Here is a 72089-nt window from a genome sequence, read left to right as displayed (position 1 = left end):
AGTTTGTACTATATATGGATGATGTTATAATATAGATACAGTGTAGGACAGTGGATGTTGGAGCAACCTTAATGGGATGTGGCAGCATTTGGAAACTTCATGTCCTGTTGTTTGCAGATGATACTGTATTGTTAAACGAGGATAAAGTGGAACTGCAAGGTTCGGTGAATGAGTCTGGAAATGTACGTAAGAAACGAAATCTAAAGGAGAATGTAGGGAAGAGTAAAGTTGCGGTCTTCGTGAGATTTAAAAGTTACTGAGTGCACTGTGAGGCTTGATAGTGAAGGAAGGGAAAATGTGAGTGCATTTAAGTACTTGGATGGTGTGATGAGTAAGGATGGAAGTTTGGAGGATGAAGTGCTTGAAAGAGTACAGCATGGAAGAAAGGTTGCTTGTTCATTGAAAGCAATGATAAGAAATATAGAAGTGAGCATAGATTTAAAAAAATAGTCGCTGCATGGCAGCATTGTGATCCCCACTCTAACGTGTGGCAGCAAAGCCTGGAATTCACATTGCTGGAAGGACACAAGTCAAGAGTGAGAGCAGCAGAAATTAGTTATTTGAAAAGAGCATGTGGAGTTACTTGGTGAGACAAACTGACAAATGAGGATGTGATGGACCGTTGTGGTGCGGACGTTGATGTGATAGAAAGCATTAGGAGAAATACACCGAGATGGTTTGGGTGTGTGGAGAGGATGGAGAGTGAGAGACAAACTAGGAGACTGTGAGTGAGTTAGGTGGAAGGGGGGAGAGGGAAGGGGAGACCGAGGATGAGATGGAGGGATATAAAAGAGGCATATCAGAGAAGGGGTGTAAGTTTGGGAGAGGGCAGCGACATGACAGGGGACAAGGCGACATGGAGACGATTTGTTTGTGGTCACCCCTCCCGGGATAAAGGCATCTGTCTATACTCTATAGACAGACAGACAGACAGACATTTTTTAACCTTACTTCACTATTATGAATAAGTGCGTTTATCACATGCTGAGCCAATCACTAATTTTCCTATAAATGTTATATTATTTCTTTATGAAATTAACATATGAACAGGCACTTACATTATACCCTCGTTAATTAATGAAGAAATCACTTATCCACTTTTATGTATGGTTTACTTTTCTAGAAGTAAACATTCACATTACCATATACATACTTCACTGTCGTAAAATATATGTATAGATCACTGTCGTAAATGTGTCGGCGTCAATGGTGTACGCATTATTTTACCACGTTATTCTCGTGAATTCCTTGTCATTGTTGTTCACATTCAACATATGCAACCTGCGTCTTCCACGTCCTTACGCACAATATTTTACAACGTCACTGTCATAAACTATTTACAAACGTCTCTGTCGTACACTGTTTACACTGCAGTAGTGAAAATCAAGAAAAAAAAAATAGCGCGCTCGCGCACGCACACACACACACACACACACACACACACACACACACACACTGACAGCAGACCCTTTTCTGTATCCTCCTACTTTCTCTATACTCATTTCAAAGCCAAAGGTGGCTGTTGTGTACATATACGCAACGACTCGTCTTGCTCTCATGTTCCTGAACTCGATTCTTCTGAATTCTCTACACTCTGGCTTCGGCTTTCCTGTCATTCTCTGACTAAATATATCTGTGCTGTTTACTTATCCTCTGATTCTACTGACTATCAAAAATTCTTCGACTATCTTACTTCTACGATGGAACACATTCTATCCATTTCTCCTTTCTCTGAAATCTCCATTCTAGGAGATTTCAATGTTCACCATCACCTTTGGCTCTTTTCTCCTTTCACGGATCCACCTGGTGAACAAGCCTACATCTTTTCTATCCTTAATGACCTAGAGCAGCTTGTACAGCACCCTACTGATATCCCGAACCGCCTTGGAGAGAGCTCCAACATACTTGACCTCTTCCTCACAACTAATCCTTCTGCTTACTCTGTTAATCTTTTCTCTCCGTTGGGCTCCACCGATCACAACCTTATTACCTTAACCTGTCCTATCACTCCGGTACGGCCTGTGTACCCTCCAGGGAAACGTCGTCTGTGGCATTTTGGAGCCGCAGACTGGGAGGCCCTCAGACAGTACTTCTTTGATTTTCCCTGGAATGATTATTGCTTCCATGGCCGGGAGCCATCTGAGTGTGCCTTGCGCATTACGGAGGTTATTCTCTTGGGCATGGAAGCATACATTCCTTTCTCATATCCTTTGACTAACGCAAGAAAGCCTTGGTTTAATCACACTTGTTCTAATGCTGTCCGCAACAAGGAGAGGGCCTACAAAAGGAACTGGAGCACACCCACCCCTGAATCACATCATCTTTACGTTTCTGCCCGGAATCGTGCTAAGTCTCTTCTGCACTCTACTAAAAATAATTTCATCCATACTAAATGCTCTCAACTCTCCAACTCGAATTCTTCCCGCTCCTTCTGGCACCTTGCCAAAAATCTTTCTAACAACTTTACCTCATCATCCTTCCCTCCTCTTTTCTGCTCTGATGGTTCTGTAGCTATTTCTTCTACTGATAAAGCAGATCTCTTCGCACAGACTTTCTCCTCCAATTCCGACCTTAGACAATTCCGGTGCTGTTCCTCCATCACTTCCCCCCTCTGACTTCCTCATGGCTGACATTAAAATTTTTTCAGTTGATGTATTTTCTGCCATCACTGGCCTCAGTACTAACAAGGCATATGGGCCTGATGGGGTCCCTCCTGTTGTTCTCAAGAACTGTGCTTCTGTGCTTTGCCTAGGCAAACTCTTTCGTCTTTGTCTGTCAACTTGTACCTTTCCTTCTTTCTGGAAGTTTGCTCTCATTCAGCCAGTCCCAAAGAAGGGTGACCACTTCCAACCCTCCAACTATCGTCCAATTGCGTTAACGTCCTGTATTTCAAAAGTTTTCGAGTCAATTCTTAATAGAAAAATTTTAAGGCATCTTTCCTATCACAACCTTCTTTCCGATCGTCAGTATGGGTTCCGTCAGGAATGCTCCACTGGCGATCTTCTCACCTACCTTTCAAACTCCTGGTCATCCTCCTTTCGGGACTTTGGCGAAAGCTTTGCCATTGCACTTGACATCTCAAAGGCTTTCGATTGAGTCTGGCATAAATCTTTAATTTCCAAACTGCCCTCCTACGGTTTCTATCCTTCTATCTGTGCCTTCATTGCTAGCTTCCTTTCTGGTCGTTCTATAGCCGCTGTTGTAGACGGCCATCGTTCTTCTCCTAGATCTATCAACAGTGGTGTTCCTCAGGGCTCTGTCCTATCACCAACTCTCTTCCTTTTATTCATCAATGATCTTCTAAGCTGTACATCTAACCCTATCCACTCATACGCTGATGACTCCACCCTTCACCTTTCCATTCGGTTCCCGCAACGCCCACCTCAACAGTTACTTCAACAAAGAAGGGATGAGGCTATGGCACACCTAATGTTTGACTTGGCTCGTATCTCTGACTGGGGTAAAAGTAATATGGTTGTTTTTAATGCATCTAAGACTCAGTTCTTACACCTATCAACCTGACAAAATCTTCCAAAGGTATACCCACTAATGTTTAATAATATTCAGCTTAATCCTGCATCATCCTTGAACATGCTTGGGGTTTCATTTACTCGGGACTTATCTTGGAAAGATCATATTACATCTCTTGTAAAATCTGCTTCCAAGAGATTGGGTGTGCTAAGCCGACTCTGCTCTTTCTTTACCCCTGCACAATTGTTGACTCTATACAGGGGTTTTATCCGCCCCTGTGTGGTGTACAACTCTCATGAGTGGGGAGGCTCCCCACATACAGCTCTTCTCAATAGGGTGGAGTCAAAGGCTTTTCGTCTCATTAACTCTCCTCCTCTTACTGACTCCCTTCAACCTCTGTCTCTTCGCTGCACTGTTGCATCTTTATCTCTTTTCTATCGCTACTTTAATGGTCACTGCTCCTCTGAACTGTCTGCTTGCATTCCTCCACCTCTACAACGGGCGCGTAGCACCCGTCTGGCAGCAAACTCTCATCCCTTTTCTGTCCAACTCTCTAATACAAGAGTTAACCGTTACTCCCAGTCTTTCATTTATGCAACAGGTCAGGTCTGGAACTGTCTCCCTCTGTCTGTATTTCCTGCTGCCTATGATCTCTAGTCTTTCAAACGCAGTGTGTCCAGGCATCTCAAAATGATCAGATCTTGAATTTGGCTCTCTATTGTATTTTGTTTTTCTCTTGGAGGGAACTGTACTGCGGGCTCATGGCCTTTGGTTCCTTCTTCCTCGCATAAAACACACACACAGACACACACACACACACACACACACACACACACACACACACACACACACACACACACACACACACACACACACACACACACACACACACACACACACACACACACACACAAATTTCACTTTCCCCCCGGCAAGGTTTCACAAGAGAGGAGGGTAGGAAGGAAGGCATAGCATCGCTGGGGAAAAGGGAAGTTAGGGTGACGTCATGTTCCCCATATGATACATCTCTGATGATGAAAAGTTATGGCTCGTAAGAAGAGGGACTATTATGGCCAATTCATACCCGATGGAGCTGTCACTAAGCCCATTTTGGGAGGCGATTTGGTGGGGGGGGGACCTTGGCAAAGGGGGAGGAGGGGACAATGAATTGGACGATGCGGAATTGTAATTTCTCGCTGCAGAGGAAAGCGCGCGATTGACAATGGCCAGTGTGCACTCAGCTGGCGGTAATGAGATACCAGAGGCCAGTTGATACCATATTTCTGGGCACGCTCTTCATCCTTCGGCGTAGCAGTGACTGTGTCAGAGCCCGTGACCCTATGGAGCTAGAAACCCTCAGTCATGACGTGGTATTTCGTGATCCAAAAAAGAATGGTTAATTGTTTGTTAATTGTTCGTTCTTGCCTTACCTTAACCACAGCCCTTCCACCATGTTTGGTATAAATCTGATTATGAGTGTTAAGCTGACCTTGCCCTGCGATCCTGATCTTTGATCTTGCCCTGCACCCTTAGCCTGTACCTGTCAATCAAAACCAAATCTCTTCATCTCTCCATTATCCTGTACCCTTCCACCAAGTTTGATTTAAACCAGATAAGGAATGCTTAATTTGACTCCACCAAATGTCCTTGTAGATATTTGACCTACTGACCGAGAAAGCATAGCGATAAGCCATTAACACCCTCAACCCTTCCATCAATTTTAGCTAAAACTGGGTCAGAGCTTTTCGGGTTATGATGTTAGAACAGTGTTAGACAGATAGAAGAACAGACATTCAGGCCTATATACATACAGACATATACACAAACAAACAAATAAACACAGAACAAAAACAGTACTCCCTCCACTCTATCGCGCAGGCAAGTGTAAAATTATGCAATCACAAATGGACGGGATATTATTTGGATATAATTTTTGTAGCCTTTGTAGCGATTCGTGTCTGTTATATTCTACCACTGCGCAGCAACAATAGCCATGTTCTTAACACAGGCCATATTTGCCAACCACCTGTGTTCACCATAATTTCCACCCACCAATGTCACTATGCTACATAATATTGAAAGGAAGTAATATTTTTGTCCACTAGTGTACACTTCCATCAGGCACAGGATTAGTTATCCATAACTGTACCTATGGAAGGAGTGGTCATATTTATGAAACGCCAGTATTTACCATATTTCTCATGCAAGAGTGTTGTTGCAATAACAAAAATATTCAAAGCTGACAATATTCTGCACACAACGGTACCTGACACTTAAGTTCTGTAAACACTGTCCTCCCATCACATGTCATATGTGTAAGGTTTAAATGTATACCAAACGTAATGTTTGCACGAACACTGCGGGAACATTACAGGGGTAGTAATGCCACTGCTCACAACTATATTTGGCACTATATAATATCACCAACCATTGTCCTCCAAACATGCATGCGAGGGCTAACATATATGTGAGCCACCTATGTCCGACATAATTTCTTGTACAAATAATGTGTCCTGTGAGTCCAGTGCTCTTCGTCCTCTCCATCGCAAAATGAAACAAAGCGAGGCTCGCTAATCTACACTCTGCTGCTCTTTACAACTTGTCTGTTGCGCTGGAGCCTTTGTCGGGTTGCACTATGTAGAAAATGAGTGGTCGACCATGAATATTATATATATATATATATATATATATATATATATATATATATATATATATATATATATATATATATATATATATATATATATATATATATATATATATATATATATATATATATATATATATATATATATATATATATATATATATATATATATATATATATATACTGTATATATATACTGTATATGTATATATATATATATACATATATATATATATATATATATATATATATATATATATATATATATATATATATATATGAGCCTCTGTGGTACAGTGATAGAGTGTGGGTTCACCTCTCGTTAGAGTTGTAAAAACTTTGGGAAGCGTTCACTTACTACTTTGGCGGACATAAGGGGTGCTGTGGTTGAACAAGTGTCTCATCCTAGTATGCTTGCTCAGAATCGGCTTAAGGCAGGCCGATTACACTTGGTTCACAAACTACACACACATCCAAAGCCACAACACTACAGTCACACTCACAAGCACTTCCCACCCTACATACAATCTCTACCAGACAGCCCAAGCTACTCGGAAGAGATGCATTGGCTGTATCGTCCCTGCTGCAGTGCAGATAGACCTGTCTTGCAATGGACCTCAACAGCTGCTGCTGCTGCTGATATATATATATATATATATATATATATATATATATATATATATATATATATGCATGTATCAGTTTCAATAGACAAAATTTGTGTGTGTGTGTGTGTGTGTGTGTGTGTGTGTGTGTAGATATACAAACAGACAGGAAGAAATAAGGAATCAGTTTATATCTAGGTGATATTTGCTAACCAAATTCAACCAACTTAATCCAACCCAGCCTAATCTAGCACATCCTAGCAGCACATAACCTTACCTACTTTAACCTATCTTAACCCAGCCTAACATTCCTTAACCCGCCCCATCCCGACGTTTTCTGGGCAGTGGTACGCCCCGTCCCGACATTTTTGGACCTTTTTTTTTTGGCTCAAACATCCGCTTTTGATGAGAAACATCGAAAATTCACAGAGAAATCGCTCACCTGAGGTTTAAAATACTCGATCTAGGTAGGAGTACCTCCTTACCTTACAGGGTTTTCTATCAGACTGGCTGCAAAGAAAACGAGTTCTATGGGAGGATAAATATTCTACACCACTCATAAACGGTATTTATTTATTTATTTGGTACGAATTTATATGTAGTACGAGAGTATATTGGTTTTCAAACGGTAATATAGGCATTATAAGCATTGTTTCACCCACTAACTCATCACCATACCTGACCTTTTTTTCCACATTACCTGATCATCATTTCTGACTGTTTCTTCCCCTAATGTTTGTCCTCCACATTGTCATCGATTGGGGAATCACTCTGGCCCTGAATTTCGTACCGTGGCATGACATGGCTTTACTGGCCAGGTCACTGATAACAGGTGAATTGCTGAGAAAAGGTCATGCAGGGGGAGGGGAGGAGGTCATGCTGGGTAAGGCATTGTCCCTGCCTGGCATCTTGTAGGGGAAGGTGTCCCGTGTATACGTGCCAAAAATCACTCGCGAAAATTGAAAATTGTGCTAATTAGGGTCCTTGCAATATTGTCGCGTTAATTTACGTTTCCGGGATATGAGTGCACATGATGTGAGGACGTGAATTCACGTCTCCGGGATGGGGAGGGTTAATCTAACCTGAACTTCACCATACCTAACTTCACCTCATCTAACCTCAGTGCACCTCACCTAACCTCATCTCACTTCACCCCACCTAAAGTACTTGTCTGTCTACTGCCAGCAAAATGTTTCGCCTGTAAGGCGAGGCTATGACTGAAACAAATTGTGGCTTTGCTGTGGCTGGCTATCTATTTACGTTATAACTAGCGAAGTGAATCTGCGAGTAACGATACCAAGGTCTTTCTGTGGAGCTCAGAGATAAGTGCATCAGAAGCCTTTGGGCCAGATTCACAAACACACTTACGGCCAATTTCGTGATGTACTTGTTTTTGCAGAATGAACAAGATGCATGGAGGATTCTGGACTTCTGTGTCACAGTCCTTCCTCCAAGAACAAAGTATAGCTATGATTTGATATTGATCGTAAGTTTGTCAACCGAAGCTCAAAAGCTGAACTGGTAGTGGGTGTCTGGATGCTTGTGTGAGAGGCTGCGAAAGCCAGATGGAGAGGTATTTGCGCAGATTAACTCCTTCCGCCCTGAAGGAGTCTTGCTTTTGTTTACTCTTCCTATTACCTTTTTTTTTTTTTTTTTTTCTTGAAAGAACCTTTTTAATTTTGTTCTAGAGTTTCGGTAGCTTTATGAGTGAAAATAAAAAAATAAACAACACAATCTTATGAACAACTTAACCCTTTCGTGCGTGGATTAGTTAATACGTTTTGTGGGACATGACGTGCCTGCTTTTCTCCCCTCCCCCCCCAGCCTGCCACGTGCTACAAATGTTTGTATTCTCGGCTTATTTTCACCACCCAAACTTATTTATTTTACCAGAAAACCCACATATTCCTATTCGTTGATGTTTGTTCTACACGATAAGCAAAAAATACACACACAAAAACACGCTATACATACGTTAGGGCCGTGTGAATAAACATTCAAGAGCATACATTTCACTTCCCAACATCATAAGTCGAATGTTTACTACTCAATCTCTACATGTTATACGATCATTGGAAAGAGAATTTTATTAGCTTTCGAATGAACAGAGGTCCCAGTTTGATACGACATATGGTGTTTAACTAATAAGCGAAAAAGTAAAACCCATTTCTGACAGACAACAGATTTTTTTATTCGGGGAGCTCTAGTGAAAAACTTTTCGTGCATGTTTTTATTTTATCATCCTATGCAGAATTTAATTAGCTTTCATTTGAGCCCAAAACGATGATCCTAGGCCTCATAGTTCAAGAAAAATGCAAAAAAACTATGGGGCACCCATGCCATGTTGTGACTGTAGGGCAGTTTCCTGCCCTCCTCTAAGCTACTGCATGTATTTCACCAATTCTTTGTACACTAGATATGCACACTATATTCACATGATTCACTGTCACTATTATTATAGCTGAATACTCTCATTTGGTGCAGCATAGAGGCAATGTAGTTGATTAGAAACAGTAGCATAATCTTCGTTGGGCCAACGGTTGATAATGACCAGGATTGCTTCACAAACACCAAATATCCTATTGCAAACACCAAATCTAATCACAACAGTGCCCAAACACTATACACAAGCACTACTGGTATAGTGAAATGTGTTGCATGGCCGGGACAGGAGTAAGAGTGGAAATTTAAAGGGACAGAGTCGTGCAGTACCTTCCCCACTTACAGCTCATTTGGTACTGAATAACCTGTCTGCTCTCTTGCTGGTATCGGGACCCACAGTTGCCAAATCATTACTTTTGACAAGGAGCAGGGAAGCTATGGCGCCTCCAAAAATGGAGCCGATCGGCCAAAATCTTTTCCTCTGACGAAAGTTTTTATGCTTTAATGACGCCAAAAGCATCAACGAGTATAGTTGCAGCCACACCCACATGAAGACAAACACATCATCGTGTATGAAAAGGTTAACCTCAAGAAATTTTGGTAGCTTAAGTATGGCACGTGTATGAGTGAAATTAAAGTAAGGTATAAACAATTAATATTAGGCACAACTTGTGGTTATTAATGTTCAACTGTGAAGTGTTTGATTGCTTAATGAGTAAAGACAAGGGCAAAGACAAACAATCGTGTGCAAAAATAAAACTAAGACAGTTTGGTTATGAAATTTTTTATAGCTGTATAACTTGAGAATAACAGTATAAACAGTTATTTCAAATACATCAATGAACCTAAGGAAGGCCCATGGATACGCTATTAGACTCCAGCCGTGGTCTCCTGTCCTTATACAAGACACAGCTGAGAATGTATGTTCAAAGTTAGCTGAAGCACAGGGTTTGGGCTAGATTGTTCGGTTATACTTTTGTCTTCAACTATGCAGCTTCCAAAAACATTTACAATCAAATCTGAGTGAATCAGAAAAGAAAGACAAAAAAACAAAACGATCTGTAATACAGTTGTAATGGAGAGTTATGGCAAAAAAAATGTTAGTATCATTTATAAATAGTACTTTTGGTGAAATTTTCCAGGTTAAACACGCCCACTGTTGTGCGGTTTATGTTAGCACAAAATGTCCTCTTGATTACACCAACATGATGGTTAAGGCTCTTCTTCTTTTTGAGCAAATCCATAATATAGTTTTGATTTTACACTGAGTATCACACAAACTTATTCTCTTGTATCCTACTTGGGTATGCTAGGCTATATTGATATTAAAATAAATAAATAATATATATATATATATATATATATATATATATATATATATATATATATATATATATATATATATATATATATATATATACACACACACACACACATTTACTGAAAGAGACTATACAACTGCCATACGAGTCATAAATCACCAAGATGAAGCTGCTCCAGTGCCACCTACTATGCAATATAGCCCATAGTCCAGGTCACATACTTCCTTTCTGCATTACGGTTGAGCACCACCGTGCTCAACCAGGCAGCCCTAGTGGGACAGGTTATAAAAGGTTGGTATAGGTGATTTTGCCTGGAAAACACACTGAGCATATTTACTAAAAAAAAAAAAAAAACCTATGGATAGTCAGTTTTGAAATGACGGGGTTAGCGTCGTTCCTGGCTGACGTTCCTGGAGGTGGTACTGAACTGTACAACAGATAGGAAATATGCGTCCTGGTCGTAATACCACAGTCCAGGTTAAATACACCACTATTCTGTATTTCATTATGCCCCCAAATACCCTGTAGATTATACCAACATCCAGGAAAATCCTTAATCTTGTAAATGACATCTACATACACAAATAAATGACCAAGATGCATGTATGTACAAAACATGAACAGGGGGAAGAGAAACAGATTAATTTAAAAAATTCGATACACCAGATTACGTGTTCTACATTAACCCCTTAACTGCAGAGCGGGTGCAAGGGATCATACTGCGAGGCGTCACTTTTGTGATTCTGTGCTAGTTTGAATTCGCCCGGGCTTTCAAGTGGTGGCTTGTATCATCTGTCAGTGCTGCCAGTGTCCAGCTATAGTCAGTGCTGCTAATGTCATCTGTACTCCCATCCATTGTTGACAATTTAGCAATTTTTCCCTTGTCCTTGACCCCCCTCCTTACCTCCCCTCCATTACCTCTTCTCCCACCTGCCCAGCCGCGCCGAGCTGCGCAAATCCTGCCCATATTTTTCCACTCATTTCATCTATTGAAATGTGCCCTATACCCCTCTTCTTGTACAATATAATATATATATATATATAAGGTAATTGATTCTGCCACACACCTGGAATGGGCTAATTATCACCTGGCAACACACCACGTGCACTCGTTCACTAATTTTCCCTGTTTTTTTACCCTTAAAATATGCCATAGGACCTGTTCTTGTAATAAAAATATATATAAGAAAGGAGGGGACAAGCCTAAGTGATATTTACATTCATCTGGAACTGCCTAATTTATTATGTATTGTCTAGATTTCCTGCCAATCATTTCACAGCATGTAAATTAGCAGCTGTCACCATGGTGACATTGTCAACCCTTCCCTGCCCATATACATCATCTGTACTCCCATCCATTGTTAGCAATTTAGCCATTTTCCCCTGTCCTTGACTGCCCTCCTTACCTTCCCTCCATTACCCTCTCCTCCCACCTGCCCAGCCGCGCCGCTCTACGCAAATCCTGCTCAGATTTTTCCACTCATTTCATCCATTGAAATTTGCCCTATGCCGTATTCTTATACAAAATAATCTATATATAAAAGAGAAAAGGTAATTGATACTGCCATACACCTGGAATGGGCTAATTATCACCAGGCAACACCCCATTTGCTAATTTTCCCTGTTTATTTACCCTTGAAATACGCCGTATGACCTGTTCTCGTAATAAAAATATATATAAGAAAAGAAGGGAGAAGCCTAAGTGATATTTACATTCACCAGGCACCACCTAATTTATTATGTATTGCCTAGATTTCCTGCCAATCATTTCACAGCATATAAACTAGCAGTTGTCACCACGCTGACACTGTCAACCCTTCCCTGCCCATAATATGCCACATCGTTCAGTTTACTGTCATCTTTCGAAGTGAAACCATGTCGGATTCGCGCCTGTCCAATTCTGACGCTTCTGCACTCACTGCAAAGGGCCCTGTGACCTCTCCTTCAACTAAACCTCGTGTGGGAAGGGGTAAAGGACTAAGTGACTTTGCTGTAGAACGTAAACTGGCTAATTTATCCATGACAATGATGGACAGTGACTACGATCTTTCTGGTGAATCGTATAACTTTGAGTAATGACAGTGAAAGTGAAAGCTTCGCTTTCTATGCTAGTTTACTGAACGAGAAAGTGAATGACTGGAGTGAAAATAAACTACTAGTAGTGAAGGAAACTTATGGATAAATATTGTACATATAAATAAGTGTAATAAAGTATTAGGAATATAAAGTGTGAGTGTGTTTATAAATAATAAATGACAGCTCTGCCTCAGAATACCAGTGGAGAACGAGCGCGGGTAGAAAGGACATGTGCGCTCGTAATTTATATTGCTTTCACAGTATTTTTTTTTTTTTTAGTATGGATTCCAAACTACTTGAAATTCATAGAATAGTGTTTCTATGCTAATATCAGGCAGTGGTAATCGTATTATGGGGTGTCAGGAAGTGTAAAGTGGAGACTTCGTTACCCAACTTCAGAAGTCTCCACAAGTCCTATGGTAGTCGACGAAGGCTCAACAAACATCCCAGGAGAAAGTTGAAGGTATGTGCCATATGCATATTTAATTATATTATTCTAGGACTAATAACTGATTTTTGGCAAATATTTTTTAAAAATTTAGTCGGAACACGATTATCCCTGTGGGACTTGCAGGGACTGCTTCCGACATCCCCACGGTTAAGGGGTTTATTAAAAAAAAAAAAAGGTAGTGGTTGGTCCTGAACTGCTGTGAGTTGAAGTCTGGGGGAAACTAATCTGGGGAAGCGAGATCCAAAGACACACATTTCTGGAAGTAAATGAATTCTGATAAGCAGAAGTCCTGCAAAATGACAGTGTGACAGTCAAAACGAGAGCGCTAACACTGTGTCTTGTTAACAGTGCCTTGAATGATTCAAATGGGTGATATATGCCCACTCACTGAATCTGTGTGTATTGTCCTATTGGTTCGGCTAAAATGATCATCACTTAAGAACAGAATGGGACAATATTGAGGTGTAGGTCAGGTCAGTACTGTTGCATCCACACAATGAAAACAGTTTCATTATTCTAGCATCATTCATACAATTACACATATTTTGTTTAGACCGAAGCCCTTTATCCATTATTCCTATGTCCCTTTTTATTTACAGTATATATATATATATATATATATATATATATATATATATATATATATATATATATATATATATATATATATATATATATATATATATATATATATATATATATATATATATATATATATTGTGTGTGTGTGTGTGTGTGTATGTGTGTGTGTGTGTGTGTGTTACTGACCTTCCTTGAACAAGGGAGGAAATTTTGGCACATCCCGACTAAACCAAGGCTCAATGAAACTATGAAATTTAGCAGTGCATTTCGGTAGGAAGTAGGTAAATCACCCACGAGAACCTGTGCCAAGATCCCTGTATCCCTATCTAGTCAAGCCTAAAACAGAAATAGGGACCTGTCTTGAAGCTCTGACGGTTCCTTGTCGCGGGCTGAAGGAGTTGACCAGACCCTAATATGGTTACTGTAGTCTATTTGTTTGACCTGTGCACCTGATATGTATGGTGCAAGTAGGGTGTGTTTGATTCGGGGCTGCTGATTGGCCGCCGATGCTGTCACTGAAGTAAATGCAGGCATGTAGTGCAACATGTGGACGTAGGTGTACACCGTGGGTGGATATTATAGTGCATCATGCGGACACAGATGTACACCATTGGTGGATGCAATGTAACATGCGGACGTAGGTGTATACCGTGGGTGGATAATTTACTTCAAACGTCACTCATCGTTTCATAAATCACTTTATAATTTCTTTATAATCACTTTAATTTCCATTGTTGACAGCAAACTTTTAAAGCTAATTTTGACCTCTTCAGTTTCGGAAATTATTCCATATTTAAACTGGCTGCTCATATTGCAAGCAATTTACAAATATAAATATATGTGTGCTAAAATAAGAAGAGCTCTAGATGTACAGTACATCACTGGCGTCCAACCCACAGCCGCGAATCAAACACATCCTACACACCCCATACTGTCATAAAGACTTTGTAGTTACTTGTAGAGAAGTATATTTTAGACTTGTGGTCGAGCGGCTTTTATATCTTGTAGTAGCTTCCCCACCAAATGTCATGTAGTGACAGGAGAGGTAAAGAATAGTATGGGACTATTTTTATTTGTCTTGGAAATATTAACAAGTCTCTCACACGGAACGAGTATAAGTCCCGGGTAGCTACCTCCCTGTCTCGCTATCTGTCTCTCTCTCTCAAATCGCTAAGCCCTTCTCCCGTCACCTGTCTCCTCTGAGGCCTGTCTCCCTCTCGACCTCTCTGTTCTAAGGCTAATCTCCGTCTGAGCTCTCTTTCCTAAATTCTGGTGTAGCAGGGGTGTGTCACGTGTGTTCCTCGTGGATGGAAAGCTTAAGGAGCCTGTGTGTGAGTATGTGTGTATATGTGTGTGCATGGTTACCAGATCTTTGTTCACGAGAGGACTGCTGACAGCTAACTGCATCATCTCCTTACTGGCCGCTGTCATCAGCTTTCCTCAGTGTTAAGAGTGTGTAAGCATGTTTAGCACTGCTCGATTCTCGCAGACACAACACCTTCTCATCATCTGACTCCCTGCTTCTATCTGTCTCTCTATCTATCTATTTATCCATCTATCTATTATGTAGTCCTACATCTGCTCGGTCGCGCGAAAATGGCGTACCATCGACATTTAATAGTTATAATATATTAATACATACTACATACACATTATAATGAACTTATAAGCTAATTAAGTGAAATACATAATATTGTAAAGTAACATAATTGTATGAATATTGTATACATATATTATTCGTAGTAAATAGTGACTATTCAGTAATATTACATTTTAAATAAGTTGTATACATATTTGAATAAATGCATTAAAGTAAATTATTTAACTGTAATACAGTATGTACTTGGGATATTATAGTGAAATGCATACATGCAAGAATAAAAATAGTTTAAAATTAAGATTATTGTAAGAGTTATTAATATTTCATTCAAAGATAATGGTACTGGTCAGTCATATATGGGTCATTCTTCTTTGTATTATTATTATTATTATTTTTTTTTATATATATAATTAATACTATATCCAAAATATATACACTTCATTCAGGGTGGTTAACTGTGATGTTAACTCTCCCCCCACTAAATAATGACTCCAAATTAGCAATTCTTGCATGCATTCTGTGCATTGCGAACAGCAGTACTGCAACTACAATGCAGACGATTATAAAGACAGAAGGTGCTTGGCTATACAATTAATATGGGTTGAACATTCTCAAACTCAAATCTTCCCAGGGCTTCATTGTTTCATTGATCAGCTGCATAGTTTCAAACTTAGGTGAAGTCAGCTTAATACTTGTGCTCATGTTTAAGTTCATATTAGGCAGTGGGTGGAAATGTTTGTGTGTATGGTTGATAATGGCGTAGTGATTGATGGTGGAAAAAGTAGACATGGATGGTGTAAATACCGCACAGTAGTCTGGTGCTATGTATAATCCTGAGGCTGATGTATGAGATGGTGGTATATCTGGACAGACTATGTAAACTGATGTGTTATGAGGGAAATAAAAAAACTGTGAGTGTCCAATGCGTTGATGGTGTACAAGTTTATCTGGAGGAAAAGTGAAGTTGCAATGATGATGAATATTGTTATTGCTGATAATAGCCATTTCACAAGGGACCGTATCAGTAGGCTGAAACGTGAAAATGTACGCAGGACAAAGATGAACAGCATGTAAGGATGTGCGGCACTTTCGCTCAATCGTTGACTCACTTGCGAAAGTGACAGTGTCTCGTCTCTTGGAGACCATGATGAGTTCGGTGTCTGTGTTGATGTTGATGATGACCAAAGTGTTGTTGTTTCTATAGGGGACGGGGTGTATTTGGTATACTGTGAACAGGTCTTCAGTGATGAATGGTACATGAACTATCACTGATGTTGGTGTTAGTGTTGCTTCTAAGTACGGGTAATATTGCATAAATTCCCTACTGCGGAACAATGGCTTCAATTTATGTTTATGTATGCCTTGACTAACTATCTGACGTAGCTCATGAACTGGGAGTAAGTCATTTGTGATCTTGCCATCACCAGCATTCGAAATTCCTTGCATAAGTGCCCTGAAACGATCTCTAGTGTTCTCTAATTGTAGTAGAATCGTGTCAATATGTTCTGTGATGATGGAGAAGTGCTGGAAAAGAGTAACGTTGCCCTCTAATTCATTTATTTTATCTACACTCTCGAGAGCTACGTTTTCTGCTTGTTTCAGATTTTTCACAATTGTCTTCATTGCTGAGTTCTGTCCTGTGATGAATTTATCCTGGTATGTTAGTACCTGAGCTATCTTATTAAATTTGTTGTTTATTTCTTTAAGGTCATCCTCTGTAGCCAATCCAAAGATGTTCCCAAGAACTGCGCCGCCCAGATCGAACAAACCGCGCTTTTGGCGAGTACGTGTGATATTGTTCCTGTCGCTCAGTACCTCCGTTCCATAAGATGGGAGATCTTGGATCATGACGAGCATAGTTGACTTCGCCTGTTCTAGTTTCCATTTCGCTAACTTCACCATTTCATCCACTTCCTTGGTGTTATGTGCTTGTGAAACATAATTCCCTATCTTGAAGTCCAGAGTTCGCATCGGCGTCGCAAGTCTTTCTAGATAAGTAGGTAAGTCATACAAGTAATCTAGACTTATTTCAGTACTCATGACGTCCTTAACGATTGTAGTCGTGGCCGTTGGAGCTATGAGGCATCCTTGTCGTACTATATGCTTGGGGTCTAGGTGCGCATATACTCTTACTATGTATAGGAGAATCCATAGCATAAGTCCCTTCATCGTAACCTACCGAAAAAAAAAATCTATTAATTTCCTATAAAGCTGTGGTTGATGATAGTGATGATGTGCGTTACGGTTGACTGTTATTTCATTTATAGAAGGAGTTTAAATCGATATTTAATTCTCGTAAATGATGTACTGTAGATTTCACTGGAATAGTTGCGCCTATGTTCGAATGGTTGGTATATGACCTTAATTTCTTTTTGTAATCATTGTTGTGTTCTTGCTTGGTTTCTTGAGGTACGTTCACCTGTTCGGTTGTATCCGAGGCTGAATAATTATGTGATAATTCCCTTGAAACTAGTTTTAAATGGTCAATATGAACTTGCTTTTCCTCGCCACTTGAAAGTGACTTAATTAAAACTTTGTTTGCTTTTATGTTAATTACTCTGTATGGGCCCTCAAAATTTGGGGATAATTTATTGTCTCTCGTATGAATAACTCCGTAAATAATGTCTCCTAAGCTGATAGGTGAATCTTTTGCCTTCTTGTTAAATGCCTCCGTCATTTCTTCCTTGGACATCGTTAATTGTTTTTTCACTCTTTTGTGAATGTCCTGGAATTCACATAAACGGAGTTTAGAGTAATCATCGTAATTGTATATAGGCATGCTGTCACCTTCTAGGAGCTCATATGGTAATTTTTTATCTGTGCCATATATAATGAAATGTGGTGTGTCACCAATGGATTTATTTATAGACCCATTAATGGAGGCCTCTACTCTGGGAATCCAATCATCCCAGCTTGCGTAATTTTCACTGAGAATGTGTCGTAGCACATCTAATACCTTTTTATTTTGTCTCTCTACCAACCCATTCGATGCTGGGTGATAGGCCAAAACGTTAACCTTTTTGATGTTGTATTGTTTACATATTTCTTGTAAGATCTCAGAATTAAATTCTCCTCCATTATCACTTATTAATACCTTTGGGGTAGTAAAGCGACATATTACATTATCTGTTATTGCCTTTGCTACGGTCTCTGCTGTCTTATCTTTAATTGGAGCTAAAATGACATAACGGGAAAAATGATCCGTTGCTACGAATAAGTATAGGTTATTATTGTATGATAATGGCATCTTGAGTATATCAACAGCGACAACGTCCCATGGTTGATGTGGTACAGGGTAATTACCCATTGGTGCAGGTGTGATTGGGTATCCTTTGTGTTTCGCATATGATTCGCATCTGTCTATATGATTGTTTATATCTCTTCGTAATGAAGGCCAGTAATATAATAGCTGGGCTTGGTTGAATGTCTTATCCTTTCCAGGATATCCTGCATGTGGGCTGTCGTGTATCATTCTTCGTTTGTTTGTTCCATTTTTCTATGTCGATGTTTTCTCGGTCCTTTTCTCTAGTGATTTACTCGTTGTGGGATGAAGACTGCCGCTACTTGTAGGTGCGTGTAGAAGATTATACAGACGACGTAGAGTTGTTAATTGTAGTTGATTGTAGAAGGTTGTAGTTCGCTGATTCGTCGTAGAAATTGCAATATTGTATCAATATTTTTTTAAACTACTTGCAAGGCGTCGTGTGATCTCTTGACCTCTGCATCAGCATGATGATCTGGGAGACGGAGGGGGCTTGATGGAGTGAAGCGTCAGGAGCTGGTTATGTTGTTGGTTGAGAGAGATATTCTTGTTTTCAATATTGATATTTTGTAGGAATTTAATGTTGATTCGTAGACGAGGTTCGTATACGTTCGCTGCTACCAAATGTCATAAAGACTTTGTAGTTACTTGTAGAGAAGTATATTTTAGACTTGTGGTCGAGCGGCTTTTATATCTTGTAGTAGCTTCCCCACCAAATGTCATGTAGTGACAGGAGAGGTAAAGAATAGTATGGGACTATTTTTATTTGTCTTGGAAATATTAACAAGTCTCTCACACGGAACGAGTATAAGTCCCGGGTAGCTACCTCCCTGTCTCGCTATCTGTCTCTCTCTCTCAAATCGCTAAGCCCTTCTCCCGTCACCTGTCTCCTCTGAGGCCTGTCTCCCTCTCGACCTCTCTGTTCTAAGGCTAATCTCCGTCTGAGCTCTCTTTCCTAAATTCTGGTGTAGCAGGGGTGTGTCACGTGTGTTCCTCGTGGATGGAAAGCTTAAGGAGCCTGTGTGTGAGTATGTGTGTATATGTGTGTGCATGGTTACCAGATCTTTGTTCACGAGAGGACTGCTGACAGCTAACTGCATCATCTCCTTACTGGCCACTGTCGTCAGCTTTCCTCAGTGTTAAGAGTGTGTAAGCATGTTTAGCACTGCTCGATTCTCGCAGACACAACACCTCATCATCTGACTCCCTGCTTCTATCCGTCTCTCTATCTATCTATTTATCTATCTATCTATTATGTAGTCCTACAATACATCTCAGCTGCACAGGTCACTCAAATAGGGTATAGTACCTGTATTAATGGTGACAGTTTTAATATTTCTCTTAGAATTTTAAGATCTCTATATATTAATCATGGAACTGAGGAACTCTGCTCCGTAAAACATCGTCATAGTCATTATTATTATAACTCACCACTCCCGTGGTGAGTTATATTGTTCATGTTGATATTATTATTATTGTCATCATCATCATTATTATTATTGTTATTATTATTATTATTATTATTATTATTATATCAAAGGGGTGGTTAGGGTTTATCGCTCACTTACTGCCACTCAGGGATGACTGAGGCCGGTCACTCTCATCTTAAATGTCAGGATCAACTTACTTAGCCCCGGGCCTCTACGCTCCTCATGGGGCAACACAGGATTAAATGATGATGATGATGATGATGATGATGATGATGATTATCATTATTATTATTATTACTATTATTAACGACACCAGTGATGAGTAAGTGTTCTTTTCATCATCATTATTTAAGGTGACGAGAGTCCCACTTTTAGGCGGGACAGTCCCGCTTTTTTGACGGCTGTCCCGCTTTTTTTTTTTTTATTGTGACTTAAATGTCCCGCTTTTTAAGCAAATTATCTTAAGTCTCCCGCTTTTTTACCAAATTATCTTAAATGTTCCGCTTTTAGAAAACTGCTGTTACATTAGATATAACATGAGCTTTTATGAAATTATGATGAAATAATAAAACTATGCATAATCCAGACCAAATGAAATACCGAATTGTTAATATAAAGTGTGTAATACTAACCAGTAACTTTGATTGGCCCATTCACCGTATCGTATGGTATGTTTGGAAATCGTGTGAGACGTTAGTGTTTGATGAGCAGCCTCAGTGTAATTATATATATATATATATATATATATATATATATATATATATATATATATATATATACACACACACACTTGACAGTGTCCCGCTTATAGCTCCGATAAATCTGGTCACCTTATTATTATTATTAGTAGTAGTAGTATTATATAGAAGCAAATTGCTCGTATTCGCTCAACAAGATCAAAGTTGAAGGGAGTCACTAAACTAACTAAACTAACCGTCCAGACCTCGGGACAAAATATTCTTCGTAGCTTAGAACCAATTACTTACATTCAGTGTCATGTCTTTCAAAAAAGTTTGAACCAAATAAAACTTTCGGACATATATGTCTACTATAATACTAATATGAAGACGCTTGGCTGTAAAATATTTATATGAATCAGATGATTGTATCCACACGCCCGAACCAAGTTGTGTTTTTGTGTTCCTGGAAACATCGGTACTTAAGATTTCGGTCAGCGGCTTCATCTTCGCATGCTTTTGGCTTCATAAACTGTGCCCTTTTTAAAACATATAGTCGGTACATTCTCTTTGGCATAGGTCTATGCCAGGCGAAACATTAATCTCTTTGATAACTACATGCCAGCATTTCAAATTAATCATTCATTGAAACTTCTAGTAATTCGTGATGAGTGCTAGCGGATCACTTGTCATTTTTTGCATTGTAGTAACTGTTCTGCAGTATTTTATTTAGTAAATGATATATAGAAATATGGTACAATAACCGATGATCACAGTATTGAATATTTTGTGTACAGGAGGATGCATTCTAGTACTTTATTGAAGCAGGAGGTGAGGGAAACAGGTCGGAATTTATCAGTGCCAGGTTTAGGAATAGTCACGATTGTACTGCGGGTCCAGGCTTGTGGCACGTATCCCTGACGGATGTGAAGGTTGAACAGCTGGAGAAGGGGATTGCCAGGAACTTGCAGGAGGACACGAAGGACAGAAAAAGTGATGCCATCATCACCTGGAGCCTTTACGCTACCCCTGGTGAGGGCCTGCCGCAATTCATCGTCAGTTATAGCCACACATTCCTCATCGTCTGTCCTCAGTAAGTGGCGGTGAGACGGTGTGCATGAATGTTTTTCTGGGTGGAGAGCACGTACTGTATGTGTGTGGGAAGGGCACAAGCCCGTGACTGTGCAGACCAGGCATCTACAAGATCCTGTGCGTACTGTGCTGGACTGTGGTGGAGGACACTAGGGGGCTTTTTCATAATAACCTTGTTGATAAAGCGCCACATGGAACCAACAGTCGTTTGATGGTTGATGCTATCGGTAAGTTTATGCCACGAATCGGTATAAACGCAGTGCTGGAGAGCAACTAGATCATCCCTCGACAATTGATACCAATGGAGACTGTCAAGGGAAGGTTGTCTTTGAAAGGCAAAACCGTCTTTCACCGTCTTCCTCTCTGCCTGAGCGATGAGATTATCCAGTGTTCAGATGTGGGCATCATGATGGCGCGTAATGTGTGGCCCGGTGACTTAATGGGTGTAGAAGTCATGCATGGAGCTGACAGGTGATGAATACAACTATTCGGGACAATGAAGGTCGAACGTTGGAAGAAGGTTGGCCATATAGGAGATGTATGTAGGGCAGTACTTTGGTGGGATTGCAATGCGAGTGCGCCTGTGTGCAGGAGAAGGTGTAGCAGGGAGGTAATAATGAAGGCTGAGAGCAATGTGATCAAAGAAGAGCACTGGGATAAATGAACACCTGACCAGGGATGCCACGAGGCCAGATGTAAGGACATGATCTAGTGTGCCTCCTTGAGAGTGTGTGGCCCCACTGGTGTCCCAGCAGGTGAGCTGATTTTGACAAATATACTCAAGAAGTTTAGTCCCATTATGGTTAACGGTGGCAGAAAGATCCCACAAAGCAGGGTGTCAGGCATTATAATCCCCCATGTACAGTATATCATGCCATGGATGGTGGGAGCTGGGAGGGCAGCTGTATCCAACCTGCCTGGCATAGAGTACACTTTGCACAACCGAATTGTGCCACTTCCAATGGTGACCTCAAGAAGCTGGAAGGTTGTCTCGTCTACAGAGCTTTGGAGGAAACGGTGCTGGATGGAGGAGTGGACAAATGTGACAAGTCCATTCCTAACTCAATGGACGTAAGAAACATAACCAATGAGAGCGGGTGCCTCTACCCCGAGTAGTGCACGACCAACAAAGGATTCCGGAATGAAAATGATATCCAAGTGGCGACTGTATACATATCTTTTGAGTGCAGTAAGCTTAGACCGGTTAGTAACACAACAGGCGTTCCAAGGGATGACATGCAGTTGTGCCATGTTACCAAACTTTGCCATGACGTTTGCAGGGGCCAGATGAGGAAGTGGTGGTGGCAAGGGAGGTGCTCCGTTGCATGCCACGAGGGGAAGACTCCCTGGAGGGAGCATTCAGTCATCCAATGGGAGTGACAATGGAGTCCAGCTTCTCCATAAGGGTGGTGACAGACGTAATGATGACTTGTGATTCAACCAGTGAATTTAATGTTGTCTCAAGTGTGGCTGGCTTACTAACCAAGCCATCAATGAAGGCTTCTGTTGCATCGAAACGTGCTGTAAGTGAGCTAATCCAAGTCCTGAGAGTGGCAACAGCATCACGGAGTTCAGTGACAGCAGCTGAGTCCAAACCGACAGTGGAGGCATGGGGGGGGGGCAGCAGCGCAAAGTGGTGATGGGCGTGACGCTAGTGGAGCCACACCCTTGGCAATGGGGGCAGGGTTAGCGTGGTGTCTAATGCAGCCATGCCAAGCGTTAACCCCTTCTTGATGACATCAGGGACATTTCCAGTGCAAGATATCTGGAGGTGGCAGGTTGGGTTGCATTGAGGCTTTATCAGAAACAGGTGGAGGGGGTCGGTGAGGACACGTCCGAGAGTCATGATGGCCAGAGCACCATGCACACCGTTCTGGCACAGAGCAATAATGGGAGATGTGACCAATGCCTCAGCATTGAAAGCACCACGGTTGCTCGTCCTTCATCTTGCGAAACTCACAAGATGGGAGGCAGGGAAGGAAGCTGAAGGTGACAATTGGTGGTGGTGGGTGAGGAAGGCTCCAGGTGACTATCAGCCGGTTGATAGGAGTGCCATTCTGGTGGAAACGTCGGGCTGAGTAGATACCTGGCAGCTCCTTGGCCAAGTTGGGATCAGTGCAGACAGGATAATGTGTAAGGAGGTAAGTAGGAGACTTGCGGGGCCTCCCAGGTGAGTCTTGAATTTCTAGAGAAAGGGATAGGAGCTCTCCTTTAGTTTTGCTATTTACGATGTCCCTGTGACGTCTGGAGGTGTAGACAAAAAGGGAAGTGATTGCAGACATCTTGACCTCTGCTTGGGTGCAGTCAAGGTGAAAAGCACGGTTGACCTCAGACAACCATCGAAGTTTGATGTCCACAGTTGGGTTGTCTTTGAATAAAAGCTTGATATAGTCAGCCCTGGGCGCAAACTCCAGAGGAGTAGAGGCAGGAAACAACGGCGAAACTTGGGGGGATTGAAAAAGCTGCGGGAGGCGAGGAGTGTTGGATCCAAGGGAGGTTGCTCTCTGCAGAGGACCAGAAGTCTCCTGCCGATTGGAGGATTTGGTAGCAGGGGATGAAGGCTCACTGTTGCTGTCTGAGGTGTTATGCACTGGGTGCTTGGCAGAGGAAGATGCCTGGCCGACGAGGTGAGATGCAGCAGGTACAGATAGTGCTGGTTCCGTAGCTACTTCCCCAGCTAGCGAGACATTGCAACTACTTTCTGGTGGCTGTGGCCAGTCACTCTCAGTCATCTCATCCTTGTCACTCAACGTCAGATCAGCTTGAAGGTCCTTGAGGGTGGCAGGGCCCGAGTACTCCTTGCTGCACACCTAGGCAGGTAACAGGGTGAGCGGGGCGTCAGCTTCACCAGCATGACAGAACAGACCAATGGTAGCTGAGGAAGTGGAGTGACGCGTCCATAACGTCACACAGGTTGTACTGCGCATGCATAGAAACGAGAAAACTGGACCAGGGGGGGTCCCAACTGCCATACTGAATTTTCCCCCCGAACTACAGGTTAAGTCCAAACACCAGAAAAACACAACCAACGGTGAAGTAAGCACTAGACCTTTATGTTGCTCCATGCAACGACAGAAGGGTGGTGGAAGGCAAGGACCAGCGGAAAAACCAGGAATATGAGCTACACACAGCAATGATTTGTTTATGTTCAGCCCTCTGGCGGCAAAATCCTATATAGGCCTATCTACCTATCTATCTATCTATCTATCTCTCTGAAAATATATAATATATGATTGGTAGAAGCATCTTTGAGCATAGAAAAATACATAAAACTACTTGGATTTCACCATGTGGTAAATATTGTAATCAGGTTGACCACATTGCAATTAAAAGAAGGCATAGGAGTTATCTGCAAGATGTTTGCGTAAGGAGGGGGGCAGATATAGGTAGTAATCATCAACTTGTGTCAAAGATTAAAGTAAAACTTAAGAGAAATGTTAATGGTAATTGTACAGGAGGTAATAAATATGATTTCGATGAGCTGAGAAATGAGAGCACGAAGAAGTTTCGGTGCGAATGTAGAACAGGTTTCTGGTCCCGCAGACTTTGATGGAATCTGAAGACAATGATATTAATTAAATGTGGAAAGAGGTAAAAGAGGTTTTGCATGAGAGTGCTGAGGTTACTATTAAGAAAAACAGGAAAGCGAGAAGGAAAAAGTGGATGTCAGATGAAACATGGAATGCAATTCAGAAAAGGAAAGAGGCGAAGTTAAGAAGTGAAGAACAACATGCTGATGGCCAGGTAGTTGAAGTACTTATAGCAAAGTACTGGAGTATACATTCTGAAGTAAAAAGACTCATTAGACGTGATAAGAGGAGGCTGTATGATGAAAAGGCAAAAGAGACAGAAACTAAGTTAAGTAAAAATGACGATCTGAGCACAAGAGCAGCGTATCAGGCCATAAAGGAGTTTACTGGGACTGAAAAGAGGAGGAAGGAAATACCTGTACGACATAGAAATGGTAACTTGATGACTAAAGATTTGGATATAAAAGGAAGGTGGAAGGAACATTATGAATCTATTCTAAACAAACCAATCCCAGCTGAAGAGGACATTTTTCCAGCCGAGAGAGATTTGCAGATACAAACAGGGGATATAACCTTGGAAGAGGTAGCAAAATCTACAAAGGAGTTAAAGAATTTTAAGTTCCCAGGAGAGGATGGAATATATTCTTAAATGCTTAAGGTGGAAATGATGAGTTGATAAATGCGCTTTTGAAACTTTTTAATGTGGCTTGGGATAATGGTGGAATTCCAGAAGAGTGGAAAAATAGAGTGATTATAAAAATACCAAAAAAGGGAGATTTAAGTATGTGTGGCAATTGGGATAACTTTGACACCTGTAGTTGCCAAAGTCTTTTCGAAAATCTTGTTGAACAGAATAGAGCCAGTAATTGATAAAATTTTAAGATAAAAACAAGCGGGATTTAGAAAGGGTCGAGGTTGTAATGATCAAATTTTTATTGTAAGGCATCTAATGCAACAAGCTAATGAGATGAAAATGCCACTTAGTATGTGTTTTGTTGATACTGAAAAGGCTTTTGATAGTGTTTCACGTGGAACTATGTTGAAAATTATGAGATTCTATGGTATACCAGAAAAGTTTGTAAATATTTTTAGAAGCCTGCAATAAGGTACATTTTGTAAGGTAATGGTGGGTGGTTCTTTGAGTGATCCATTTGAAGTTAGGTCAGGAGTGATTCAAGGAGGAGTTCTTTCGCCTTTGCTGCTTGTTTGGGTTGTGGATTATGTTATGAGAAAGGTTGTGAGGAGAACAGGTGCAGGAATCAACTGGAAAGAAAATAAGAGGCTGATGGATTTGAACTATGCTGATGATATTGTATTGATTTGCGGAAGTATTTACGAGATGCAGAGGGTGCTTGATTGTCTTGTGGAGGAAGGAGAAAAAGTTGGATTGGTAATAAATTGTGGAAAGACTGAAATTATTAATATGAACGTGGAGGACCAAATCGATTGTGTAATTGGAAATAATGTGGTGAAGAATGTAGAAAATTTTAAATATCTGGGAACGACTGTATCATCTAATGGTTCATTAAACAATGAAATTGAGGAGAGGATTAGACAGGCTTGGCAAGCTGTTGGAATGTTGAAATCTGTATGGAATAATAATATGCTTTCGGTGCATACTAAAGTAAAAATTTACAAGTCCATGGTTAGACCAATTTTAATTTATGGGCATGAGACATGGTCCAGTACAATTGCAACAGATCAGAAAGTATTAGGATTTGAGAAAAATACTGAGAAGGATTCTTGGGGTAAAGTGGTAAGACAGAGTTACAAATGAAAGAGCAAGGGATATTATGAGAGTGGAATTAGTTGATGAATATGTGAGACTGTCTCGCTGGAAGTGGCTGGGGCACATATGCAGAAAAGAAGGAAGTTTAATACAAGATGTGCCAGAGTGGACTGCTAGAGGAAGAAGAGGAAGAGGTAGGCCGAGGGAAACCTGGTTAAGGACAATGAAAAGGGAAGCGGGAGAGGAGTGTTGGTGAGATCTGAAGGAGACGGCAAGAGACAAATATTGGTGAAGAGAGTTCATCGAGGACCTATGCATCCCGTGGGGTGCTACAGGAAATTATATATATATATATATATATATATATATATATATATATATATATATATATATATATATATATATATATATATATATAGACCAACTGATGATTATTTCGCAGTGCATAACCATATTAATGCTACGATTTATCAGCATCACCAAATTGCCTGCTGTTAGCTGGAATAAAACACAAATGCCAATATGGTAAACATCAAGGCTCTTGCAGAAGTCTGAAAAGGTCTCCATGTTTTACAGTAATTACAGGAAAGTGTGGCCGATTCTTTCGGCTACGTGGTATCATATGTTGACGTAATTTGCACACAGGTTAAAATTCCCGAGTTGATTAGTTCATATGTTCTATTATCTGGGTTCGTTAGCTCACACGTTTGAATTCCTGGGTTCATTAGCGCCCAGGTCAGGGTGATGGTTGAGCAGCTAGTATAGCAAGGTCAATTAAAGGTCAATTAACCGCCATGGATCCTACCACACCGCTTGATGAGAGCCGCTCTAATGACGGTAATTACTAACTGCCACACGAAGCTGTCCAGGCCCCAGAGTGCTGGTAGGGGTGGTGGGGAGCTGAAGGAAGGGAAGGTGAAAGGAGTAAGAAAGGTGTGTCTCTGGTGGTATTTTTGGTGGTGCTCTTTGTTGGTGCGGAGGAAGGATGGTAGTGATTATCTAAGTGTGCTGGTCGTTGTAGTGGATTTGGCAGTATTAGCAGCTGCGGTGAAAATGGTTGTTGTTGTGTAACGGTTTTGTTTTGTTGACTGTGTATTAGCTGAGTTGTATTGTTCTGTGGTTGTGGTGGTGGAAGGGATAGAGAGGTGTTTTAGAGAGATGGAGGTTTGTAATTCTAGGAATGATGATGGTCATGCTGTTATGTTTTAACCCGGCCCGTCCCGACCACTTTCTCACCACTGGTACCCCCCAATCCCAACCATTTTTGGACCCAAATTTTTTTTGCTAAAACTTTCGCTTTTGGTCAGAAACAATGGTCAATCACCAAGAAAGTGTTCACCGGGGTCCATAAGTGGCCTAAACAGGTATACCTTCGTCACACCTGGTACCGTGTTCTCTGTAGGTGGTCTGAGGCTCTCACGTTTTCTATGGTATTATAAGTCTGGGAAACCAATGAAAGTAAGTAGATATGTATTTATTACAAACATAAAAACATGTGATACAAGAGTAAATTGGATTTTATACAAAAATAGAGGTGAAATAAGCATTGTACCATCGGGCAAACCGAGCGAAATCGGCCAAACTGTTCACGATGAATCGCTAACATTGCTGAATCATGATACATATCATTTTTTCTACTTACATAATACATCTCCAATAACATTATACCATTTTACATTTGATAACATTTAGCGCTATGTTAGCGCTTATTTACTTAGTGAGTGAACTCGCTGTGACTGTTGTTTCAACTCGTATTGTGTTTTTTCAACTTACATAATACTTTCCTAATAACATTATACACTTTTCCACTTTAGAGAACTGTTTTGAGGTAGTTTCAGGCCTTACGTAAATATTTAGCGTAATAATAGCGCATAATAACACAGAGGGTGAAGTTGCTACGAGTATTATTTCAACTTACAACCTATTTTTGTACTTATATAATACTTCTCCACTAACATTACACATGTTTCCACTTGATATAATTGCTATCACATAATTGGAGACCTTACTATTCTACTGAGCGTCATATTATCGCATATTTACACAGTGAGTGTTATCGCGATATCATTTGTTTCATCTTACACCAGTATTCAACTTATAAATTACTTTCCTACTATCATTACACCCTTTTCCACTTTATATCATTCCTATCACATACTTACAGACCAGAATGTTCTACTGAGCGTAATATTTTCGCAGATTTACACAGTGGGTGTACTCGTGACATCAATTGTTACAACTTGCACTATTTTTAAACTTATACGTTACTTTCCTGCTAACATTACACCCGTTTCCACTTTATATTCTTGCTATCACATATTTACTGACCAGAGTGTTATACTGAGCATCATATTTTCGCAGATTTACACAGTGGGTGTAGTTTTGATATCACTTCTTTCAACTTACACTATTTCTTAACTTATACATTACTTTCCTGCAAACATTACACACTTTTCAACTTTATATAAGACTTAGCACATACTGACTGGCCTTACCATTATACTGAGCGTCATATCGCCATCCCACACAGTTTCAGTAGTGAAGGAAGTTATGGTACTCTCTGAGACATGACTGAAGGCACAACGCAACATTGGTGGTGGTGGGGGAGGTTGGGGAGGTGGAGAGCGGCGCCTTTCATCACTCGCACTTCTCTTCCCTCTCCCTTTTCCTTTACCCTTTCCCTTCCCTTTCCTTCCTTTCCCCACATCCTGGGGCTGTGGGGAGGAAGTTTGGGAATTTTGTGTGGCGAAAGACGTGCTGGGGAGTGGCTCCACCTCCTCTCCCCTAGGCCTATGTGCACCACGTGCTCGTGCTGCCTCCCTCACACCACTTTCCCTTTCACCCCGCACTCCCGCCACACCACTTTCCCTTTCACCCTGCGCTCCCGCCACACCACTTTCCCTTTCACCTCGCACTCCCACCACACCACTTTCGCCTTCCCCAGACAAAACACTAGGACCATACCTTATTTGCCTTCTCGACCCACCTTCTGATCCTCGGGGTGAGATTTTTTCCTTCCCCAACCACATGGCAACATCACGTCCTAAGCCACCATCATCGTCATCGTCCTCATCCTCGTCCTCATCAGAATCTCTCTCTAGGGGATGGAGAGAGGTCCATGCAGGTGGTTTGGGTGCAGGCTGGCCTTCCCTTGCCTTATGATATATGACATACTGCTTTTTCCGGGGCGAAGGGACCTCCTCATCACTGCTTGTTATTTCCTCCTCAGGCTGCACGTAATCTCGATCCACCACATCATCATCAAGTGGAGAATCACTATCTCCAGTGAAGGCATCCAGGGCGGATTGTATTTCGTCGTCTGAGAGACCTTTACGCGCCATGTCTGACCTGGGTCACTGCTAACAGGTGAGTGACCGAGACAAGGGCGAGCGCGGGTCACGCGGGGTCTGGGATGCTGCCCGCCTGGCGGCAGGTAGGGGAGGCTTGGGTAGGTGGGCGAATCGAAAATCTCGCGCGAATTTTGAAAATTGTGGAAATTATGAACCTTGCAATTGCAGGACGTTAAAGTACATCGACGGGATTGGCAGTGACAAAACGTGAGGACGTGGAAGAACGTCGACGGGACGCTGTGGGTTAATTGATGGTGGTTGTGGTGCGATAATGTTTGTGTGGTGGTGTAGGACTACATAATAGATAGATAGATAAATAGATAGATAGAGAGACAGATAGAAGCAGGAAGTCAAATGATGAGAAGGTGTTGTGTCTGCGAGAATCGAGCAGTGCTAAACATGCTTACACACTCTTAACACTGAGGAAAGCTGACGACAGCTGCCAGTAAGGAGATGATGCAGTTAGCTGTCAGCAGTCCTCTCGTGAACAAAGATCTGGTAACCATGAGGAACATACGTGACACACCCCTGCTACACTAGATTTTAGGAAAGAGAGTTTAGAAGGAGACAAGCGACCCTAGAGAGAGGTCGAGACGGAGATTAGCCTTAGAACAGAGAGAGAGAGAGATAGCGAGACAGGGAGGTAGCTACCCGGGACTTATACTCTTTCCATGTGAGAGACCTGGTTTAATATTTCCAAGACAAATAAAAATAGTCCCATACTATTCTTTACCTCTCCCGTCACTACATGACATCTGGTGGGGAAGCTACTACAAGATATAAAAGCCGCTCGACCACAAGTCTAAAATATACTTCTCTACAAGTAACTACAAAGTCTTTATGACATTTGGTAGCAGCGAACGTATACGAACCTCGTCTACGAATCAACATTAAATTCCTACAAAATATCAAGATTGAAAACAACCAACAACATCAGCTCCTGACAGTATTCTCTCCATCCAGCCCCCTCCGTCTCCCAGATCATTACGCTGATGCAGAGGTCAAGAGATCACTCGACGCCTTGCAAGTAGCTTAACGACAAAACCAGCAAATCTGCGGACATCGTCTCCGAATTAAAAGCAAATTTCTACAAAAGCAACCGAGACTACAAGATTAGCTTCAGTTCTACATTGAATCCTACAAAATACAGCCTACAGTGCGAATAGTCTACAAAGTCTACAGCCATCTACAATCAACTACAGCCATCTACAATCAACTACAATTAACAACTCTACGTCGTCTGTATAATCTTCTACACGCACCTACAAGTAGCGGCAGTCTTAATCCCACAACGAGTAAATCACTAGAGAAAAGGACCGAGAAAACATCCACATAGAAAAACGGAACAAACAAACGAAGAGTGAGACACGACTCACAACTCATCTTACTCACTTGTCTTCACTCAAGTTACTCATCGCTACTCATTCACTCACCACAGCTACCAGTGGGGGAAGCCGACGTCACCATGTGCTGAGATGACATCACAACGCGAGTCTGCCATGCCAAGCAACGTGTGACTGACACCAGGCACTTCTCACCCACTACTCATTACTCATTATTCACATAGCTCCTACTCATATTCACTTATTTTCACAGTTAAGTTGGAAATTCGACGTTCTATGCTGAGGTTTGCCTGGGACAGACGTTAACCACTACAAATACCAGGCCATGGAGTTTCCTGAGTAATATCGTCCATCAACACACCACTAGAATTATCAAGAGATCTTCAATCAAACCTGTATTTTCTTCCGAGATCGACTTTTGTATCGATACACCTCTATGATCTGTATCAAGTGGGTAAAATTATACTTGCTCATTTCTTCTCAGTGCTAAAATTAGCTATATTCAACTTATTTACTCATCTAGTTTGCTAGGACATAAATAAACAAGAGGCGTATTTCATAACATCATATCTTAATGACAGGAATATTTTCGCCACCACCCACGTTAATACCAGATGACACACAAATTGCCACAACATCAGACTCACAATTAAGAGACAGCCCACCCATTGTACAACCCACACCACACGTTAAAGATAAAGAAACAAATACGGGAGTTTCGGATGATGAGTGGGAAACCCCTTCAGACATAGAGAGTGACGACTTTGCAGCTGCCTTGCATACGTATGCCAATATACTTAACAGGGTTCACCGGTCCGGTCATACATATTCCACCATTCCCTCACATAACGATAAACTCGTACAAGTTGAATTAACAGGGCAATCATTAAATATGAATCAAGAACCAAATACTGCTGATCTAAAAACCACACCTCACGTTTTTGTGTATCACGAGGATAAGACTGCCCCAAAATTCTCTGGCACAAAGATCGCATTGATGTCATTTCATTAATCAGTCAGTGCAAACAAATGTTCATCAAGCGCCACATACTAGATGAACAAGAGAAAATTGCTATTTTTCATCTTGCATAAGCCAGGAAAGATGTCCAGCAAGCAATTTATTGCGCTCCGATAAGCTACATCGTGCTAGGACATATGATGAATTTAAAACTGAATTTTTGAAGAAATTTTCTGGAGGTAAGAACTTCTTGCCAGGTATAATTCCAGAATTACATAAAATTGTAGATCTTGTAAGGGAGCACACTACAAACCATGTGCTCAGTGAAATAACTGCTGATGTCTCCACAATCAAGAGAACCCTATTAGCTACTCTGGAGAATTCTAAGTGGATAACAGATGATGGAAAGATGTCCCCAGACCTCATCGTGGACATCATTGGTTATGTAGCTGCCTTGTGTAAATTACCTGATAGAACCCTTAAGATCGCCAAAACGATCGCGTACACCCCAGGAATGTGCTTACTAGACTTAATGAACGAGGTAGAGATGCAGTGCAGTAAAGCAGGTGTGGTCGACACACATGCACATTCTGGTAGAATCAGGGTACCTGAGACAGTATCAGCTGTGAAAACATCTACACCGACCCCAAACAGAGAACAAAACCGATCGCGACCAGAAATGAGGCAGCCCAAACAAACAAAGACGCCTAGACCTCGTTCCCACACGCCTTCCTACAGGCAGTTTCATAAGTTTTCGCGCAGCCCGAGCAGGTCTCGCGCCATAAACAACACTTCTTATGGGAAATCACCTCGTAGGTCACAGTCAAGGGATAGGTCCATTCTGTGTCATTACTGTGCAAAACCAGGACACACAAGGTATGAATGCTTTATCAAGGCAAAAGAGGATAATCAAAAGACGCAAGGATTTGGTCCTTACTGTAGGCATCATAGATACCAAGGGCACTGGACTAGTGATTGCAAAACAGTAGAAAAAATTGTGTCTGTGTTCAAATCGGGGGAAGACCAAGTCATGACAAAAAACGAACAAACGTAAAGAAGAACAAGGTTAAACTTCACATAGGAGGCATGTTGGGAAATGAGTGTATCTTGATACCAGCGGTATGTGAGGATCAAAACGTTTCCTTATTTTTAGATACAGGCTCTCCAGTGAACTTAATAACACATGAAGAACTAAACAGAATTCTTAAAAATAAAAAGAAAGTAACTTTTCTGGATGAAGCTGATTTAGAATTATACACAGTAGATGGTCAAGGGATTACAGTAAAAGGTATGATAAGATTAAATCTCAGTTTCACAGAAACTACAAGACCATTCTCTGCATTGTTCTATATCGTTGAAAACTTAGCAATTAAAGCTCATATGTTACTGGGCTTAAGATCCATGAGAACTGAGAACATAACTATACTCCCACAAATGAATGGAATAGACTTTGATAATGAATTCATAGAGGAAATACTTTCAGAGCCCTCACCGATTGGTAGAAGAGAGCCAAAAAGAATTGGTAATATTAAAGGCTTAAACAAACATACACAAACAGATGAGTGTATAAATCCACTTACACCAGCAACCCCATCCTCCAGAATTAGTGACCCAGATAACAGTACTGATTTATAAATTTTTCCAGCCCATCTCACTAATGATTTGGTTATACCACCTAATTCATACATGAAGGTTACCATAAAGAGCAAATTACGGAATAGTACTGTTCTTGTCTTAGAAGAATTATGTAAAGTAAAGGGATTGTCAGTAGAAAACGCATTATGTCATACGAACGACGAAGGGCTAACTTAGATATTCATTATTAATCACATGAATGGGGAAGTTCAGTTGAAGAAGGGAACTTGCATAGTTAATATTGAAAAATGTTTCGCCCCTGTGAAGGAAATAAATATTGGTGGAGTAACAAGTGAGATAAAATCTACGGATAGAGAAAGAATAAAAGAGAATTTAATTCACTCAGGTGAATTTGACGAAGAAAATGATTTGTTAACCCTGCTGGAAACACACAGGGACACCGTAGCATTGCCCGGAGAACAATTAGGGTGTACTAACTTGATTAATCACATGATTAATGTGCACCCAGAAACACCACCAATTTTCGTACCAGCTTATCGCATACCACACTCCCAACGTACACTTGCAAATCAGTATGTCGATGAAATGTTAAAGCTTGGAATTATTGAGCCTTCAGTTTCTCCGTGGAATGCTCCCCTTATCTTTGTGCCCAAGCGCAATGGAGAAATGCGTGCGGTAGTAGATTACCGTAAACTAAATAATCACACTATACCAGACAGATTTCCCATGCCATTGCTAAGTGATGTTCTACAGAATATTGGTCCTGAGAATAATATATTCTCGACCATCGATCTCCTAAACGGATACTATCAGATTCCGGTATCTCAGGAGTCACGTAAATACACTGCCTTTTCAACAAACAGAGGCCATTATCAATATACAAGAATGCCAATGGGACTGAGGACAGCCCCCGGTACGTTCCAGCGTCTTATGAATTACGTATTGTCCGGAATTTTAGGACAAGGAATATTTGTTTATCTTGACGATATTATTATCGCAACCAAGAATATTAAGGATCATCTCAGGAAATTAGACTTACTCTTACAAAAGCTTAGTGATGCTGGATTAAAAATTAAACTTTCTAAATGCAAATTTTGCTTTAAGGAAATAAATTTCTTAGGCCACAAATTAAGTTCTGATGGTATTCACACCACTGATGACAAAATACAGGCAGTGAGAGATTTTCCTGAACCCACTACGACTGACGAAGTTAGACAATTTTTAGGTCTGGCTGGGTACTATAGGTCCTTCGTACCACAGTTCTCTCTTATAGCCTTCCCTCTATTCCAACTACTCAAAAAAGATGCTGTATTCCAATGGGAAGAAGAACAAAAAAGGGCATTTAACAATCTAAAAATTAAACTAACAAATGCACCTTGTTTAGCATATCCGAATTACACGAAATCATTTCTTATTTGTACAGACGCATCAGTTAAAGGATTAGGGGCTGTACTGATGCAGGAAGATAAAAGAGGAAAGAATCAACCAATTGCATTTGCCAGCAGACAAACAAGAGGTGCGGAGAAAAATTATAGCACTACAGACTTAGAGGCACTTGCAGTGATTTTTGCATTATAAAAGTTTCGAGATTTGGTATATGGTTACGAAATCCACTTATTCACCGACCATAAACCACTGGTGGGTATGTTTAAAGAAAAACTCCTTTCTGGGAGGAGAGCAAGATGGAAATGTACAGTTGAAAACTATAATGTACAAATTCATTATATACAAGGTAAAATGAATATAGTAGCTGACGCATTATCTAGGAACCCGAACACAATTCAGGTCGCGGCGTTAGATCTCAAAGGAAATATCCCAAACCACGAGGATATCGCAAAGGCACAAAGACTTGACCCAGTATGGTCAAAAGTAATATACAAGTTAGAAAGTGGAGATGACATACAATTACCCAAACTTCATGTCCCACTTGAACAATTCACAATGGTCAATAATACATTATACAAAATTAACTCTAAACAACCAAAACGCCAAAGAAATACTAACCAGTTGGTAGTACCTAATGACATGATACCCCAAGTATTACGAATGATACACGACAGCCCACATGCAGGACACCCTGGAAAGGATAAGACATTCAACCAAGCCCAGCTATTATATTACTGGCCTTCATTACGAAGAGATATAAACAATCATATAGACAGATGCGAATCATGTGCGAAACACAAAGGATACCCAATCACACCTGCACCGATGGGTAATTACCCAGTACCACATCAACCATGGGACGTTGTCGCTGTTGATTTACTCAAGATGCCATTATCATACAATAATAACCTATACTTATTCGTAGCAACGGATCATTTTTCCCGTTATGTCATTTTAGCTCCAATTAAAGATAAGACAGCAGAGACAGTAGCAAAGGCAATAACAGATAATGTAATATGTCGCTTTACTACCCCAAAGGTATTAATAAGTGATAATGGAGGAGAATTTAATTCTGAGATCTTACAAGAAATATGTAAACAATACAACATCAAAAAGGTTAACGTTTTGGCGTATCACCCAGCATCGAATGGGTTGGTAGAGAGACAAAATAAAAAGGTATTAGATGTGCTACGACACATTCTCAGTGAAAATTATGCAAGCTGGGATGATTGGATTCCCAGAGTAGAGGCCTCCATTAATGGGTCTATAAATAAATCCATTGGTGACACACCACATTTCATTATATATGGCACAGATAAAAAATTACCATATGAGCTTCTAGAAGGTGACAGTATGCTATATACAATTACAATGATTAAACTCCGTTTACGTGAATTCCAGGACATTCACAAAAGAGTGAAAAAACAATTAACGATGTCCAAGGAAGAAATGACGGAGGCATTTAACAAGAAGGCAAAAGATTCACCTATCAGCTTAGGAGACATTGTTTACGGAGTCATTCATACGAGAGACAATAAATTATCCCCTAAATTTGAGGGCCCATCACTATCATCAACCACAGCTTTATAGGAAATTAATAGATTTTTTTTTTCGGTAGGTTACGATGAAGGGACTTATGCTATGGATTCTCCTATACATAGTAAGAGTATATGCGCACCTAGACCCCAAGCATATAGTACGACAAGGATGCCTCATAGCTCCAACGGCCACGACTACAATCGTCAAGGACGTCATGACTACTGAAATAAGTCTAGATTACTTGTATGACTTACCTACTTATCTAGAAAGACTTGCGACGCCGATGCGAACTCTGGACTTCAAGATAGGGAATTATGTTTCACAAGCACATAACACCAAGGAAGTGGATGAAATGGTGAAGTTAGCGAAATGGAAACTAGAACAGGCGAAGTCAACTATGCTCGTCATGATCCAAGATCTCCCATCTTATGGAACGGAGGTACTGAGCGACAGGAACAATATCACACGTACTCGCCAAAAGCGCGGTTTGTTCGATCTGGGCGGCGCAATTCTTGGGAACATCTTTGGATTGGCTACAGAGGATGACCTTAAAGAAATAAACAACAAATTTAATAAGATAGCTCAGGTACTAACATACCAAGATAAATTCATCACAGGACAGAACTCAGCAATGAAGACAATTGTGAAAAATCTGAAACAAGCAGAAAACGTAGCTCTCGAGAGTGTAGATAAAATAAATGAATTAGAGGGCAACGTTACTCTTTTCCAGCACTTCTCCATCATCACAGAACATATTGACACGATTCTACTACAATTAGAGAACACTAGAGATCATTTCAGGGCACTTATGCAAGAAATTTCGAATGCTGGTGATGGCAAGATCACAAATGACTTACTCCCAGTTCATGAGCTACGTCAGATAGTTAGTCAAGGCATACATAAACATAAATTGAAGCCATTGTTCCACAGTAGGGAATTTATGCAATACCCGTACTTAGAAGCAACACTAACACCAACATCAGTGATAGTTCATGTACCATTCATCACGGAAGACCTGTTCACAGTATACCAAATACACCCCTTCCCCTATAGGAACAACAACACTTTGGTCATCATCAACATCAACAGTGACACCGAACTCATCATGGTCTCCAAGAGACGAGACACTGTCACTTTCGCAAGTGAGTCAACGATTGAGCGAAAGTGCCGCACATCCTTACATGCTGTTCATCTTTGTCCTGCGTACATTTTCACGTTTCAGCCTACTGATACAGTCCCTTGTGAAATGGCTTTCATCAGCAATAACAATATTCATCATCATTGCAACTTCACTTTTGCTCCAGATAAACTTGTACACCATCAACGCATTGGACACTCACAGTTTTTTTATTTCCCTCATAACACATCAGTTTACATAGTCTGTCCAGATATACCACCATCTCATACATCAGCCTCAGGATTATACATAGCACCAGACTACTGTGCGGTATTTACACCATCCATGTCTACTTTTTCCACCATCAATCACTACGCCATTATCAACCATACACACAAACATTTCCACCCACTGCCTAATATGAACTTAAACATGAGCACAAGTATTAAGCTGACTTCACCTAAGTTTGAAACTATGCAGCTGATCAATGAAACAATGAAGCCCTGGGAAGATTTGAGTTTGAGTATGTTCAACCCATATTATGTGTATAGCTAAGCACCTTCTGTCTATATAATCATCTGCATTGTAGTTGCAGTATTGCTGTTGGCAATGCACAGAATGCATGCAAGAATTGCTAATTTGGAGTCATTATTTAGTGGGGGGAGAGTTAACATCACAGTTAACCACCCTGAATGAAGTGTATATATTTTGTATATAGTATTGATTATATATATAAAAAAAAAAATAATAAATAATAATAATACAAAGAAGAATGACCCATATATGACAGACCAATACCATTATCTTTGAACGAAATATTAATAACTCTTACAATAATCTTAATTTTAAACTATTTTTATTCTTGCATGTATGCATTTCACTATAATATCCCAAGTACATACTGTATTACAGTTAAATAATTTACTTTAATGCATTTATTCAAATATGTATACAACTTATTTAAAATGTAATATTACTGAATAATCACTATTTACTATGAATAATATATGTATACAATATTCATACAATTATGTTACTTTACAATATTATGTATTTCACTTGATTAGCTTATAAGTTCATTATAATATGTATGTAGTATGTATTAATATGTTATAACTATTATATGTCGATGGTACGCCATTTTCGCGCGGCCGAGCAAATGTAGGACTACATAATAGATAGATAGATAAATAGATAGACAGAGAGACAGATAGAAGCAGGAAGTCAAATGATGAGAAGGTGTTGTGTCTGCGAGAATCGAGCAGTGCTAAACATGCTTACACACTCTTAACACTGAGGAAAGCTGACGACAGCGGCCAGTAAGGAGATGATGCAGTTAGCTGTCAGCAGTCCTCTCGTGAACAAAGATCTGGTAACCATGAGGAACATACGTGACACACCCCTGCTACACCAGATTTTAGGAAAGAGAGTTTAGAAGGAGACAAGCGACCCTAGAGAGAGGTCGAGACGGAGATTAGCCTTAGAACAGAGAGAGAGAGAGATAGCGAGACAGGGAGGTAGCTACCCGGGACTTATACTCTTTCCATGTGAGAGACCTGGTTTAATATTTCCAAGACAAATAAAAATAGTCCCATACTATTCTTTACCTCTCCCGTCACTACATGACATCTGGTGGGGAAGCTACTACAAGATATAAAAGCCGCTCGACCACAAGTCTAAAATATACTTCTCTACAAGTAACTACAAAGTCTTTATGACAGTGGTGATGATTTTGTGGTGGTGGGGAAGAGAAAGTTATTGTTCTTTGTGGTGGTAAGGACTGTAGTAGTTGTTGTAGCATTTATGTGATTGTATGGTGATGATATATATATACTGTATATATATATATATATATATATATATATATATATATATATATATATATCATCCAATCCTACATTGCCCAAGAGGAGCATAGGAGCCCGGGGCTAGGCAGTTGGTCTCGACATTTAAGATGAGTGACCAGCCTCACTCATCCCTGAGTGGCATTACATGGGCAATCAACCTCACCATCCGTTGGATATAAACCTTGACCGGCTCAATCCGACTGGAGTGCAATAATTACCCATTAAACCACCAGGTGTCAAAATTTGGTTATATGGTTACCACCCAGCATAGTAATTGGTTTCCTCGTGTACAGGAAACCATTTGGCTTGTCATTCAGTGTAGAGTCACCCACAGGCAGAAGGAAAAGGAAAGAATGAAGGAACGAAAGACAGAAGAGGGAGTGTAAAGTCACCCGTAGGCAGAAGGACAAGGAAAGAATGAAAGATAGAAAGAGAGAAGAGGATGGAAGGAAAGAAGGATGGAAGAGACGAAAGCGCAGACACCCGAGAGCAGCAATACATCGAGTGAGTGGATGGTGAGCGCCCCCACCTACCACTAATATATATATATATATATATATATATATATATATATATATATATATATAATATGTGGAAAATTGTAGTTATGGTTGTGGTAGATGTGAGGCTATACGATGGCAATGGAGTTTCTGGCAAAGTTTGAATCCCTACAGTGACAATAAACTAATATTGCTGAAGGAAACCTATGGATAAAGACTGTAGATATATATAAGTGTTATATAGTAATAGAAATATAAAGTGTGAGGGGTTTTATGAATAATAAATGACAGAGTAACAAGAGAGAACTAGCGCAAGTGCGACGGTCAGACGCGCTTGTAATTTTCATTGCTTTCACAGTGTTTTTTTTTTTTTGGAGTATGGATCCCAAACTACTTGAAAATCATAGAGTAGTGTTTATAGTGTTAATATCTGGCTGTGGCAAATATATTACGGGTTGTCGGGAAGTGTAAAGTGGAGACTTTGTTACCCAACTTCAGAGGTCTCCACAAGTCCTTCGGTAACAGACGAAGGCTCAATAAACATTCCAGGAGAAAGCTGAAGGTATATGCCATAAGCAAATGTAATTTTAATATTCTAGGACTAATAACTGATTTTTGGCAAATATTTTTTAAGAGTCTGTCGGAGCCCGAATAACCCCGCGGCACACGCAAAACATCGGTAAACATGCCCGCGGTGCAGGGGTTAAGGGGAAGAACTTGCACAGTACGGTCACGCGTTGGTTCAGCAGGGTAATGGAGTTTGACCCAGAGATCAGATATTTACCAGGCTGACAAAATGTTGTTGCTGGCGCGCTGAGTAGAAACATTGCTGCTGCCATATCTGAGGATATCCCTCTTTCTGGATATTCACTGGACACGGTAAAGGCGGAACAACATAAGGATATGATGTGGTCTCAAGTCATCTATGCCTTGGAGTTTGGCGATGGGTCTTGTCTACCTAAACTTCTGATACTGATGACTCACTTTCATCTTCAACGGGGCCTTTTGTATAAACAGCCCCCAGGGAAGGACACTGTGTATCAATTGGTTGTTCTTGCTACACTACAGCAGGCCGTGTTACAGTTGGTTCATGACTTACCTCAAGCTGGTCATCCTGGACACAACAGATGCATACGTGAGGCAAGAAAGAAATACTATTGGCCGACCGTGGGGAAGGACATAGAAGCCCACGTTAGTCAGTGTGTCAAGTGCGCAGAAATGCGAGAAATGACGGGACTTCCGACTCCCATTTTGGAATATCCCCTACCGGAAAAACCGTGGGATACAGTCTCCATTGATCTCTTAGCATTGCCAAGGAGTCAAGGCTCAAGCTATGTATTGGTGGCAGTGGACCATTTTTCGCGATTCACTGTTTTAGCACCTTATAGATGAAAACTCCAGAGGAGGTGGCGCATGCTCTTGTAACCTCAGTGATTTGTCCATACTCAACACTTAAGGTATTGGTCAGCGATTATGGCAGTGAATTTCGTAACCAAGTGTTAGAGGAAATCTGCCATATGTATTGGGTAAGGCAAGTCTTTATTATGCCTTATAGTTCCAAGAGCAATGGCCTGGTGGAGAGGACAAACATGAAGATACTGGAAGTCTTGAGACCAGCGAATACTTCGCAAGAAGACTGGCATGAATGGTTACCACATGTAGCGGCGGCCATCAACTCCTCAGAAAATTCTTCAATGGGGAAATCTCCTCATTATATCCTTTATGGAGAGGAGAAGGTGTTACCCTACGATGTGCAGGCTGGACCTCCTACCCCAGTGTATAATCAAGAGAATTACGCCAAAGTCCAGCGTGCAAAGTTCCAACGCATACAGAGTGAAGTACAAATAAGATTAAAAGCCTCAAGAGCGGAGATGATGGTGACACAACACAAAGGTGGTTGTCAAGAAAAGATGTTGGAGATAGGCCAGAAGGTTATGGTAAACAACCCTGAGAGAACTTCCAAGCTCAAACCTAAGTTCTGCAGACCATATACCATTGTGGAACACGTGCGTGGACATAATTATCGAATAAGGGATGATGCTAATGGAACTCAAGAGGCAGTACATGCTGACAGGATCAAACCAGTAAGTCATGAGCTAGGCCTAACTAACCAATCGTCTGATGTGTTATCCCCTCTGTCTTCATCGCAGCCTATGTTGTCATCCATACCTGTCCCTAACCAAGAGTATAGGAACAAGCTACGAACCCACAGCAAGAGCGATTAAGGGAGTATCTGCTCTTGCAGAATGTGTTGGCTGTGGCTTGTACTCCTCTCGCATTGCTCGAAATGACGTCGGACACGGACACGACTGCGTTGATGCCAGGAGCACTGAAGAACCCACTTGGAGAGGCAGTGGTAGTAGAGGATGCAGTATGCATCTACTATCCAATGGAAGGATATCTCCAAGCTCCAGATACTGTTCAAGAGGTCTCTAAGGGATTGTTTCACCACAGACAGCAACTGTCAGAAGTTGGCAAGTTATTTAACCGACACCCATAGTTGATGACCTCAGACAGTGAAGTTTTGGCACAAAACTTGCATGGTAGAGCCGAGCTTCACACTGGACATATAGATAGGCTCACAGACAGGCTCACAAAATTGCATGTCGCTTTACCTAATGCAAATTCTGATCTTTCCAAGCATGTCCATGCACGTACTAAGAAAGGACTTGTGGATCTCCTAGGTGTTCTGTCTCAAAAGCTTTTTGGTACTGTGCTAGACAAGGACGTAGTGCAATTGGGTAGACAGATGCATGATTTGGCATTGGCGGCTAAGGCGAATAACAGGCTAATCGTACACACGTATGAACAGTTAGGAGTTCACTAACAAAGCTAACGAGATAATTAAGACTATCAACCATCTCGTAGGAGTTGTGAACAACATCCAAACCAACTTACCAACCCTGACTAACTTAGTGTTAATCGCTGAGTACTTACTTGCTCTCGACGAGACAACCACTGCTTTGGAGTCACATGCAGCCAATATGGTGGACTGCTTAATCGATGCAAGTTTGAATAGGGTTAATGCTTTATTGCTTCCTACTCACATTTTAATCAGTGCTCTTGACGTAGCTATGGTGAAGCACGGATTTATGCCACTTTTTGGTATGAGTCAACTGGAATATTATTACTCATTGCTAGAGGCCCAGTTGACCCATGGTGGCATCCTGATATTGGTACCTATGAGGAATGCTGTAACATACCATGCATGGCGTTTCATTCTTTTCTCTTTTGTTACTACTAACAATACACTTGTCATTCTGAATGAGGGACCAGAGGTGCTAGTTGTGTCGGATGACAAAGGGTATATAGCTGAAACGACTGTGGATGAATCTGAGAAGTGTAAAACCTCATTTCTTGATCTCCATGTATGTCCTGCTTTCCATTTTGTCTTCACTCCGTCAGGAGTAGAGAAATGTAAGATGACCTTGTTGGACACAAACACTTCCTCTGCATTGCAACATTGCACTTTCCAACCCATTCAACTGAAGTCAGTTTTCCATGCTCATGTACATGTGAAACAATACTTCTTTCCTGAGACAGAGGACGTAACACTCACATGTGCCTCACAAAACCAGTTCCTTACGGTAAAGGGTTACTATGTTGCACCCGATTATTGTGAGTTGCACAGTAAAGAGATAGCAGTGAGGAGTAGACTGTAGCACCAGTCGAGCAGGGCAGTACTCCCGAGGTGGATGGAAAGCTGATGACAGGGAGTGCTGGAGCTCCCGTTTCATCAGCCCTCAGGACTAGTTCCTGACCATTCCCCTTTGCTGAACTTTTTCAGTGTCTCAGTTACACAGGGAGTAGGCCAGAATGCTCTCCAGTACAAATTTCTCTAACTATCTTCACCAAACTACATGCACAGTACACACTACACTTCCTATTCAAAATTCAACAAAAATGGCGTCGATTAATCAAGCCTCGGAGTCCCCAAGGGGGGGGACCATAAATGCCCCCGCCATCTGCCTCTCTCCCAGTGACGACTCGAGGTGCCTGGAACCACTGTCTGACTCTTTTCTTCTTCATTTCTGCAACATTCGCGGCCTTTCATCTAACTTTCGCTCTGTTGAGCACCACCTCTCCTCCTCTAAACCTCACCTTCTTTTTCTGACGGAGACTCAGCTGTCTGAGGCAACCGACAGCAAACCCTTTTCTGTATCCTCCTACTTTCTCTATACTCATTTCAAAGCCAAAGGTGGCTGTTGTGTATACATACGCAATGACTTATCTTGCTCTCGTGTTCCTGAACTTGATTCTTCTGAATTCTCCACACTCTGGCTTCGGCTTTCCTGTCATTCTTTGACTAAATATATCTGTGCTGTTTACTTATCTCCTAATTCTACTGACTATAAATAATTCTTCGACTATCTTACTTCTACGATGGAACACATTCTGTCCATTTCTCCTTTCTCTGAAATCTCCATTCTTGGAGATTTCATTGTTCACCACCACCTTTGGCTCTCCTCTCCATTCACGGATCCACCTGGTGAACAAGCCTACATCTTTTCTATCCTTAATGACCTAGAGCAGCTTGTACAGCACCCTACCCGTATCCCTGACCGCCTTGGAGAGAGCTCCAATATACTTGACCTCTTCCTCACAACTAATCCTTCTGCTTACTCTGTTAATCTTTTCTCTCCATTGGGCTCCTCCGATCACAACCTTATTTCCTTAACCTGTCCTATCACTCCCGATGCAAGGCCTGTGGACCCTCCAGGGAAACGTCGTCTGTGGCATTTTGGAGCCGCGAACTGGGAGGCCCTCAGGCAGTACTTCTTTGATTTTCCCTGGAATGATTATTGCTTCCATGGCAGTGAGCCATCTGAGTGTGCCTTGCGCATTACGGAGGTTATTCTCTTGGGCATGGAAGCGTACACTCCTTTCTCATTTCCTTTGACTTATGCAAGAAAGCCTTGGTTTAATCACGCTTGTTCTAATGCTGTCCGCAATAAGGAGAGGGCCTACAAAAGGGACCGGAGCCAACCCACCCCTGAATCACATCATCTTTACGTTTCTGCCCGGAATCGTGCTAAGTCTGTTCTTCGCTATACTAAAAATAATTTCATCCATACTAAATGCTCTCAACTCTCCAACTCGAATTCTTCCCGCTCCTTGTGGCACCTTGCCAAAAATCTTTCTAACAACTTTACCTCATCATCCTTCCCTCCTCTTTTCTGCTCTGATGGTTCTGTAGCTATTTCTTCTACTGATAAAGCAGATCTCTTCGCACAGACTTTCTCCTCCAATTCCACCTTAGACGATTCCGGTGCTGTTCCTCCATCACTTCTCCCCTCTGACTTCCTCATGGCTGACATTAAAATTTTTTCAGTTGATGTATTTTCTGCCATCACTGGCCTCAGTACTAACAAGGCATATGGGCCTGATGGGGTCCCTCCTGTTGTTCTGAAGAACTGTGCTTCTGTGCTTACACCCTGCCTAGGCAAACTCTTTCGCCTGTGTCTGTCAACTTGTACCTTTCCTTCTTGCTGGAAGTTTGCTCTCATTCAGCCAGTCCCAAAGAAGGGTGACCACTCCCAACCCTCCAACTATCGTCCAATTGCTTTAACGTCCTGTATTTCAAAAGTTTTCGAGTCAATTCTTAATAGAAAAATTTTAAAGCATCTTTCCTATCACAACCTTCTTTCCGATCGTCAGTATGGGTTCCGTCAGGGACGCTCCACTGGCGATCTTCTCACCTACCTTTCAGACTCCTGGTCATCCTCCTTTCGGGACTTTGGCTAAAGCTTTGCCATTGCACTTGACATCTCAAAGGCTTTCAATCTTGTCTGGCATAAATCTTTAATTTCCAAACTGCCCTCCTACGGTTTCTATCCTTCTATCTGTGCCTTCATCGCTAGCTTCCTTTCTGGTCGTTCTATAGCCGCTGTTGTAGACGGCCATCGTTCTTCTCCTAGATCTATCAACAGTGGTGTTCCTCAGGGCTCTGTCCTATCACCAACTCTCTTCCTTTTATTCATCAATGATCTTCTAAGCTGTACATCTAACCCAATCCACTCATACGCTGATGACTCCACCCTTCACCTTTCCATTCGGTTCCCGCAACGCCCATCTCAACAGTTACTTCAAGAACAAGGGATGAGGCTATGGCACACCTAATGTCTGACTTGGCTCGTATCTCTGACTGGGGTAAAAATAATATGGTTGTCTTTAATGCATCTAAGACTCAGTTCTTACACCTATCAACCCGACAAAATCTTCCACAGGCATACCCATTAATGTTTAATAATATTCAGCTTTATCCTGCATCATCCTTGAACATGCTTGGAGTTCCATTTACTCGGGACTTATCTTGGAAAGATCATATTGCATCTCTTGTAAAGTCTGCTTCCAAGAGATTGGGTGTGCTAAGCCGACTCCGCTCTTTCTTTACCCCTGCACAATTGTTGACTCTATACAGGGGTTTTATCCGCCCCTGTGTGGAGTACAACTCTCATGTGTGGGGAGGCTCCCCACATACAGCTCTTCTCAATAGGGTGGAGTCAAAGGCTTTTCGTCTCATTAACTCTCCTCCTCTTACTGACTCCCTTTAACCTCTGTCTCTTCGCCGCACTGTTGCATCTTTATCTCTTTTCTATCGCTACTTTAATGGTCACTGCTCCTCTGAACTGTCTGCTTGCATTCCTCCACCTCTACGACGGGCGCGTAGCACCCGTCTGGCAGCAAACTCTCATCCCTTTTCTGTCCAACTCTCTAATGCAAGAGTTAACCGTTACTCCCAGTCTTTCATTTATGCAACAGGTCAGCTCTGGAACTGTCTCCCTCTATCTGTATTTCCTGCTGCCTATGATCTCCAGTCTTTCAAACGTAGTGTGTCCAGGCATCTCAAAATGATCGGATCTTGAATTTGGCTCTCTATTGTATTTTGTTTTTCTCTTGGAGGGAACTGTTACTGCGGGCTCATGGCCTTTGGTTCCTTCTTCCTCGCATTAAAAAAAAAAAAAAAAAGCACCATCTAGCCTTGTCGGTGAACTTCTCGTCCCAGTTACGACCCATTTTACCTTCATTCAATGTTTCTACCTTGAATGTGAATAGGCTGTCTCATGTGCTCAAAGAGATACAGTTCCTCACCCACCTGAACAAGACTGATTTGGAACTATAAGTACTGTCCTATCTCCCTTCATATCTTTCTCCTTCCTATTTTGGTCCTGGCATTGGTCTTCTACTTATTGTGGTCTTGTCCTGTATTTGTGTTTGGGGCTACTATCTATGAGGCCGAATGAGAATCCCACTAAAACCACGGGTCCCTACTCGCGGATCACAAATGGGCTTGCCTGAATAGTTAGATACCCTACACATTGATTAGGCTACACGGTAGTTTGGACAACAATGTCGACGAGGAAGTCAAAAAGGTGTGGCCAAGCAATGTTCTGGTGCCGGACATCGTTTCCATGATGAGTTGTAGCCTCACACTATTTTTACATATTACATACAAAATGTTTAAACATAATTAACGAGTGTGTAATAAAGTGTGATGATAATAAACCAAACACCACCTTACTATAAGTGTGGCATGGGAAGGATGAGCGATCAGGACTTGCAGAGCCCAGCTTATTCTATCATAAACACGAGAGTAAAGGGAAGGCGATAGAGAAATATGAATTGTATATACGTTTAAAGTCTTAGGGAAATATTTACCTTCCTGGTATACTTTAATGTAATCAGTACTACTTTATTGAGATGTATAATATGCATGGTAAAGTTGTGATGCTTCTATTCATGTATAAATCCCAGTTGTCTGTGGGGTTTGGCATCTCTGAATATGTTGACCTCAGCGCCACTCCCAGAGGGGACGCCGGCCAGCTAGGGCAGAATGCACTTATCATTCAAACGAGAGAGACGTATATACTCTGGGCTCTCTCTGTGTCGCAGTTGTATCTTTCTGTGGCCAATAAAGAGAGATAAATCTGCTCAGTTTTCAGTTTACCTGCACACGATACCTACCTCTACAATTCCTTCAACAGGATCTACACCGATTCCCACCATCTCCAGTGTGTGTGAAAGACATTTGGTGGAGAGTGTCAGCCGTAAGTGACTTCGACCAGGCGCAACGTTATTAACCTTGCTTGGAACAGTGAGGTCACGTCTAAGCTGATATATAATTTGTGATCAGCTGTGGGGTTCCAATAAGCTGATATATTAGTGACCAGTTGCGGAATTCATACAAACCGTCACATGTGTGCAGAATAACATTCTAAGCTTCTCTCAGCTGAAGAATGTTACCTTGCAGAGGAAAGTGATAAATAGGAAAGGTTAAATATTTCTCTAACCGGACTGCTACTTTTGGATTTTGATGTGTGATTGTGGCAGAATTGTAGTGATTGTGGTGATGAAAGTGTCTTGGTGATAGCGCATGTTATTGTAATTCCTCCACCTTAACTTGGCCGATATTTTCGTCTTTAAGAACCTTATTTATTATTTGGAAGGACGCAAGTCAAGAGTGAGAGCAGTGGCAATGAGTTATTTAAGAGGGAGCCTTTGGAGTTACATGGAGAGACAGACTGACAAATGAGGATATAAAGGAGCGTTGTGGTGTGGATGTGTATGTGATAGGAAGCGTTAGGAGGAACACACTGAGGTGGTTTGGCCATGTGGAGAGGATGGAGGGTGAGAGACTGACGAGGAGAGTGTATGTGAGTGAGGTGGAGAGGGGGAGAGGGAGGGGAAGGCCGAGGATGAGATGGAGGGATGGAGTGGAGAGGTATATGAGAGAAGGGTGTGAATTGGGAGCAGGACAGTGAAATGGTGGGGGACAGGGCGACGTGGAGGCGATTTGTTTGTGGCCACCCCGAATGGGATTGAGGCGTCTGGCAATAGATAGGTAGATAGAAGAACTTTATTTGCCCTAGGTCACTGACAGAGTAAAATAATCTTATGGATCTGCATCGTTTCCCTAACAGTTGTTACTAGCATCACTTCCTCCATCACTTCCCTCCTATGACTTCCTCATGACCGACCATAAAATTTCTTCAGTTGATCTATTTTCTGCCCTTTCTGGCCTCTGTACTAACTAGGCATGTAATCCTAATCGAGTCCCTCCTGATGTTGTCAAAAACTGTTTCTGTGCTTACATCCTGCCTAGGTAAACTCTTTCGCCTTTGTCTATCAGCTTGTATCTTTCCTTCTTGCTGGAAGTTTGCTGTCATTCAGCCTGTCCCAAAGAAGGGTGACCATTCCCAACCCTCTAATTATCGTCCAATTTCTTGAGTATCCTGTATTTCAACAGTTTTCGAGCATATTCTTAATAGAAAAATTTTAAAGCATTTTTTCTATCACAACCTTCTTTCTGATCGTCAGTATGGGTTTCGCCAGGAACGCTCCACTACAGTCGTTCTATTTTATGAAGGCAGTTTGGGTGGTGCGATTTGGGACCTCACACTGTTAGCTCTGTTGTCACATCGCCTCCGACACACGTAATTATTTGTGTTCACCTCTCTCTCTCTCTCTCTCTCTCTCTCTCTCTCTCTCTCTCTCTCTCTCTCTCTCTCTCTCTCACTCTCCTATTTTAAGCTAGTAACTACTTATAAATGAATTTTAAACACTCTGTATTGATGTAATTCAATAAAAAAGCTATAGTATGGTATTAATCTCGTAAGACTTGTCAGAGCTGCTTTTGCGACGGTGTCAGGTGGTGACACGAGGGACAGCCCTGCGTGAGCGGGTCATACTCGGTCAATCTCCCGCCATGGAAGCTATGAAAAAAAAAAACGCATCTATAGACTTTTACCTCAGGGGTGGTGTTGAAAAAAAAGCCGAAAACAAGAGAGAAAATAAAGAAAATACAATTAGTAGTAGTTAATATAAATATGAGAGAGAGAGAGAGAGAGAGAGAGAGAGAGCACGTGTGTGGCGACGATGCGACAACAGAGCTAACAGACTGAGGTCCCAGAGCGCCCCACCCAAACTGCCTTCATAAAATAGAACGACTATAGTGATCTCCTTACCTAGCTTTCAGACTCCATGTCATCCTCCTTTCGGGACTTTGATGAAAGCTTTGCCATTACACTTGACATCTCAAAGGTTTTCTGTCGAGTCTGGCATAAATCTTTATTATCCAAACTGCCCTATTTCAGTTTCTATCCTTCTATCTGTGCATTCATCTCTAGCTTTCATTCTGGTCGTTCTATAGCTGCTGTTGTAGACGGTCACCGTTCTTCTCCCAGAGCTATCAATTGTGGTGTTCCTTAGGGCTTTCTCCTGTCTCCAACTCTCTTCCTTTTATTTATCATTGACCTTCTAAGGCGTACATCTAACCCTATCCATTCACACACTGATGCCTTCACTCTTCACCTTTCTATTTGCTTCCTTCTCCGTCCATCTCGTCTGATGTGTTATCCCCTCAGACAAACAAGGGATTAGGCAATGGCATACCTAATGTCTGACTTGACATATCTCTGATTGAGGTAAAAATAATTTTGTTGTTTTTAATGCATCAAAAACTCAGTTCTTACATATATCAACCTGACAAAATCTTCCGCAATAGTATCCTCTAATTTTTAACAATATTTAACTCAATCCTGCATCATCTTTAATCATACCAGGGATTTCATTCTCACGCCGTTTGTCTCGGAAAGATCATATTACCTCTCTTGTAAAATGTGCTTCCAAGAGATTAGGTGTGTCAAGAAGACTCCGTGCCTTGTTTCCTTTGCACAGTCATTGATTTTATGAACGAGTTTCATTCGCACCTGTGTAGAGCACAGCTCTCACGTGTGGGGAGGCTCCCCACATACGGCTCTTCTAAACAGGGTGAAGTTAAAGGCTTTTTGTCTCCTTAACTCTTCTCCACTTACTGGCTCCCTTCTACCTCTGTCTCTTCGCTGCACTGTTGCATCTTTATCTCTTCTCTATCGCTGCTTCAATGGTCACTGCTCCTCTGAACTGTCTGCTTGCATCCCTTCACCATTACACCGGGCGCATAGCAACCATCTAGCAACAAACTCTCATCCGTTTTCTAACCAACTTTCTAATGCAAGAGTTAACCGTTACTTCCAGTCCTTAATGCATGCAACAGGTCAGCTCTAGAACTGTTTCTTTCTGACTATATTTCCTGCTGGCTATGAACTCCAGTGTTTCAAACGCAGTGAGCCCTGGCATCTCGAAATGAACAGATTTTGAATTTGGCTCTCTGTTATCTTGTTTTTGTTTTTTCTTAGAGTAGGCCTTTGGTTCCTACTTCTCTACATAAAAAAAATGTCTTAACTTCTTGTCACATTCATGTGATGGAATAAGACGATAGGTCGGCTTCATATTATATCCATAGTACTTCTTCGTGGTAAGTGCTATATTAGTTATTTACTATTATAGCACTTGTCACTTTAGGAATAGAACCATAGTCTAACGTAAATCTCTTGTTGTGGATCGATTGAAGAATAAGACAGGGTTACGGCTCTACGTTGTTTCCATAACATCTTACCTAGCATCATATTCTTGCATTAAACTCTTGCTACACTTTCTATTTATGTATAGTCAGACACCTTAATCTCGTAAGGGGTGGCTACAAACAAATGTCCTCCATGCCTCCCTGTCCCCCGTCATTATACTGCCCTTTCCCCAACTCACACCCTCTTCTCTTATATACCTCTCCAGTTCATCGCTCCATCTCATCCTCGGTCTCCCCCTCCCTCTTCCCCCCCTCCATCTCCCTCACATACAATCTCCACGTTAGTCTCTCGCTCTCCATTCTCTCCACATGGCCAAATCACCTCAGTGTATTTGTCCTAAAGCTTTCTATCACATCCACATTCACACCACAACGTTCCTTCTCTTCCTCATTTGTCAGTTTGTCTTTCCATATATCTCCACATGGTCTTCTTATATAACGCATTTCTTCTCTGTTGTACCCTTTCAAGTATCCTCTAAATTTTCATCCTTACTCATCACACTAACCAAGTACTTAAAAGCATCCACATTTTTCATTTCCTCATCATCCAACCTTACTGTGCATTCAGTGACTTCATTCTTTCGAAAACCCCAACTTTGTTCTTCCGTACATTTGCCTTAATTCCGTGTCTTACACACCCTCCCAAACTCATTCATCAAGCCTGGCAGTTCCCTTTGTCTTTACTAAACAATACAGTGTCATCTGCAAATAACAAAACAGTTTCCAAACACTGCCCCCTCCCATTACGGCCGCTCCAACATCCACTGCCCAACCTTCTATCTCGTTTATAACCCCATCCATACACAGGTTGAACAACCATGGAGACATAACACATCCCCGATTCATTCAAACATTCAGATAGAAAAATTCACTCAGTTCACCATTCACACAAACTGAAGCCTTGGAGCCCTCATCCATACTCTTCATGGCGTTCAATACTTCCCATTGATTCCATTCTCGTATATTCTTAATATTTTCCACATTTCTTGTCTATCCACTCTGTCGTATGCTTTCTCCAAATCCATGAAGGCCACATACAACTTCTTTCCCTTCTCAAGAAACTCTTCCACTAAAGACCTTATGATGAATATCTGATCTACACAACCACTTTCCTTCCGAATATCTTCCTGTTTTTCTCCAACTGATCCCTCAATTATTTCCCTAATGCTGTCAGTATGTATCCAACCATGTACTTTCCTTATTACACTAAGAAGACAAGTGCTCCTATGATTACCATACACTTCTTTTTTCCAATTTTCTTTGTACGTACAGGGGAATAATATTATTATACTTTACTTCCAATCATCCGGGACTCTACCTTCATCCCAGGGCAATGTGTACAACATATCCATTCTACTATTATCCCTCCCCCATGCTTAAGCATTTCACCACACACTCCACCAATTCCTGGGGCCTTACCCATTTTGACTTCTTCATTACTTAAACTATTTCCATCCTCCTGATCTCTTCCTCCCTTCTCATCTCCCGCCTTCTCACAGGCATTCCCCAGCCACTTACACTCGCGTTACTTCTATTTTCTTTGTTTAACAATTCCATAATTAAAGTGTTCTCTCCATCTGCTCACTTTTTCTCGCAGTTAGACTATCAATCTACCATTTTCATTTTTCACTCCCCTACTACCGTCTTTATCACCCTGTCTTACTCTCTTTACCACCTTCCAGAACACCTTCTTACATTTTTACCACATTACACTCAAATTCCTTCAAAATTTTCCATCCACTCTCATCCTATCCTCACTTACTAATTTCTTCACTTCTGTCTTCCTCTGTACTATAGTATAACTCTCTATTCCGTCTCTCAACTTCCTCTATGCCTCTGCTTCCCATTCACTCACAATATGCTGCTTTCCTCTTTTGCGTCACAGCTTGTCTCACCTCTTCATTCCACCATGCTGTTCTCTTCACCCAACACACCACCTCACATGCTGCACAGATTATTTCTGTGAATAACTTGGACACACCTTCCACCTTCCCCATCTGCTCCAAGTCATATTTACCCAATTGTGCGTCCACTTTTCTCTTATATTCTGTTTTTTTTTCTTATCCTCTTGTAACCTTTCCACCCTCCTTGCACTGATTGGTTTCTCTTGCCTTTCTCTCCTTCTATTTATCCATTGCAGTTGTACTTTGACTTTCATTACCACCAATTGGTGATCAGAATCTCCACTCCCTTGACCTATGTATGCTCTTGCATCCAGTACATATCTTCTCATTCCCTCATCCACACACATATAATCAATATTTCCTTCTATTCATTCAGTTCATTACCCACCTATATTACTCGCCACGTATACCCGTGAATCATTTTGGGCCTATAGAGGGTATTGGCTATCACCAACCCCCTCCCCACACAAATGTCCTCTGGAGAACCACCATTCGCATCCACTTCTGCTGGCACATCCCACTCACCAACTACTCCATGTACCTTCAAATTCCCTACTTTTCCATTCATATCTTAAATCAAAATCACTCTCTTATTCCTCTCAAGATTTTCCATGAACGATTCCACATTTGCCTAGAACTCGTTCTTCACTCTGCTCACAGGGTGTTCCGTAGGCGCATATATACACACAATCGCCCACGCTTGTATTCTTACTTTTAATCTTACCCACAAAGTCCTTGAGCTAACTGATCCATACTCTTTTATATTCTCCTTCCATATCTTGCAAACAACAATACATACACCTGCCTTTGCCCTCTCATTCTTATCTACTCCTGCACATATTCCTAATCCCACTCTTTCACCCTCTCACCTCACTATTTAGTCTCAGTCAATCCATATTTGTCCACATTTACATCCTCGGGCACCTGGGCAATCTCTTTCACTTCATCATTCGCACCCCTCACATTCCACATCGAAATCCGCACCATGTCCTTTGTAAGGTCCTTGGTCCTTATCTGTCGGTCAGTCCTAGTCAGAGACATTTTGTGTTTTTAGTTAGTTGTTTTCCAGGGAGGGGCACTAACCTTCCGCAAATGCACTTGACACGTAAAGAAAACGTATTAGTTGGTTATAAGGTTACCACCCGCCGTATATTATTTCCTTGCTTACAGGAAATCATTTGTCTTGTCACTCATTGTAGAGTCCCTTGGAGTAGACTATCACTAAACTGCATGAGCGGATGATGGGAGCCCCCACCGACCAGAACTTACGATATGGCAGTTTTAGGCCTAGTTAAATTGGATAGAGTATATTACTGTGATGGTGATGGTGGTGTACTTGATAAATTGTGGCAAAGGCAGAAGTGTGATGGAAATATGATGGTTACGCTAACAGATAGTTATAATTATGCGATGGTGGTAGTGTATGGTGCTAATGCTAAGATGTTGCTAACGGTGCAATGCAATGGTTTCTGCCTGGTGGTGTCAGCCAATGTACAGATAATGGAAATTGGCTTGTGTCTGTTGATGGTTGTAGCTGTATTGCATGTGTGTGTGTGTGTGTGTGTATGTGTGTGTGTGTGTGTGTGTACTCTGGAATGCATCCAAAAACGTGCATGTACCGGCAGTTTGGTTTCTGAGGCCAAACAAACACTTGTGAGCGTTTGTACTGAGTATATGGTAGGGTTGCCTCATTCAGGGTAGCTACGGGTAATTAACAAAGGTGTTTTTATGACATGTCGATGGGAGACTGTTTTAGAGAAATTTATATACTCTGTTCCCTGGCCCAGTCTGGGATCGATCTGGAGTCCTTTCAGTCAGTATCCTATTGTTGCTTTAACGTGTAGGTTTGTATTTATAATGATATTACCTCTGCCAAACAGGTTGTACTTTTGACTTCTGTTTGTCTTTTAAGAACAGTATGGGGAAAACTGTTGGATGAAACTGCATTAGTGAAAACTATCAGAAAGACGACTGATTAACTTTTGTGGATACAATCAAGGTTATAGTCAAATGGGGGGATTGTTCTGAACTGACAGGGGTATATGCGCCTTGGGTGCATATATTTGCTAAGAATATAGACAGCTGGTGATGGTATAGCAGTTTTATTCATCTTGCTACGTTTAGCTTCCGTACTGAGTAAATGGAGAACGATTTATGGATTGTGGGAGTGGTGTGAGACTTTACCATGGTGTGTTAGGGGCCCTGGTGTGTGATTGATGGCCATGACTGAGACTGACAATGAGGCCTGAAACTCGGGTTCTTATGACTTAATCCCACTTGAATAAAATTATCTGACGTTCTCAGGAATAGAGTATAAGGGTCATGCCGAGCATGAGAGGATTAATGACAAATATCACCTTAGCCTTCAATAACATTGGAGAAAAAAAATATCGTTTAATGTTGGCAGAAACATAAAACTAAAGGTGTGAGAATGTTCTGGATTAGACAGTGTTAATTCTATGAGTGGCATTGGTACTCGATACAAATATAAACATGGAAATGTCTGTGGTGCAGCAAATACTGTTATCTAGGTTTGTAATACTTTGGTTAATTCTTACTTTCTTCAAAATAATTTGTTCAACTCAAAGGCAAATCTTCTGTCTACAGGATGTAGATAATGCTTTAATAGATGTCTCGCCACAAGTAAAAATTCTAAACCTCTTCAGTCCGTTATTCATTATTTTCATTTAATTCTAGTCATCTTCAGACGATTTTTTTTCCGGGTTAGGAAAGACCTCTCTTACTGAAGAGATTAATGAAGGGTACCTCTATCCCCTGCGATTCTACAAGTCTCAGCCGAGAGTAGCAAAAATAAAGTAAAAATAAAAACTCGCTGGTCTGAATAGGAAAATTAGCTCAATAAAAGTGTCTGAAAGTGGCAGTAAGAAAGACAATGTTATGTTGTTCAAAACATTAACTGGGTAAGCTTTAATAGTGAGAGATGATATTCTGTCTAACTATTTATTGCCCAACCCTGCATCCTGTGAGTGGCAGTGCTTCTCAATATTGGCTTTGTTACAACCATACGCGGGAAATACTTAAGGCGCAGTATACTGTTATGTACTATAGCATGTGTGGTAGCTGTTTATATTGGCTTTGGTTTCGTAATGCCTCTTTTTCACCCATTATCTTTCCTAGTTCCACTTTTATACACTCTTGCGTCCTGCTGACAGAGCCTAAAGTCGACATTAAAACGGGACGAAAGTAACACGGAAGAAAATATGTAGGTGTAATATGGAAACTGAGTCCGAAAGGATGAAGTGTTCCGGTATCCTCAATGTCACCGAGAACACAGGTCTTGATCTCTAGTGATTATGTGGAGAGTGTTGGAAGTGTGTACTGAAGGTTGTCAGGTGGTATGTGGCACTAAATATAGAATTATTAATTCAGACTGCATCTGGCAGCGACAGATAAACATGGGGGTGACTTATTTTGCTCTAGTTATCGTGAAGGCAGTGGGTGGTTGATAAAGGGTGAAGTTCAGGCATTGAACTGTTACAGACAACTGTCTCTGCTTCTCACTGCCTATCTCTCACACGAACACCACTCACTCAAGCTGACTCACTCTCACATTCATTCTCACATTTACACTCATTCCTACATTCTCTCTGGCGGTAGTAATGTCAGTCTGTGGTTGGTGTAAATTCATACTGAGACATCAAACTTCGACCAGGGTTCAGATCTCTTTCCCACTGTCTATATATCTTGCACTCGCTGTCACTTTCTCACACCCACACCCACACTTCTCACAGTCATTTCTCCATTCAGATTCCCACTCAACCTCACACTGACTCTCTCACTCGCACTCATTACCCCAGTAACACCAGCAGTACAATTAAATTATTTGCGCCAACACTTGAAAGAGTGTAAGAGCTCGAGAGAGCGTTCTTACTTATTGTGTCATTTTAGCTTTTCAACGATATGAGCAGGTGCGCTGTGACTTTTACGTCCGTTGTCTTGAAACTGAGGGCAGGGGTTACCCTTGCCGCACTCCGTTCGAAGTGGAAACTCACACATTCCACCTAAATGGTAATCTTGAAAGCATTCAAGCACACCTATTCGTGTGGGTAGGAGCGGCAAACTATTGGTAGCCCTGATTAATTTTAAAAAGTTAAAACCTGAAAAAAAAGACAGTTTCTAAGATTCTAATACAATATAATCTCTTAACGTTAGCAATTCTTACCTCTTTTATTATTAAAGACTCTCATATGTTCTTCTATACTCCGTATAAGAGTATGCAGACTGGCCTTGGAGAACCTGTACGGTAGGGAATATTCGGTGTCAGACATAGCTTCAGAAGGGTTCAAGCGGTCAGTAAAAACCCTATGAATACGCCTTGGATGGTCGCAGCTATTTTGACTACATTTCTTCCCCAAATGCTTGTTACTGAATTTTCCCACCCAGAACCCCAGAATCCCACCAGTCCCCCAAGACACTTAGAGGAGGGGGGGGGGGATTCGAAAACCAATCAAGAACACCGAAAACAAAGATCAAATTTGTTCAAATCACAGAAAAATACACCAGAAATATATATTGCCAAGTCAAAACAAAATAGTGTGGACTTATAAAAGTTTACCGAACGCAAACATGAGACTTCGTAATTCAAACTATGGCTGTGCACGAGTCGTCTGTTTAGGTAGTACTCAGCCCCTCTTTACTGTAGGAATCATTTCACGAACTATTCAAACTAATTTTAAAAGTATCATGCACCATATCTGATAAACAGCTTGGTAGAAAATAAAAACAAAATGAAAGTGGATTCAGTATGTAATCTTTGTTTTCGTCTCGTCGCGAATTAACTAGCTCCAGGGAAACGATGAAGTATTTTAAAACGATTGAAATTTTAAACGCATTTTTTTTTTTTCTGTACACTATGTTTTTATTATTAGCTTCAAATTCCCATCACACGCACGATACGGTCCTTCAAATTCTGCATAGCTTTCTTTGCACAAGGCTACTATAATAAGATGAAGGGGCATGCGAAGGGGTGCTATGAGACCACCCGGATGCCAGTACTATGCTGCGGTAATCCTCTCCTGTTTCAGAGACAACACGAATTTTGTGCTAATTTTTTTTTTTTTTTTTAACATGGTGGTGAATTATCAGAAGTCACTACATTTCGTAAGCTTTCCAGTGATTTGCGCAGGTCTTCTTTGGCTAAAATAATTTCTGGGATAACTCAGCTTGGCGTTTTGGTTTTTGGACCGGCACAATGGAGAATACAGAGAAAATTCGCGTACCTGCATGTAGTATTTATTCCTTTTCCATTTCCTTTCCAGTGATGTGCGAAGGACTAATGCTGTCAGTCAATCTATAGCCAGACGCCAAAATCTCGTAAGGGATGGGCGTTTGACTTTGGGCTAAGTTTAACGGGTAGGAGCACTAACCCTCCACCAACCCACTTGTTGACACTTGAGGAACTGCAGTGTTTATTATTTCCTAGATAGCTGAGTTTTGGTGCTGTTGCCCTTCCACCCTACAAGTCTGATAGAGAAAATGGAAGAGGCGAGGAGACTAGTAAGAGAGAAAATGAAAAACGTGGATGAGTAGTTTGGAAGAAGTCTGAGGGTACAACAGAGGGAATTAAAAAAAACTTTGGAAATAAGTAGAAGGGTGTGTGAAAGGAGGAAATTGAAAGTAAATGAGAATAAGAGTAAAGTGATGAAGTGTACGAGGTTGGTAGATGGTAGGGGGATGAATATAGTTTTGAATGGCGAGTTGCTTGAGGAGGTAGAGTGTTTTAAATATCTAGGGTCACATATTGCTGTGGATGGAAGAATAGATGCAGAAGTGAAGTTTAGAATAAATGAAGTAGGAAAGGTTCTGGGAGGAATGAAAAAAGTGTTTAGATGTTGTTCGCTTAGAATGGATGTAAAGAGAAGGCTGTATGAGGGTGTTGTGGTACCGACTGCATTATATGGGGCTGAAACATGGAATATGGGTGTAGCAGAGAGGAAAAGTTTGAATGTAATGGAGATGAGGTGTCTGAGGGGTATGTGTGGAGTGACGCGTATGAATCGAGTGCGAAATGATGAAGTGCGAAGGAGAACTGGAGTTGTTCGGGAGATGGCTGGTAGAGTTGAGCAGAGGGTGTTGCGATGGTTTGGGCATATGGAGAGAATGGATAATGAGCGATTGGTGAAAAAGACAACTAGATCTGATGTGAGAGGTGTAAGGCTGAGAGGAAGACCACGAATAGGATGGATGGACAGTGTGAAGAGAGCCCTGGATGCGAGAGGGATGTCTGTTGAGCAAGGAAGAGTGGCTGTGCATGACAGAAATAAATGGAGAGAAATTGTGAATGAATAAGTGATGACGCAGCCCTGAGGGGATATTCTCCCGCATTTGGTCTGATCAGCTATTTCAGGTCAGGTGCAGGTAAGGGGATGAGTCTGTTATGATGTGGCAGGGGTAAACCAGCTCTGCTGTCGGGCCCTGCTGCAGATGTCACTGATTGCATTGCGCAGATGACCCTTGTGCGGTGTGGTGCGGTGAGGATCTGTCCGTTCTCCCCTTTGGGGCTAAGATGCGAATGAATGTGTTTGAATGGATGAGTAAATGGGGAGTGTGTCGTCCTGTCTTGGCTACCTCCCTTTCCTTGAGGGAAGCAGCCTAGGTATATAGATAGATAGAGGTATATATATGTATATGTATATTGTTACATAGCCTATGATTTCATCATCCTTTGTGTAATTTTAACGCACAGTATGCTGCATGTTTGATCACGAGCGTGTTCTGCCTCAGCCCCCCCCTTCTACCGTTATAGTAGAGTAAGTCGTCCTTTCTGTTATTCAGTGCGGGATTGTCAACTCTTTGTCCCCATGGCTTCATTTGCGCGTCCTTCTTACAAGTTGTATCAAGCTCTGCTGGCCCCTGCATCATGGCCACTTAGATCTACTCCTCATTTTGCTCGCATCTCTGTCCTCCCCTGTACAGTTATTATTATTGTGAGTTTCTCAGGAAGTCTCCAACCATCTAGCAGCTGTGTAATTTGAGTATGAGTGTTGTTGCATTTTGTTCTTGTACTGTGTAGCATAAATTTAATTTGTAGGCCTAGTGAAGTTTTTGTAATTTATGTAAAGGTTCTTTACGTCAGTCATCATTAATAATAGTTGGTATCTGTAATAATTTATCTTGCATTAACTGAGCATTACCCAGTGTGTTTTCATTTTAACAGGGCTGACTTAGATAAATTTACTCATGCTAATTTTGTGTTAATAGAGGCTATTGCAGTTAACCATATATTTAACCTGTTTTTTTGCCATTACATTATCCTTATGAGTCCTGAATGTTTTGTTGTTAGTTTGAGCATTAAACTTAACTTGTAATTTTACCTAACTCTTTTTGTTTGAACCTGGAACTTTACGGGACAGTAGTGATTTTTAGTATTCTCACTTAAAGTGTACATTATCTTTCTCTGTTCCGTAACATAAATTTGGCGACCTCATATCAGGATTCAGGATATTATCATAAGGATATTGCTTGATATTTTGTGACAGTTACTTATTCATGATGTCTACTATTACTACACTTGATGAAGCCAAAGATTTTTTGTCAAATGTGCAAACAGTGTGTGATGTAGAAAACAGAACAAAGAATGAACTTACAGTAAGCTTGTTGCTCAACAATTGGGAATTGCTGTTCGCTCTCATCATTCTAAAGATCAAATTGTTGACATGATTAATGAAAGCTTGTTTAATGTAACTCCTCCAAATATGCAAACGCAGATTGAATTAGCTAAGTTACAGCTAGCCCTACAGGAGGCCCATGCTAGGGAGGCTGAGGCACAAGTTGAAATTGCTAGGATTCAGGCAGACCATGAGTATCGCATGAAACAAGGTGGAACTGGATCATCTAGCTCTGATGATTTTGATGTGGCTAAAAATGTTAAACTTGTCCCTCCTTTTAATGAATCTGATTTAACAAAGTATTTTCAGTTGTTTAAGAGGGTAGCTACAGGTTTTAATTGACCTAAAAAGTATTGGCCAGTACTCCTTCAAACTGTTCTCACCGGTAAAGCTCAAGTAACTTATGCATCTTTGCCTCAGGATCAATCTGATAATTATGATGTAGTTAAGAGCTTGATTCTTAAGGCCTATGAGCTTGTTCCTGAAGCCTACAGAGTAAAATTTAGGACAACTTATAAGCAAGATAAGCAATCCCATGTTGAGTATGCAAAAATCAAAGAAGATCTGTTAGAGCAGTGGTTAAATTCTAAGAATGTGGGTTCTGATTTTGACAAATTTAAGCAGATGATTTTGCTAGAGGATTTCAAAAGGTGTATTAATAAAGATGTAAGCCTATATCTTGATGAGAGAAGAATAGATAATTTGTCTGATGCTGCAGTTTTAGCTGATGAATATGTTCTCACTCACAAGAGATATTCTAAAGAAAAAAGAAAAGCTGAGAGTATGTACGTTGCCTCTACTCAGAGTACAGGTAACAGGAAAGAGAATAAAGATGATGTTTCTCAGGAAGTAAATACCAGCTTCACCTTTAGATTTCAGAAAAGTAAATGTACTTATTGTAGTAAGCTTGGTCATACTACGGAGAAATGTTTCAGAAGACAGCGTGATGTGAACAAAAAGGAGTCTTTAAATATTCAGTCAATTGGTCTAGTGTCCACCCTTGAGAGTTCCCAGGATTCTTTAACTGAGTTAACTGAACCTGCTTTGAGGGGTAACTTAAATTCTCATGATGGAGCTCCTCTTTTGAGCAGTAACGTGGGTGACACTCTCAAGAGTTCATGTGCTAATTTCCTGTCTGATGGTTTTGTCAGTCCTCTGGACAGTAATGACAGGAAATCAGTTAAAATATATCGTGATACAGGTGCTTGCCAATCCCTTATGCTGACCAGTGTTCTAGGCTCTAATGTTAATTCCTCTGATGAAACTGTAATCTTACAAGGTGTAGGGAATAATTACTTCTCTGTCCCTCTGTGCAGAGTGAATTTAGAGTCTGGTTTTGTTAATGGTTCAGTTATGGTTGGGTTGGTTGAGACACTCCCAATGTCAGGTGTAACTTTCTTACTTGGAAATGATATTGGTGGAAGTCAAGTGTGTCCAGCTCCTCAGTTGTCTAGTGAGCCAGTGGCTGTGTCCCGGGATTGTGATGTCCCTGATGTGTTCCCTGCATGTGTTGTCACTAGGGCTAAGTCTAAATTTACTGGTGATTTAGAGGATAATGATGCTGAAGATGTTATCCTAGCTGACACTTTTCTTGCTAATTTGGACCACTCACCAGATGAGGCAGTATCCCGTAGTGTTGATAATTTGTCTCGTCAAGAGTTGGTTGAGTTTCAGGTTGCTGACCCTGAGTTGAAAGGTCTAGCTAACTCTGCTTACAGTGAAGAAGAGTCAGCCGGTGCTTCTACTTGTTATTATGTAAAGTCAGGAGTACTTATGAGGAAGTGGAGACCCCCAACAGCATCAGCCGACTGTGAATGGGAGGTTGTACATCAAGTTGTCATCCCTCGTGTTTGTTGGCAGGATATCATTAGAGTGGCTCATGATTCCAGTTTGGCAGGACACCTTGGAGTGAGGAAGACTGTGGCATGCATTTTGAAACACTTCTACTGGCCAGGTATCTTCAGGGATGTTTCCTGGTATTGTAAGTCTTGTCACACCTGTCAAGTTGTAGGGAAGTGTAATCAGACCAAAAAGGTTGCACCTCTAGTTCCCATTCCTCCTTTTGAGGCGCCGTGTGTTGGTGGATATTGTGGGCCCTCTTCCTAAGACTTCTTCAGGATTTGCTTATGTGTTGACCCTGATTGATATGGCTACTCGTTATCCTGAAGCTATTCCACTTAGAAATGTCTCAGCAAAGAACGTGGTTAAGGAAATGCTAGGGTTCTTCACAAAGGTTGGTCTGCCCAAGGAGGTACAGTCAGACCGGGGAAGTAATTTCATGTCGAATGTTTTCAAGCAGTCTCTGAAAGAGTTGGGCATCACCCAGATCACGTCTTCAGCTTACCATCCCCAGACCCAAGGAACGTTGGAGAGATATCATCAAACACTCAAATCGATGCTCAAGAAATACTGTTTGGAACATCAGAAAGACTGGGATAAAGGTCTTCCATTCGTTGTGTTTGCCGCAAGATAATCTCCAAATGAATCACTGGGCTTCTCACCTTTTGAACTACTGTTTGGCCATGAAGTAAGAGGACCCCTTAAGTTACTCAAGGAATGCTGGCTGTCGGAGGAAGATGACGTCAACCTGCTGAAGTATGTGATGAAGTTCAAAGAACGGCTGTCCACTGCTTTACAGCTGGCGAGAGAGAATTTAGGAGCTCCTCAGGAGAAGATGAACACTTGGTATGATAAGAAGTCCAGGTTACGCCACTTTCAGCCAGGAGATCAGGTTTTGATTCTGCTACCGGTTCATGGGGAACCTCTTCAAGCCAAGTTTAGTGGTCCTTATTTCGTGGAGAAGAAACTCAGCGATGTCAACTATGTCATCGCCACACCAGATCGTAGAAAGAGCAAGCAACTATGTCACATCAACATGCTAAAGTTATATCACAGGCGGGACGAAAATAATCCAGTCTGCACTGTAGCTGTTCCACCCGAGTCTGCAAGTGAAGCTCTCCCATGCAGCATGAGCCTGAGTGATAGTTTGGGAAAGAATCCTGATATCATGAATGATCTCCAGACTAAGCTTTCTCATCTACCTCCCGAGGAAAGGCAAGAGTTTTCGGCCTTACTGCAGGAGTACCTGCAAGTGTTCCGTGCCATTCCAGGAAGAACCACTGTGTTGATGCATGATGTCGATGTTGAAGACGCAAAGCCAATTAAACTGCCTCCTTACCGTGTGAACCCAGTGAAAGTTCCTCTCATCCAGAAGGAGCTTGGCTACCTGTTGGACCACAAGATGATTGAGCCCTGTCAGAGCGAGTGGAGTTCTCCTGTCACTCTAGTCCCTAAGCCAGGTGGGTCACAGCGGCTTTGCATTGACTACACAGAATCAGATAACCAAAACAGACACTTACCCTCTCCCTCGCGTGGAAGATTGCATAGACAAGATCAGAAAGGCTAGGTACATAAGTAAGTTTGATTTGTTAAAGAGATACTGGCAAGTACCTATGACTGAACGTGCTAGGGAGATCTCATGTTTTGTAACATTAGGAAAGACTTTTGCATGTTCTGTAATGCCATATACAGATTGTTTTAGAGTAATAAGAAATTTCCTTTGTAAATTTCTTTTTTCTTTGTGGGGAGGTGTTACATAGCCTATGATTTCATCATTCTTTGTGTAATTTTAACGCACAGTATGCTGCATGTTTGATCACGAGCGTGTTCTGCCTCAGTCCCCCCCTTCTACCGTTATAGTAGAGTAAGTCGTCCTTTCTGTTATTCAGTGCGGGATTGTCAACTCTTTGTCCCCATGGCTTCATTTGCGCGTCCTTCTTACAAGTTGTATCAAGCTCTGCTGGCCCCTATATAATGAGCTCAGTCTCTGCATCATGGCCACTTAGATCTACTCCTCATTTTGCTCGCATCTCTGTCCTCCCCTGTACAGTTATTATTATTGTGAGTTTCTCAGGAAGTCTCCAACCATCTAGCAGCTGTGTAATTTGAGTATGAGTGTTGTTGCATTTTGTTCTTGTACTGTGTAGCATAAATTTAATTTGTAGGCCTAGTGAAGTTTTTGTAATTTATGTAAAGGTTCTTTACGTCAGTCATCATTAATAATAGTTTGAATCTGTAATAATATATCTTGCATTAACTGAGCATTACCCAGTGTGTTTTCATTTTAACAGGGCTGACTTAGATAAATTTACTCATGCTAATTTTGTGTTAATAGAGGCTATTGCAGTTAACCATATATTTAACCTGTTTTTTTGCCATTACATTATCCTTATGAGTCCTGAATGTTTTGTTATTAGTTTGAGCATTAAACTTAACTTGTAATTTTACCTAACTCTTTTTGTTTGAACCTAGAACTTTACGGGACAGTAGTGATTTTTAGTATTCTCACTTAAAGTGTACATTATCCTTCTCTGTTCCGTAACAATATACATATGTATATATGTATGTATCTATCTGTCTATCTATCTATCTATCTATCTATCTATCTATCTATATATATATATATATATATATATATATATATATATATATATATATCAGCCGTGGCTCAGTGGATTATAGCGCTCCGTTCTGACCGAAGGGTTGGAGGATCGAATCCACCCAAGGGCCATTGGTAGACATCAGGAAGGGCATCCGGTCATAAAATGCTACACGCTCCAGTCCAAAAGTCCTCTACTCAGGGGCAACGCCTTAGCCCTTCGGGGATACCTGGAGTAAAACCAAATTTTTTTTTTTTTAATTTATATATATATATATATATATATATATATATATATATATATATATATATATATATATATATATATATATATATATATATATACATTATATATATATATATATATATATATATATATATATATATATATATACATATATATATATATATTCCGTTACATCTTAGATGCGTATCTGATCCACGCAACCCCATCCCGTTCTAAATCCTCCTTGTTCATCTCCAGCTAATTCCATGGTTCTCTCTCTATAATTCTTTCCATAAGTATTCTACCCCACATTATTCTTATTACACCAAGAAGTAGAAGAAAGTCCTCTGTGACTGCCACACACTTCTCTTTCCCATATTCTTTTGTATACATAACCTGCTATACCTGACTTCCGATCACCAGGAACCCTATCTTCCTCCCAGGGCAATCTGAGCAACTTTCATATCCATTATTTAACTCTCTCTCCCCCATATTTCAAAGTTTCGCCCCACACTCGATGAAGACTTTCTTTATTGCTTCAAGTACCTCTATCCTATTAACGTCTTTCTCCTTTCTCGTCTCTTATCTTTTCCCAGACATTCACCAATCACTTAAATTTGTACTACTTCGTTTTCTATAATTCAGAATTCTGTAAACTTTTTACTCCGAATATTCACTGTCGCTTCGTTTTTCATCAGCATTCTACCATATTTATCTTTCCCCACACTGCTCATCACCAATCACTCCCTCTGTACCGTCTGTAACTCTCATAATTAACACTCTACCATACACCTTACCTACAACACTCAACAGACTTATACCCCTAAAGCTAGTACATTCATACATATCACCTTTATCTTTATACAACGGGACCAAACAAGCACTTGCCCAGTCAACTGGCACCAAACCTTTCTCAAAGCACACATTCAACAATCTTACTAACCAGTCAACAATAGTCACTCCACCACCCTTCAGGCATTCCACAGCACACCCATCCACACCTGCAGCTTTCTCTGTTTTCATCTCCTTTGCTGCCTTCTCCACTTCCTCCTTCGTGATCAAAGAATCATTCAACTCTCCCAACACATTTATTCCTTGCACCCTTCCATCTGCCACAAGCTCAGCCACCCTTTCCTCCTCTACATTTAACAATCTTTCAAAATACTCTGCCCATCTCTTCCTTACTGCATCCATCTCAGTTAACATCCTTCCATCCTCTGCTTTTACTCGTTCTTCCTTCCCAGACTCTCCCTTTCGCACCCTTTTCACCTCCTTCCAAAACACTTTCTTATTCTGTTGAAAATTCTCTGTCAGCCGCCTACCCCACCTCTCATCTGCTGCCACTTTAGCATCACGCACAGGCCTTCTCGCCCTATTCCTCTTTTCCTTATACCTTTCATATGACATCTCATCCTTCCTCAGCAGCCACACTTCATATGCACGTCTCTTCTCAGCCACAGACATACTTACTTCCTCGCACCACCATTCACTTCATTTTCTTACACCACCACCCACACGTCTCACACCACACACCTTTTCGTCATGCCCCACCACAGCACTCTTAAATAACTGCCATTCCTCCTCCACACTGCCATTTTCCCGATCTTTCACTGCGTTCCACTCATCTTTCAGTTTCTCCTGATATTCTATCTTTTTCTCTCTTTTATCCAACTCACTCACTTTCAAAACCTCCCTGCCACACCTAACCCTCCTAGCTCTCACCCATCTCTTACCTACTCTTAACTCCCTCCACCAGGTAGTGGTCAGACATACCTCCACCCTCCCCTCTCAGAACTCTCACATCCAACAATCTTCCTATTGCATTCCTAGACACAACCACATAGTCCATCAAAGCTCTATCAACAACCCTTCCACCCTCTTGTCTCACCCATGTATACTTATATCTTTCTTCTCGAACAGCGTATTTCCAATCACCATCTCTCGCTCAACACACATCGCTATCATTCGTTCCCCATTTTCATTTCTTCCAGGTACACCTTGCATACCAACTACACCTTCAACTGCTACATTTCCCACTCTAGCATTCAGATCTCCCATCATTACCACATTCACATTCACTCCAAAACTCTGCAGACACTCATCAACATCATTCCAGAAAGACTCCCTCTCTTCTTCATCCCTTTCGCTACCAGGCCCATATGCACTCATAGACACCCACAAATCACGTTCAAATTTCGCTTTCACCCACATCAGTCTCGATGACACCTCCTTCCATTCAATCACACACTGCTGTACTTCCGGACTCACTAACAAGGCCACACCTTCTCTTGCCCTTCCTCTATCAACACCTGAAAATCTTCCATTCACACTTCCAAACATAGACTCACCCTTCCCTTTCATCTTCGTTTCACTCAAAGCTAACACATCCAACTTTCTTCTCATAAACATTCTCCCAATCTCCTCCCTTTTAGCCTCAATCGTACTACATCCTCGCACATTCATAGACCCAATCTTCAGGGTACGGGGATAACTCCATCCCCCATCCCTTTCTCTGGCCTGTCTCTTTTTAGGAACTAAAAAACAGAGGAGGGGATCCCTAGTCCCCTCACCCCGCCCCTATATATATCCTATATATATATATATATATATATATATATATATATATATATATTTATATCCTATATATATATATATATATATATATATATATATATATATATATTTATATATTTATATATATATATATATATATATATATATATATATATATATATATATATATATATATATATATATATATATATATATATATATACATATCCCATTGGAGCCCTGTCCCGAGTATTGGACAGAACTGGGATTTTTCGAGTCTATAAAGTAGGGAACCCCCGGGTAGGGACCTATGAGCTTCGCGACTATGAGCCGATAGGCGGAGGGCGGTACACTCAGTACCGTCCCAGAGCGATGCCTCGCCCAGCACCCCAAGGATCCAATGGGATATATATATATATATATATATATATATATATATATATATATATATATATATATATATATATATATATATATATATATATATATATATATATATATATATATATATATATATATATATATTGTTATGGGGGTATATGTTACGGTGCACTCTTAACCCTTAATTAATCACGAAAAGGGGTACGGTAAAGCTCGCAAGAAAACTGACTTTACTATACACTGTAACATACACACACCAAACAAGAAACCAGGATTCGTTTTACAAAGGTGAAATCACATAGGCCTCACAATACAAACATGAAACGAATTATTGGTCTTACCTAACCAGATTACAATCAGAGGAGGCTACGTACTCACAGAACTTGAGGAACAAAGTTTCACAAATTATGTAAGGAGTGTTTTGAGAGAAGTTTTCGTCTGGTAATGGTATACTCTTACCACAAAAAAAAAAAAAAAAAAAAAAAAAAAACATGGCTGTCAAAGGGTTTAAAGCATTCTATAAAAAAACTAAATATATGTTATAGGTAACTTCTATGAAAAGACCATTTGTTAACAACATTAATAAATACTCTAATTATAAAAGGATTTTACAGAAGCTGTTACGTCAAGCACAATGCAAACATTATGAAAACATATTTAAAGTTAACGCCAGAAATTTAAAGAAACGCTGGGAAACTATTAGAGAGATCATAAATATGAAGACAGTAAGTGCAAATGATGTGTTTAAAATAAACAGTCGAGAAATAAGTGATAGCAGTATTACAGCAGAACACTATAATTATTTCCTTTTATTTTAAAGGTGCAAAATTATGTAGAACAATGCCCTCAAGTAACAGAAACTTTAAAAGATATTTACCAACATCTAACGTTAACTCATTGTATTTGTCACCAGTCTCACAGGATGAAATTACTAGTATAATTAGTAACCTAGAAAATAAGAGTCCTGGGTATGATAACAACAATAACACAGTTGTTAAACATTCATGTGAAAGTATTACTGAACCACTTACTCATATATTAACCCTTCATGGGCAAATGGGGTTCCTGCGGACCCCAGAATGTTTTTAAAATGTTGCCATTAAGCCGTTTTTTACTTTCAGAGCCTGGCCTCTCATGACTTTTATTGTAGATGGTTATTTTATATCCTCATAATATTTAAGCAAAAAATCTCGCACGATTAAGGAGTGACATTGCAATAAATGTCAGTGGGGTCCGCCAGGACCCCACCTGGCCTTTCGTGTGACTAACTTTTTTATATATATATATTTTTTTTTTCACATATTTCAGATTATAAACATTAGGACAATGTCAATACCAGTAGCACAGTTTTATGCCTCGATGTCGGTGGCAGAAGGTGACCAAGAAGAAGAAAATTATTCAGATGGTGATTTATCTGTATCCGAAACTGAAGATTATGAAGTGCTTGAACGATTAGACAGTGAAATTAGTGTGAGTAGTATTGAGTCTCCTGTGAGTGCTGATGATAATTCTGAAAATGCAAGTGGTAGTAGTAATACAGATGTTCATCAAGAGGATAAAACAAGAAATTGTTGTACCAAATTTGAACATTATAGGGATAGTTTTAATTTATGATCATGCTAATTTACTTTATACATGAACTTGTTATTATTTTGGGAACCTGGTCCAAGAATACCGACAATCAGACATTCCAATAAGTGTCGAATCAGCACTTCCACACTCAAACTTTAATAATATTGTGATAAAATTAAAAAAAATTGTTTAAATAATAATAATTATAAAAAATAGGGTCACTTGGTGGGTTAGTTCCACATGCTGTGTCCTGGGCAACATATGTACAAAGTTTAGTAGATATAACTTTATGAATATGGCAGAAATACACCACTAAGGTTTGGGGTCTGCCGTGACCGCATCGTCCTTCCGTGTAACTTGGTAACCCCTTGGCCACGAAGGGTTAAATCTTTCAATCACGCAAGGTATTGTACCGAGAGAAATGAAAGTAGCTAAGGTCATACCTATTTTATTGCCTGGGTAAAACAATAACTGATTTTCTTGTGCAATTCACTCTCTGTTTTTGTTCTTCTTCCTGACTCTCTCTGTCCTCTACATGCACCATCTTCCTGATACCCTCTTCCCTCACATTCACTTTTTCAGCGATTTTCTCGTCAGTCACTTTCATCTAATGAGCGGGTACCTCGTCAGCAGCTTCAAGATTATGAGTGGATATCTCCTTGTCGTCCTCCTCCTCCACTTTTTCTTCATCTTTCTTCTTTTTCTGCAGGACTGAGGGGATCTTTTTGCAAAGGGCTGGGGGGGTCATCATTATCATCATCTTTCATTGGCATGGGTATTACATCTTCATTTTCCATATCCCAACAGTGGCTTCTTTCACGACTTCTCTGTGGTTCACATTAAGACGAACATCATGGAGAAAGTTTTCCTCAATCCCATCTTGCTGTACATCTTCAGCAACCTCGCAAATCAGTGGCAAAAATGTGCTTGGAGAACTCCTGTTTCCTTCCCAACCTCTTCACGCATCCCCTGTTAATCACAGTGAACACCACTGTTCAAACTTCATTCTTCCTGGACTTCAGAAAACCCGGCAGCCATCCCAGGGCCTCAGCAAAATAGTGCTTGCATTCCTCGCAGGTATCGGTCTTCAGTTCTTTGACATAATCCTCGTCGATGAAGTGGCGGATGTAATATTTGGACAGCTCATTGTCTTCTGTGGGGTACCCAATCCTCTGTGGGGTACCCAATGGTGTACTGCACTATGTTACCAGCAAAACAGGCGTCCTCACCTCTACATTCAATAAGACAAAGGCTACCTAGTTTGATGTGGCTTTCTCTGGTACATTGGTTCAGATTATACAGTCTCATGCAAGTGGTATGAAAATCCATTTGTTTAGTCTCCAGCTCCTTGACACAGGCAAATGATTCACATGCAGTTGAGCCTAACCCCATCATCAGACAGCAGGTCTTCTTCCTGTAAGCTTCTTCCATAAGGTGGCTGGGTGCACTTAGAGGGAGAGGTTGAATGTCCATGTTGCTCTGGACAGATGA

This window comes from Coenobita brevimanus, chromosome 14 (assembly GCF_032717465.1).
Source record: "Coenobita brevimanus isolate Jiangsu-jjx chromosome 14, ASM3271746v2, whole genome shotgun sequence".
Lineage (NCBI taxonomy): Eukaryota > Metazoa > Arthropoda > Malacostraca > Decapoda > Coenobitidae > Coenobita > Coenobita brevimanus.
Note: the sequence above shows the minus strand (reverse complement) of the source record.